The 68297-nt window shown below is 33.2% G+C and overlaps 1 protein-coding gene across 1 annotated transcript; it reads left to right on the forward strand.

The window, feature by feature from the left end:
* Positions 1-40966: 40966 nt before the first annotated feature.
* On the forward strand, positions 40967-60736 carry LOC145305674 (uncharacterized). Its single transcript, XM_080147386.1, has 6 exons — positions 40967-41098; positions 50051-50346; positions 50812-51004; positions 58763-58842; positions 59206-59260; positions 59807-60736. Exons 2-6 carry the CDS (start codon positions 50191-50193, stop codon positions 59872-59874), a joined length of 552 nt encoding a protein of 183 aa, XP_080003512.1. The 5' UTR covers positions 40967-41098; positions 50051-50190; the 3' UTR covers positions 59875-60736.
* Positions 60737-68297: the final 7561 nt, after the last annotated feature.

A 68297-nucleotide genomic window follows, 5' to 3' on the forward strand; every position in this document is an offset into this window, starting at 1 on the left:
TAGAAATTTTAGTCATTTTGCTTTACAGCATTTTAATAAATAATGAATAAAGTATATCAAACTTGTAGTGTCCAAACTTTTCACCCAATGATTCTAATCTGCAGAAGGGTTAATATTGTCTATCATCATTAAGGATGTATTATATATCAAAGTATCGCCCATTGACTTATCTCTGAAAATTTCTAACATTATTTAAATAAATTCTACAAAGAAATGTAGAAGATTTAAAAGTTGAATTTTAATATATGGATGACTCATAGTTGACACACACACAAATACGCATACACACACACACACACACACACACACACACATAAACACACACACACTAACACCAACTTTTGCACTTGAACTGAAACTCTAAAAGTCCTTTCTTTAATACCAATATGATACAGTTTAATTTTGTCAAAGAATATATCGGTAGCTTGCAAGTTGCGGTAGGTGGGTGTAAGGGGGTGTCAACACCCCCCAAAATAATAAGGATTACCCCCCCCCCCTTAGGTTAATACACCCCTGGCCGAAATGCCTGTGTACGCCATTGCATATCCTATTATATAAAGTAGTAAGCGTTTTTTGTCTGTCCCGAAGGACCGAACCGATATTGTTCTCCTTTACAGTGAAGATTCTTATATGTCCTGGAAAGGTCTTAACCTATTCTTGGGGAGGCGTAGTCGCTAGTATATTTACATTTCAATGATTTACAAATAAATGGTAATTTTTTGTAATAAATCTTTACACATATAAGCATTTATTTGATAAGTAACTCTGTTCGTTGATCCGTAGGTATTGCTATCAGAAACTTGTGATATAAGTAGGTTTAAAAATATTTTTTACCCGGCTTCTACTAAAGATATACTTCTAAAATGGCTTATTAAGAATTAAAGAGCGTATCTTCTCTATAACTGATTTTTCCCCGGCACATATAGTTAATTCTTTTATATCAAAATTATTAGTGGAAACCTGTTTAAAATTACGTCATTTTAGACAGATATAGTCTCTAAACCACATAATATGAAAGAAAAAAAATAATTTTAAATGTATATGTTTCTGTAGTAGTTTATTTGACTTTTATGTAGTTCAAAATATTCGTTTAGGTAAACTTAAAATATGTTTCTTTAAAAAAGTAAATTTTCTGATTTTAGTATAGAGCAAGTAAATGAATTTTAAGAATTCTTAAATGCAAAATAACTATCATTTAATTACATAATAACAATGTTTTGCCATTATGACTTAATATTTTGACCTGGAGGTTTAATTTAGCTAAAATATTTATCTCAGTTTTTTTCAAAGGACACCCCATTTAGTTTGGTTAGGGAAGTTAGATGTAATATGTTTTGTTAGGGAGGGGGGGGTGGTATGGTTAATACTCAACAAATTTATCTAAGGGGTGGGTGGGGGTAGGATCATGGAGTTATATTATTATTTTTAAGGACAGGTCAAAAAAATTCATATGTAAGTCTAAGGGTATTTGATAAAGGTCGACAAATTAATATACAACATCAATTATGATAAACAAAGTAACCCTTTTTGTATATATAAACTATTGGTAGAAAAGTTTGGACTCTGAAGGTTTGAACCAACTAGTCCAGATTTGATAAAAGCACCTAAATTAACGAGTTAACTTATAATAAAACATTGGATACCAGTATAATTTACAGTCCAATGTTCCCTCCTTCCTTGCTTTTGTACAAATTATTTTCCCCAAGTTCTATCTATGGTTTTGCAGAGGAGTGAAAATGACAACCAAAATTTCCCCCAAAATTTGTAAAAACTCAACAAAGGACTTTCATTTGACCCCTTCCATATTCCCACCCTCTGAGAATTTTAGCCCCCCCCCCCTTCCCATCCCAACACTTCTGTTTGTTATCAACTTCAATTTGTAGCTTTCCCACAGAAAGCTGTAGTTATATAATAGAATAGATAGATGGATACATAGATGATTGGATAGATGTATAGTTAGATTGATGGATAGATAGCTGGATAGATTAATAGATAGAGGAAAAGATAGATGGATAGATAAATCGATAGATAGATGGAGATATAGATGGATAGATAGATGGATAGATAGATAGATAGATAGATAGATGGATAGATAGATGGATAGATAGATGGATAGATAGATGGATAGATAGATAAATAGATAGATAAATAGATAGATGGATAGATAGACGGATAAGGATAGATAGATAGATGGATAGATAGATGGGTAGATAGATAGATAGATAGATGGATAGATAGATAAATGGATAGATAGATGGATAGATAGATGGATAGATAGATGGATAGATAGATGGATAGATAGATGGATAGATAGATGGATAGATAGATGGATAGATAGATGGATAGATAGATGGATAGATAAATGGATAGATAAATGGATAGATAGATGGATAGATAGATGGATGGATAGATGTATGGATAGAAAGATGGATATATAGATGGATAGATAGATGGATAGATAGACGGATAAGGATAGATAGATAGATGGATAAATAGATAAAAAAAACGGTAGTGCAAAAGAAATCTTACCCAAAAACCAGAACGTAATCGTCCTAGTAGTTTCTGAGATCGTTTGCTGCTTACAAACTAATGGAAAGTTGGATAGACATCATACTACTTTAAACATATTAGTTATCCTATTATATTATTCTCTTACACTATAACATACCAGAATTCATATGTCCCTTTTAGGTGTTCGCATAATTGCAGAAAATAAAAAACAGCATTTTTTAACACGAACTATCAATTTCAAGACGTTTTTGATGATATGCATTTAATTTACAAGCGGCTTGGGTAGATTTTTAAGGTGCAATTTGTCATGGGAGGGTGGAGGTACCTTCCTTTACATGAAGATTTGTTTAAAGGCGATCCATATCGGTCCAGGGGTTAGAGAGTTCTTCGGTGAAGACATACCCTACAAACAAACATCCTGTTACTTTTGTATGTACGAAAAAAGAGAGTCTTTAGTCATAACATTGCTATAACAAAATGAGTCTGCGGAAACGCACGCACACCCCAATACTTTAAATCTCAGTATGTCAATTTGTAAATAAAAGGCCCCCCCTTACCGAGCTCTATTGTAAGGTGTCAAGTCAAATTTGAGAATAGAAAAATGGTCCTTTAAATTGGATTCGCCATAGATTATTGTAGAATACACACTACACCGGAGAATTGTACCATATTCATTGGGCAAAATAGTTTTCTTCAGTTCAGGGAGGGAGAGAACATTGCGCTATTTATTACACTAGTCCCCAAAGTTATTAGGTTTTCTTATTCATTGGCTCAAAAACTTTGGGTACTTTCAATCAATTTTGATTGGTTGGTTCATTAACTTGAGTGTTCTAACGTTTTAACAAGAAGGGTTATTTTGTGTATCATCACTGGGGATGTTTACCAATTTATCGGTCATTGTCTTATCCCTTTAGATCCCTGCTTATACTTCTAGTAAGAAAGGAAAAATTTATCTTATTTCTTAAGCTTTCCTTTCGTCGATATTGTCATCCTTGTTATTTAATCATGTTATACATTATAAGAAGTGGTGATTTCAGGGATCTTAAGGGATAAGACATAAGATGATAAATTACCCTCTTTTTTATCAAAATTATTTATTTTTCAGCCAGCGAATGGAGATCGTGTATATAGAACTTTGGGTACCAGTATACTATACAGGCTAATGTCCCCTCCCTCCCTGGCTGATATAAAGAAAATTGTGGTAAATATCCATTCAATTAATGTAATGATGTTTCCCCTTTAAGATTCCGGGGAACAGTTTTTTGAAAATAATTCTTTTTCTCGTATTCATTCGAATCCGGTGGATAGGAACCGGTTCTCATCCATACGAAAAAACTATGTCTAGCATCGTATTATATCCAGCTTTCTACGAATATAAAAATGTACAATCATAAGATTAAAACCAGTTTTTTAGCCCGTGCCTTCAGCACCTCGGGGCTAAAAAACTGGTTTTTAATCTTATAATTGTATATTCTATATCCGCGGAAAGCTGTTTATAATACGATGCGAGAAATAACTATTATTGTTAGTAAATCTTTGCAGAGAGAAAAAGGGGACAATTGGCTGTATATTACACTAGACCCCAAAGTCCTATAATAACGTTTTCTTATTTGTTGGCTTAACAACTTTGGGGACTTGTGTGAAATATGATTGGTTGGTTAATTTAATTGAGTTATTAAACGTTTCAATTACTAATTTTAATCTACAGAAGGGATATTTTATATCAACAAAGAATATCATTAAGTCGATTACGTGTTAGCCATAAGGGATCTAAAAGGATAAGACAATGGCCAATAAATTGTTGTACATCCCCAATGTTAGTAAACAAAATAACCCCTTCTGTAGGGTACGTTTGGACACCAACCAATTAAAATAATTTAAAGTCCCCAAAGTTGGAAAGCTATTTAATAAGTAACTAATTTATTTTGACTATTTTTGCTTTTTAGAAACTTTGCCTGTTAAAAATCGGGCATATAGGGGACTTTATACTGTAAATTATTCTGGTACCCAAACTTTTTTAAACACGTTCTCGTATTTGCTTCATTTAAAACTGTTATAAAATTTGTATTCGTTGGTTAAAACAAGTAATGTCTAAACTTTTTAAACAACAATTTTATTTATCATTATTGGGTATGTAAATCAATTTATAACCCAATGTCTTATCCCTTTAGATCCCTGGTTATTATCACACAAATCACTTTCAATAAAGATTAATGTTGACCCTTATATTTTTAAAAGCGAAGCTTTTTCTATAATTAGGGTCGGTCCATCCGTCCGTCAGTCCGTCCGATTCTTGGGACACCAAAGTACAATAATTTAAGCAAAGCCACTCTATAATCAAGTCCTAAAAATGTAAGTATGTCCATAAACATTAACCTGTATCAAGCAATTTTTAAACAAATTTAATTACAATTTTTCTTCGACTCTTATACTTTTATATTCTGATTTTTCAGTTCTGACACTATATAAGTGTTTATGTCCGTTTTTCCTACTGTTTCAGCGCTTCGCTTTTATGGATGTTGTCATCCTTGTTATATTATATTCAGTGATACACAGGGAATTTAAGGGATAAGACGATTAATTGATGTACATTGCCAATGATTAAGAACAAAAATACCCCTTCTGTAGATAAAAATTTGAACCAACAAATCAAGATTTAATAAAAGTAATCAGAGTATTTGAGCCAACGAATAAGAAAAAAGTGTACTATAAAACTTTGGGTACTAGTATAATTTACAGTCAAATGTCGTCTTCTCCCTCCCTGGTTAAACAAGGGAAAAGATAATGGAAAATAGAGTATAGCTTCCCTTAGTTATTACTATACCTAAAAGATTATTTTTAATTTACCTTTTTAAATAATTATTAATTCAAAAAAATATATATTTCTGCCATTTTTGACTGACATAAAATAGTGGAAAAAATGTTTTACTACATATAAATTGTACATTTATTAATATCTTATATCTATTTCAGATACATATAATGAAATAATGTTAAAAATAGTGAATTAGATCAAAAACAAAAATCGCAAAAAGAAATAATAATCTGCTATTAAAACTGGTATTAAAGGTAAGATTTTAATTTTATTTATCTCTCATTCTATATGTAGGTAGGGAGGGAGATGACATTGGACTGTAAATCATACCAGTACTTAAAGTCTAGTAAACACAATTTGAGGAACTTTTATTAAATCTTGCAGTAATAGCCAATAGTGTACGCCAATAACTTTAATCTTATCAATCAAGTTGGGGTGAACAACAGTTTATTGTCCATTGTCTTATCCCTTAAGATCCCTCACATCAGTCACAAAGAGATAGACAAAGAAAATGGAAAAGAGAAAGAAAGAAAGAGATAGAGAAAGAAGGAGAGATAGATAGAGAAAATGTTACAGAGGAAACTTGAACAATTAAAGAGTTTAATTTAATGAAACAAAAACATAACTAAACTAAAAAGAGAAAGAAAGATAGAGAGAGATATAGAGAGAGAGTGAGGGGGGGGAGAGGAAATGAAAGAAAGATAATTTAGGTCATATTATGCATCAAGATTTAACTACACACACATACACACTACTACACACACACACTAACCCAGGAAGGGTTATTTCATATAAACAAAAACTGCAATACCTCCAACTTTCCCAATGATCGAAAAAATACAATTTTCGTTGATAAATTGACATATTATCGAAATGAAATTTTTTTTGAGATAACGGGGGAATAATTGTCAATAAATTGATATACATACCCAATGATAACAACAAAATTACCACTCCTGTAGATTATGCTTATTGGTTGAAATGTACGGATACTATTAGTTTGGAACCAACCAACCAAAATTCAATAAAAGTACTCAAGTTTTAGAGCTAACAAATAAGATAACGTGGATAAAACTTTGATCACCAGAGTTTTTAAAGTCCAATATCCCTTTCCAGGCCCTGGAGATTAACCTTATATTTTTTGTTGATATAATCACAGCACACAAGTTATACAGGGTTAATATACTTTTAAATATTTTCACCCCTTCTTATACTATTTTTATTATATGTAGTTATAATGTATCTAATTTTGTTTATATCCTTTTTATGTTCTTCTAAATATATACTGAATAATTTAACATTTTGGAGGGAGTAAATGTTAGATTCCGTCATTGCAACCAATATTTCTCCGCTATTCTAAGGGAATAAAAGTCTATTTTTATACCCTGAAGGAGGTTCCATCCTTACGGGACCCTATACCTAACCTATCTGAAAATAAGCAACAAGAATGCGTTAGATTTTATTAAGATGCAAAATGAGGGAACCTAGCATTTTTTTTTATTTTAAACGGGACGGAAAATAAACCCAACCCCTGCGGTTTTTATAGGTTATTTCATTACATCTATATGGCGCCGATCCAATCATCTAGGATAGGAATGACTGGAAATCGTAAAATTAAATAGCCTAAAGCCATGTAACCTTTGTAAAGCTTCCACAAAGTTGAAATTTATGTTAAGATAGATGGACAGACAAACAGACAGATAGATAGATAGATAGACAGATAGACAGACTGATTAACAAACAGAAGGTTATATATAGGGCAAAAATGCACAATTTTAAAATTATCTTGATATCGGATAAACTTTTTTGGAATACATTTAAATAGCGATGCTATTCCAGAATTATTTCATTTTCTAGTAAGTATATATAAAGCCTGAAGCCTTTTTATGGTGGTCTTCCATAAAAGTGCCAAGTCGAGCACTGAATACAGAGTGAAGTGTCTTTTTGGTATGTTTGTTTTTTACTTCATTTCAGTTTAATCCATGTTAGATAAAAGTTATGTTACTGTTTGATCTACTAGCGGCTGCGCCCCCTAGCATCTAGGGGCTTTGTATTCGAAGAAGCAAAGAAAACGACATACAACTTAAACCAAATAAATAAATAGCTTCAAACCATCCCAAGACCTTTTCGAAGCTTTACTAAAATGGAGAAACCAATTGGTTTAGTATTTTATTGTTCTTGAGCTGCAAACAGAAAACCTTACTACTTTTTATTATAGGATTACCATCCTTGTTTTATCTTGGCCTACATTAATTTAGAAATAATCTGTTTATAATTCTCTTCTTATGTTGTCAGTTTTGCATTTTTTAACCAGGGAAGGGTTAATGAAATATAAACTAGGATGACAACATCTATGGTAGCGATAAAAATCATTAGAGGTTATAGTATTAGCAGGGGTTCAAAATGGATAAGACAATGGACGATAAAATAATGTAAACCCCTAATAATGATAAATAAAAATGACCCTTCTGTGAATTAAAACTAATGGTTGATAAGTTATGACACAATTAGTTTGAATCAGCCAAAAAAGAATTAATAATTATACCTGTTGTTTTACCCTAACTATTGAGAGAATGTGTCTATTAAATCTTGTGAACCAGTATAGTTTACAGTCCAATTTCCTCTCCCTCCCTTCATGAAGAGGAAATTCCATAGCGCTTAAACAGGCCTAACTTGTAGTACTTGTACATAAATGTTGTGTGATCAAAGGGTTGATTGTCTGTATTTTATAATGTTTATCTCCCTCCATGATTGTTTGTAAGTTTGTATGTTTGTAGTAGGCAAATCAAATTTAACAGTTAGGGAGTTGAATCCATTTTTATAGAAGCAGAAACATAATCTATGATTATGGTTTGGACCCTCTAAAACTGTAATCTACCCTTCCACTTTCCCCTCTCTTGGTGAAGATATCTTCAACGCCGATACGATTTTTGAAATGTAAGATTCCACTTTTGCCTCTCTTGGTGAAGATATCTTCAACGCCGATACGATTTTTGAAATGTAAGATTCCACTTTCAATAGAGGCGAAACTAGAATCATGGTTTACATTTTTAATATCTATGTTTCTGTAATCTTCCATTACTTTTTTAACATCGACATAATAGAAATGTACCATACTATTTTAAAATTATGTCAATTATGAAAAAAAGCATAGATTTTATATATAATTTAAACATTGTTGTATATTCTTAATTAAATAAACAAAACATACAAAGAGCCCTTATAAAAGATGTTTTGTTTATTTAAAAAAATACTTTTAAAAGTGTATCAAATGAGTAATCAAAATTATTTTAAGAAAGTCGTTTATTAATTAATTCAATTGTGTATATTTGTAATTTTTTGTTCAATCTATTTCATGTTAATATTTCCCTAGTAATCTCTCACTGTGTAAGTAAGCACTAAAAGGTTAATTGCTTATCTAATTGTGCATTTTTGTGGTAAATTACTGATCAATCACTGAACAATTTGGTCTGATTTGTGAGTTAAAAGTGGATGGAGTAAAGAAATGGACATTTATAGTAAAAGTTGCTTGTATCAGTTGAAGTGAAGAAAAAGAAGGAGGAGTAATAAGGGGGGGGGGGAAGTTCTGACACATTTGCGTAAACCTGGTGTATAGGGTTTATCTTTGGACTGAGAGGATAAGTTATTAGAAATAAAATCATTCTTATATGATGAATTTCCCCCAGATTTGAGATTTTTGTATAGGCCTCCAGGTTCCGGAGCTTCAGGCCTCCAGGTGGTCTCTGTACAGATAAAAATTAAAAATAAGATTTTTTTGAAGAAAAAAACTTACATATTTTGTCTCATAAGCTGACTTCTAACTCTTAAAAAAAATTTTTTTTTCATTTTTACCTTAAATCTGGGGGAAATTCATCATATAAGAATGATTTTATCCCTAATAACCTATCCTCTCAGTCCAAAGATAAAGCCTATACACCAGGTTTATACAAATGTGTCAGAACTTCACCCACCCCTTAATCCCTTCCTTTTCTTAGACAAAGATTATTTTAAATGTGCATTTATTTCAAACCAATGAAAATTAAAACTGAAGTACAAAATAGAATCCAGAAATTTTGCCTGTCTATTTTGGCTTTCATTGTAGGTGGATTGAATTTATGTAAAGGTAATTCATATCTCAGGATTCTTTAAAACTGTAAAAATAGATTTAAATATATTTCAAATAGCTTAATAAATTAGATTCAAAGGCCTTATAGATTTAATCAACTTTGGGATAATGGTAAAGGACGATGGAAAATTAATTACCCTTGCCAAACCATTTCATTTTTAAGAAAAGGTATGATAACCAATCTGCCATTGTCCTATCACTCTCAGATAAAGTTTAACTTTGGCCTATGTTATATGTTATAACACATACTTAAGACTTAAAACTTAATGTAATGAAAAGCTTTCACTTAAAGGGAGTGTGAACGTAAAAATTTCTCATCTGATTATCAAATCTTAACATTTTCTAAGCACATTTCACTACACTGATCAACCAAAAACGTCCTATTAACAAAAATATTTAAAAATAATGCATTAATTTTATGGTATTTTGGGAGGGAAAAAGGAAAAAACAAGGAAAATCTGAACGTTTTTGTTTCTTAAAATGTGTGTAGGGGTATTTAACTTGTCATATACAGTTGAAACAATTGAGTTACTGTTAAGGAATATATTTTGTAATATAAAATTGCCAATTAGTTTTTTTTTATAACATAGTAATTAGGTAAAAAAGATCTATCTTAAATTTGTATTATTGACAAAAAAAATACCTCAAAGTCTAAAAAGGGTTGAATCTCATAGGTTATTTAAAATAATGATATCCTTTTTTATTGTGTTGGACAATAAATAACCCATTTTGAAGAATTAGTTTACACTTTTATCAGACTGTTTAAAAAGAAATATTGCACCTTTACCATTTACAAAGAAGGCGTCTTAACTTTTTTGCTTTTTATTTAAGATAGCTAGCCGGTTCTTTTAGTAAGTAGTAGATGTAAAATTGTCCATAGAATTTAGATATGCAATCGGTTTTTATGTAGACCTCTTATTTTTGAAGTAATTTAAGTTTTTTAAAAAAATAATTAAGTCGGTTTTAAGGTACGCAACAAAATAAAAGAAGAAAATTGCCAGTATGAACAAAAATAGTAAGATCTTTAATTTGACACCTTACTTTTAAAATTCTGTTGAGTAATCATTGAAAAAATCTATTTTTTTAACTTCGGTTTAATAAAAACTTTAAACATAATATTTTCTCAAACAGACAAAAACAATATGGGTTCATATATACCTTTAGAATCAGAAAAATATTACGAATCCATTCTAAGCAAAATTGAAAAAAAGTAAAAAATTTAAAAAATTAAAATGGCCTAAAATATTATATTTTTACAGGCAATACTTAATTTTAACTATTAAACTAGCCAATCAAAAATCTCAAAAATTGACGAATCAGGAAGCTTCACCTCAAAACTTAACCAATAGAATTGACAAAAAAAAAGGATAATGTTCATACAATATATACAATAGATACTACAATAAAAATAGTGATACTTACATAACATGTAAAGAATGAAAAAGTATGAACAAATATGCTTCAGTCTGTTTATAAACTTCAAAACAATGCAGTTAAAAATACATTATTGTTTCTTGTGTTTAAAAAAATATCTGTTTCAGTGTATGTACATTTGTTTAGGTTTTGTTCAGGTTTTGTTCAAGAAAAAACATATTTTTTATTATAGTTTTCTAAAACTTTTTCAATTTTGCTTAGAATGGATTCGTAATATTTTTCTGATTCTAAAGGTATATATGAACCCATATTTTTTATGTCTGTTTGAGAAAATATTTAGGTTTAAAGTTTTTATTAAACCAAAGTTAAAAAAATAGATTTTTTCAATAATTACTCAACAGAATTTTAAAAGTAAGGTGTCAAATTAAAGATCTTACTATTTTTGTTCATACTGGCAATTTTCTTCTTATATTTTGTTGCGTTTTAGTATCTTAAAACTGACTTAATTATTTTTTTTAAAAACTTGAATTACTTCAAAAATAAGAGGTCTCAAAAAAACCGATTGCATATTTGAATTCTATGGACCATTTTACATCTATTACTTACTAAAAGAACCGGCTAGCTATCTTAAATAAAAAGCAAAAAAGTTAAGACGCCTTCTTTGTAATTAAAGGTCGGCGAGAGATGGGCCATCTAAAGTTACTTGGATACCAATAAAATAACCTGTTTCTGCTTTGTTATTGTATTTGGTTTTCAATAAAAAATATTACTTATTTTATCAATTTTTAAGTAACTATACATTGGTTTACAGCAAGGATATTGTTAAAAGAAAGCTTAATCTATGTAAAAAAGTTTAGTTTTAGCTATAGAAGGAAAAAAAGACAATTAACTGCACATTTATATAGTCCGGATATTTTTTCTCCAAACTTGGACATAGTAAAAGCCGTTTTTTAAGGAAACGAGAGACAGTTTTGCCCTATATTTGAGATTATATTAATGAGAAATTTTCTCGTTCACAGTCCCTTTAAGCAAAGCTAACAAATAAAATTATGAAACATATCAGGGATATAAAGAGATAAGACAATGGCCGATAAGTTAATGCACATCTATAATGATGACGCTCTAAATAACCTCTTCTGTAGATTAAAATTAGTGGTTCCAACGTTTATAAACACAATTTAATCAACCAATCAAAATTCAGTAAAAATCCCCAAAGCCAATGAATAAGAAAACGTTGTTGTAAAACTTTGTGTACTATTGTAATAAGCAGTCAGTTGTCTCCTCCCTCTCTGGATATGAATACTAAGAAAGAATAAAATGCGATGGTACTCTACAATTCACTTTTCTGCCTGTCCGTCATTCTGTCCATGATTTTTATGATTTTCCAGTATGGCTACGAAACCAATTAATATCCGCTGGATCAGACCCGTCTAATCCATACTTGAAACCATTTATTGTATATTATTATAGACATTTTTCTACAAATAGTAAAGTAAAAAGTTGTAATGGACACCAGTTTTGTTAGACTGGGCCTTCGCCCCTTCAGGACTAACAAAACTGGAAAAACAGAAGCAATAAACAACTAATCTTGGCTGTTTAGTTTTGACAATGCCAGTTTTCATCAACCAATTAAGGGTACTATTGAAATTTAAACCCTCCCTTATTAGAGGCATAAGACATAGTTATAGAAACCTGCAAACCATAAGAATGATTTTTTTTAGACATACATATAGACTTCTACCAACCCTTTTTGTAGAAAACGTCGCTTAGAAGAAATAACATTTTGTATGTATCTTATCAATTTATATTGTTATAACTCTTAATATAAAAAGCTTCGTCAAATGTTTTAAATGGACATTCAGAACTTTCTGATAACGATTACAGGGTGCTACTGTCCTTCTCATTCTGTTTTCTCATGTTATTATAGACAGAATTTATTTAATTTTTTGGTCATTTTTCCCTCCCTGTAGACAACTTTTATTGTACCCAGGGAGGTAGGGAACATTGGACTGAAATTACCTTCTTAGCTGGTCCAAAACCTCTAGGTTCTTTAATTCAAGTTTATCGACACCAGGGATCTGATGGGTTTAAGACAATAGCCGATAAATGGATGTACATTCCCAAAAATACCCCTACTGTAATTTGCCATCAGTGGTTGAAACGTTTCGACACTATACTAAATAAACTAACCAATTAAAATTCAGTAAAAGTCCCCAAAGATGTTAAGCAAACAAAAATGAAAACGTTATTGTAAAACTTTGGGAACTAGCATAGAGAGAGGTGGACAATGGACTGTTTATTACACTAGTCCCCAAAGTTTTATGATAACGTTTTCTTATTGGCTGGTTTAACAACTTTGGGGACTTTTATTGGATTTGGAATGGTATGGTTATTAATTACTAGCAGCTTCGCCCCTAGCCTCTAGGAGCTTTGCCCCATGAGGTGCTGCGCCCATAATTTATGAGCATCACCAGAATATTTTTTTTTTTGGGGGGGGGGGAATTTTAATTTTTTGGGGGTTGGGGTTGTCCCACCCCCCAAGAAAATAGCTTAAAACCACAACAGGACCAATAGGTATATACCCTGAAGAGTAGAATCTGATCGGTTCAGTTGTTACTGAGATCTTAAGGGACAGCTGGATGGACGGACAGACAGACTGAAAGACATTGTTCTACTTTGTATTATAGATATTAGATCAAAATTCAGTAAAAGTCCCCAAAGTTGTTAAGCCAACAAATAAGATAATTTATGTTTTGAGATTTCTAATATAAAATTTACTTTAAGATAAACATTTTCTGAAAAAATTGTTCTAGCTTCAAAAATAAGGAAATTACATCCATTTAACATTTTAATCAACCTTAAAAAGAAAGTTGTTAAATGAAAGGGTGAAGTAAGCGAAAAATGACTTTGTCTTAATTAAAGTCGGAAATTTATTATTTAACAGGGAACATGCACAATTTTTTTTTGCCATCTAACTCTAATAGGAGCTGAGATGATATGTGGGGGGGGGGGGGGAGCGTTGAACTATTAAGGTCCGGAAATGGGCCTGATTGTAAAGTGTTAGCAACCTTTATTTTTAGGTCCTTTTTTTCTTAAAAACTTCAAACTAATAAAAATATAAAAAAAAACTAACTAATATATACCATTTCTACTATGTCAATTTAAATATATGATATGTTATCTTGAATGTATTATTCCAGTTTTGTCTCTATTGAAAGTAGAATGATACATTACTATTATGTCGATATAAATAAGGAAATCAATGTTTATGAATACGCTGATATGTAAACATGAATGTATGATTCCAGTTTCGCCTCTATTGAAAGTGGAATCTTACATTTTAAAAATCGTATCGGCGTTGAAGATATCTTCACCAAGAGAGGGGAAAGTGGAAGGGTAGATTACAGTTTTAGAGGGTCCAAACCATAATCATAGATTATGTTTCTGCTTCTATAAAAATGGATTCAACTCCCTAACTGTTTAACAAACAAACAAACAATTGTTTGAATATAACACAAAAATTTTATATTTTTCTGGTTCCAGATTTTCTATTGTTCATTTCGTTGTAAAAGCAGGGGTAGGGATTAGGCACTTGAGAAGAAATTTTTTTTTGCGTTGTTGATTTAATTCTTATTTGTTTAATAAAACACTGAAAATTATATTGAATTATGAAGTAAGGGGGGGGGGGGGAGGTGTAAGAAAAAAGCCTAAAACCAGCATATGAAACATTCATATAGAAAGAGCAGCCATTACTGAGATCATTTGCTTCTTTCGAATAATACATAAATATATTTGGGATATTTTTCTTACACATTGAAATATATAAACTTTTATTCGAATCCTATTCCATTATCTATTTTAATCCAGGGATTTCAAGAGATAAGATCATGGCCGATAAATTGATGTTCATCCCCAATGATAATACACAAAATTATATTTATCACAATTAGTGGTTAAAACATGTGGACACTCAACTTAATCAACCAGCAAATCAAACTACAATAAAGTCTCCAAAGTTGTTATGCCAAACGTTATTGTAAAACTTTGGGGACTAGTGTAATAAACAGCACAATGTCCCCTCCCTTACTGAGTATTATGAGAAAACAAATCCCTATCCTTTACTTGTGGGTACTAATACAATAATTCTTGAGTGTGCTGTCAATTCCGTACATACATTTCATATTAAATCATTAGAATCGCATATTATAACAGCACAAACTGCCCCTTTCCATTTCTCACTCTTAAGTGTTAATTGCTACTAGCATCTAGGGGCTCTGTATTCGATGGGTTAGGGAAGGAAAGAAAAATAGCTTAAACCATCCCAATACTTAAATCTTAAAATAAAATATACACTAAAACCTATGTGAAGATTCCCTAAAGGGTGAAGTCTATTGATATCTTAAGCTACAGACAAAAAAAAACTTTCTACTTTATTTGATAAGATTGTGATGTTTTTTTGCTAATATGAAACAATGAAAATATGTGGAATCAATTGCACACCTAATACTACTTTCTATGAAGGCAAATAATTTCATTTTCAGACCCAAAATTATGGGAGGTGAAGGGTGCTACAAAATCGTTAATTTTGCAGACAATATCAATAAAAGTTGACAATGTCTACTAGATTGCTTTTAAAATATGTTGTTAGCTTATATTGTTGCGCTAATTATGAACATACTTGTCCTGATTTCAATATGATTTGGACGATTGTATTATCTTCATAAAAATTTTTTGTAAGACCTCTTTTGTAATTGCAACAATACCGTAATATGTACATATATTGTATTTCATACAATAGTGGCTGCACAGTTTAACACGGATAGGTATTAGGAAAGTCAGCGATTAGACTACTATATTATCATTATCATTATAAAATGTATTTTTATCTGCATGTTATATATTTCTCCGCATGGCTACGAAACAGGTTAAAACCCGCTGGAGCAATACTGAAAATTCATGTATCGTATCGTATAACATACAATTTTCCACGAATAATAAAATACAAATCATAACATCATTACAGGTTTTGTTGGCTAGTGCCCTGTCTATAATACGATGGGATGAAATAACTATTAAAATTAGAATTAAAAGAATTGTAATGTAAATTTTAGAATTAGCTCCTTTATGCTACAAATTTTAAATAAATTCGAATCTTTGTCTGATTTGTTTTACTATTTGATTATCAGCATAGCGTTCCCTGTCCTTTTTTGGCCGTTGACTTTAAAATGACTTTACACCCTTTTGCATTTTGGTTCATATTTTTTTGTTGGTGTGGGGGGGGGGGGGCCGGGGGAGAGAACCCCCTAGGGAAAGTTGATAAGAGGGTGGGAATTGTAGTTCATGTTTTTGCTTTGAGGGAAAGGTGTTTTAATAAAAACGAACTCAAAGGACCAATTTTCAGCAAATTTGGGTATTGGTAAATTTTGCAGGTTTTAGACTATATTGCAGGATGGGGTTGTCTGTAAATCACCTACCCCCATTCCCTAGGATATATCAATGTCCCCAAGAAGAAAACATTGACACCCCCCCCCCTTTTTTTCTTAACTTTTGTTTATACAATACCTTACCCTTTTCTAATTTTTAAGGAAAACCATTTTTTAGAAAGGGGGCAGTGCAATGAAAATTTAGTTTTTTTCTCATTTTTTTCCTGATGTCATTTCCTTTTTGTAAGAAATTTTGAATTTTTTCACTGAACAAAGTCACCTTTTATGCCTTTAAATCCTATATATTAAAGTAATAAGTTGTTCGTCCAAATTCTTCTTGATTTTCAGGGAAGATTGTAATTGGTCCTTGGTAGGTTCCAGGCTAATTTTACCACAAATAGAATAATATGGGGTAACCCTCTCCTATAAAGCCACACTTCTTAGAGGCTAGGGGCTCAACCACTAGTTCATCATTTACTAAGTATATTTGCGATTACTTTTATTTAATGAAATCTTCCAATTTTTAACATTTACAAAACAGCCTGCTTTATTGCATCAAGATCCATGACAGATCTATATAGGAAATAAACGTCTATAAATGAGCTCGAGTCTTCCAATGGTAAAGTGTTTACAACTCATAGTGCTCCAATAATCCTCATTAAACTCTCATTGACCAAAGCGATAAGACCTTTATTCTATTTGTTTATGGAATGAATTAAGTTTATCACTTCATGTAGATATTTGAATTACATTGAAGTATCTAACCTTTTTTTCAGAAATAATAAATATACGTTCATAATAGAGTAAATCTAAGAAAACTGTATTTTAAAAGAATTCGATTGTGGCGACACTTCCTTTGTGTCAAAATATTAAAACTAAAATTTTAATCATATTAACCCATTGGTGATGGTAATGTGAAAAAAAATATAATTGAAAAAATATTTTTAAAAACATTCAAATTAATAAATATTTACTTCTTTCTTTTAGATAGTAATGGCGGGGGAGGAAAATTGATTTATTGAGAAATAGATAAATAGATATGTACTTATAGAAAACTAGCCAATAGCGATATAGTTATATTGAGCCAACTCTTGTCTATAATACAAATAATAATATAAAATATTACATATTTACATAATGTTAACGAAGCAGAGCTAATACGTTATGAAAAGATACTTTCGCTTCAAAAGCTTTTTTCACGGATTGGGTTAGAGTTACTTTAAAAAATATCATTTATGCCATATCTTAAAAGGAGGGGTGCTGTACCACCCTTCATATAGCCTTAAAATTTCTCTAAATGATGTCATGTCATGTCATAATGTTATTAGAATAACGTTTTAAGTCAAGAATGTGTCAATTTATTTTATAGTAATATATAAATATATTTTCAATATGGAAAAAATAAAATATAAAAATCATAAAATTGATAATACTTTTATCAATTCAAGACTTCTCGGGGCTAACAAAAATGGAATTTTTCATTTTGATATCCGCGGAAAGCTGTCTATAATACGATGCGATAAAGATAATATCCATGATATGTCAGACATGGCCATTTTAATCACAAGACTAATTTTAAATACTTTTCTGTGTTTGGGACTAAAATGTGGATTTCAATGAATTAAAAATTATGTTTTTCCTTTACTACAAATTTTTTGTATAGTAATTAATATCAAAATATCATTTATAGAACAACATTATATCAAATTATTAAAAGTTTTTATTAAGATTACTTAATTTATTAGGTTTTAGTTCTTTTATATACAGTCCAATATCTTATTAATATAAGATATCGCTAACCACTGAACCGATTGATTTCACGATTTTAGGTAAATTCTTCAACTCCTGCAACGGTTTTAGTCTACTTTGTTCCTAAACTAAAGCTTTGAGGGTGATTTTAAACTATTTTATGAGTCCCTAGATGCTAAATCATAAAAATCAAAGATTTAAATTATAAAGCAAACATAGTCTTTCAAGTTATTAGTATCACTGGAAAAACGGCATATTAATATGGTTTTGTGAAAATAATGCAAAGAGAAATAGATAAAAGAAAAGCGGGTTCTTCCACATCCACATAGTGTTTCATTTTTACAAAAATGGCATAATAGTATTTAAAGAAGAGGGATTGTTTGTTTATAACAATGAATCAAAGGGGAAGGGATAATTTTTGCTCTTATTATAAGCGGCTCCGCCCCTCTTATGACAAAAACGTAGCCTAAAACTATCACAGGGCTTAAATTTGAGGATTAATAGCTGAAAATTAGTAGCATGACCTAAGTGAAGATTCCCTAAAATGGAAACTTAATCTGTTAAGTGGTTAACAAGATTTTAACGGGCGAAAAAATAATATTACTACTTTGTATTAAAATAGTTTTAATGAATAGATACTAAGATACTTTCGCGGAAGTGTATACACACTTTGCCTAGAAAAGTGGGCATATCAAAATAGAACATTAAATAATGATTCTAAAAGTAGAAAAGAATACCTAGACAAGCAAAACTATTTTGACTCCATCTTTTCCACTTTTTTATCTGCTAAAAATTAGCGTGCGAAGTTATTTAAATTTTATGATAACTGTTTCTTGTACATTGTAATTGATGTGCAATTACCTTTCCACATTTTAAACATTAATTAATTATAAGAGCTGCATTTTGATACAATAGCACAAAATACCCTCTCACATATTTTCTTTTATTTATTTGTTATTGTGTATATTTGCTATTATGAATCACATTATTGTCATATGTGGTGGAGGTGAAAACACAACATTGTATTATATTTAAGTAGCTATTGGGGCTTACAGACCCCCTCTCTCCCTCCCCCTCCCAATTAAAAATATTCCCATGGGTTTAGCAGGGAGGGAGGGGGCATTGGGCTGTTTATTACACTAGTCCCAAAACTCTTATAATAACGTTGGCTTAACAACCTCGGGGACTTTCATTCAATTTTGATTGGTTGGTTTATTTAGTTGCGTTTCCAAACGTTCCAACCAGATATTGTAATCTACAGAGTGGGGAAATTTTGTGTATAATCATTGGGGATGGACATCACTTAATCTGCCATTATCTTATCACTTTAGATCCCTGGAGTTATGAATGAATTATAGGGGATGGGGGGATGATGATCTACATATGAAAGGGGCTTCCTACGACATTCGTTTTTTAAATATTCATGATTTAAAGCCAAATTTTCTAAGTATTTTAGGGTTTAAATAACACTGGTATCCAAATTTTCATCAACACGATCTCTCATTGGTTTCCTTAAAATATTTAGGTTCTTTTGATAAATATTGATTTTTGGTTAAATCTAGCATTTTACAAACTATTAAACCAATCATTTTAATGTACAAAGGAGGTATTTTTTATCATTATTGAGTTTCTACATCAATGTTTTAAGATCTATGCTGGAAGATTAAATTAACTTCCATTGGCCAAACCCTGTATCCTTCTTTACCTGTCCCTAACGAATATTTATCTAAAAGAAATCTTTGATATTTGATTCGGTTGATTTGTCTAAAGAAAGAGATAATTTATATCAAGAAAAACTATTGGCCATTGAAAAAGGGAGGGGACATTTAGCTATTTTTTACACTGGTCCCCAAAGTTTTTTAATAACGTTTTCTCATTTGTTGGCTTTACAACTTTGGGGACATCAATTTTATTTTGATTGGTTGGTTCATTAAGTTGTGTGTCCAAACGTTTCAACTAAACTTTAGAAGGGTTTATATTGTGTATCATCACTGGGGATGTAATGTACATCAATCTATCGGCCATTGTCTTAAATCAACAAATATCAATAAAGTCGAAAATATTGGTGTTAAGTCAGCTATTACCACTTTTATTATTTTTAAAAAATGTATAATTTCAAAAGATAAAACATTTTTTCTTTATATGAAGTATCTCCATCCTTGGATTAGCTACGGTTATGAATGAAAAGGCCTATATTATATTATCATCAGGGATCTTAAGGGCTAAGACAATCGACATTAAATTGATATACTATAGTATACATCCATAACTATAATATACAAAATTACCCCTTCAAGTTTGAAGCTTGTATCCACCATTTAGTATTTACTAAAGGTACCCAACGAATGATGAATGAAAACTTTGGGTACCTTATTCTCCAATGTCCCCTTCCTTCCTGTTGGAATAGAAAGGTTCAAAAACTTGTTTTTTTTTCATTAGCATGGTTTAAAATATTAAGATTAGTTTTTGTTGACTTTTATCATTTGCTACCATTTTATCAACTAACATTTATGTCGACTAAATAAAAGAGGTAAAAGCTGACATGTTATCGACATTATTCTATTGACAAAAAGACTACCTACATAACTTTTATTGGGATAATAACTTCATATTTTTTTACTGCAATGTAATATATCTTTTCGAGACATCCTATTAAAAGTTTTAGAATCTATCTATCCATGTATTTATCAATTTAAGGGGTTTGTTGTCCTTTATCCTATTGTCCCCAATGATGACAAGCAAAACTATCTACAGAAGAGGGAATTTTGTATATCATCATTGTCGATGTACATCAATTTATCAGCCATGAGAATCTTAACATTGAATTTAAGACATCTATATCTAATAGCAGTCGAGCAAATATATTTCTCCTAATCAAAGATACCATAAAGAAATTGAATCTTCGAAAGAACCAATTTATAGAGGAGCGAAAAAAGAGGGAAATGTGATAAAAAGACCTCAGAGTGAGAAAATAAAGTGTTAAAAAGCTAAAAATAAAAGAACTTTTTAATTGGGGAAACAAATACCGATTTGTTACACGTTAAAATAAAATACCAAAAACGGGGAAAAAGTAAAGATTAAGAGAGAGAGAGAGAGAGAGAGAGAGAGAGAGTGAGTGAGTGAGAGAGAGAGAGAGAGAGAGAGAGAGAGAGAGAGAGAGAGAAATAAGAGAAAGGGGACGGGGGGAAGATAAATAAAAAAAAGAGACATAAAAATTCTTTTTACATTTCTCACGCAAAGGGTACAAAAAAAGATTTTCAGTAGCGCAGCTTTTGGAATGTCTGTATGTCCGTCTGACTGTCAATTAAAAAATGCTATTAAGAATAAGGTATCTATGTAGTTTTAAAGATTATTCAGTTTCTATGCAGTCTAGATTTCTCTTTCTCCTCTCATTCTCTCTTCCAGTCTCCTCTTATTTCAACCTATCTCTGAAATAAATGAATTCGGGGGAGGGGTAGTTTTTAGTTGGTCCTTTTTATTACTTTAGATCAAGTTAAGTTGTATCGGGTTCTTTATATCCTAGAGGGTTAGGTTATAGCAGATAAAGGGCCTGATGGGGTTAGGCATAGAAAAAGAAAAAAACTTCCCCCCCCCCCTCTAATAAATTTTGAAAAGAAGGAGGGGGGGGGGTGGTGTCATTGATCCAGTGGTATTGCTTAATCAAGAACTGATAACATTTACTTAATAAAAAAAGGCAAAAAATTTCTCAAATAAAAAATATTTTCCTCCAAAACATCGATATTTTTGTCTAAGTTATAGGAGAATAATTGATTTTTAACATGAAATACGTAAAAATGAAATGTTTGTCTGTCTATCTGTCTGAATATTTGTTTGTCTGTACGCTTTCTGTAAGGCTGTATTTGTCTCCATGTCTGTGTTATGTATATATGCCTGTGTTTATGTTTGTCGGTATGTATGTATCTGTCTGTTTGTCTGTCTGTTTGTCCGTCTGCTACGTTGTTTGTCTGTATCTGTCTTTCTGTCTGTCTGTACGCTTGCTGTCTGTGAATTTGTCTGTTTGTTTATCTGTTTTTCTGTCTGTAGGTTTATGTCGGGCAGGTTTTTACATTTTTTTAGTTTCTTTCGATTACTTTCTTTCAACATTAATATATCTTCTACTACTAATATTACCTTTTACCCTCTATAATTCTCATTTAACGTCGCAGGAATACAGTGATTAGTCAATCGAAGATAAATCAATCCCCACCCCCCACAAAAAAAAAATTGTTGAAAGATTTAGCTATCCCTATATCCCCCCCGAACTCAATTATTCTCATATGTCATCTTGCTAAGTTGATACCCCGGATATGAAAATTTTCAGACAATAAATATCACTTGGGAATTGGAATAAAAATGTTTAAAAAGAAAACATCCTAAAAAGTAAAGCTCTAAAAATCGGACAAACGAACATTATCACATCATCTGCCTGTCTGTATCGTAGGATCTCTGTAACCGATTGGTTATCTTTTAAGTGAATCTGTCTTAAAATAACTTAAAATGCTTGATGATTTGTGCCCAATCATCAAATGAATCATAACTTCAGCTTTTTTGGATAAAAAAATTAAAAATGTGATAATATTTATCATAGAGTTGTTGCGCATTCTCGATAATGCATTGTCATTAACGAAATCTTCATGCAAGGTTTGAGAATGCTAGTAGAATTTTAATTAGTTATTCTTATCCATATTAGCTGCGACAAAATATATAAGAATACTCAATATATCACCAAAAATTGACCTTCAAATTTACTAATTTTTTAGCAGATACGCTTTTTAGTATTAAAATGTCTGAACGTTCGTCGTTATATAATAATATTGGCTGGTGAATGTTTAGTTTAGGGAGAGAATCGTCCTACTACTTTAAAATTTAAATTAGCTAGATTTTTATAAATGCGGTAAAATTGCAACACCCTCCAATTTTCCTCATTACGCTTCTATAGACATACGTTTCCGGGAGGGTGGGGGGGGGGGAATTACCCCCCTTAAAAGGGTAAAATGTCGGGGAAGAGGGTGGGGGGGGGGCGTTTGTATACACCCTCTTGAATAGGATTAAGTACTTAGGAAAATTGGGATAAATAGACAGAATATGAGATAGGATTCGAGGGGGTGGGGGCTAAAAAGTTTTAGGGGGGTGTTGTTGTTTTTTATGGAGTGCCAATGGGTTTATATATTTTATTTAAGCTGGGGGGTGGGGGGGGGGGGGAGACGGAGTAAATATGAAGAATCGAAGCAAGAATGAAAATGTTCATAGTATGTCACAAAACAAAATTGAGAATTTAAATCTTCAATAAGTCAACTTAACCATACTTTAACCATATTATTGTATTAAATAAGTACATACCCTTGTAACTAGCGGTCATGTTTATGCTCATTAAAGCCTCATGTCTTTTTATTTATATTTTAAAGTTGGTATGTTTTTCAACCTATTTTTTAAAAAAGTACACTATTCTAAGACATGAAGATATATTTCGATTTTAGCAATCATTTTTAATTCATTTTGTCTAAAAAAAAATATAGGTATGAGACATTAGATAACAGCAAATATGATCAAAGATATTAAACATACATTTATAAAGAACAATGTCACAAATTATTTATAACCAACTGAAGATTGTTTCTAACATAAAACACTGTGTATTGGACTTATCAAATGAAAATAACATGTTTAATTAAACTGTGTTGGTCACTCTATGTTATATATATCATCTAGGGAAGGAGGATTAAAATAATAGCCTAAAACCATTTTGATACTTGATTTTGATACGAATAAACCTTACTACTTTATGTAATATGATATTGAACTCAAAGAATAGCTCCGTTCTTAAAAGGGAAACTTTGTGTATGAATGAATTTATGAAAGAATTGCATAGAAAAGCTTTTAAGGGAAAATATTCCAATAATTTCAATGTTCTGATGCTTTTTAAATTTTTAAATATATATATTCTTTTGCTTTTCCATCTTTCCATATGTTTTCTTTCTATCTCTTTTTCTCTATCTTTCTACTTTTTCTCTCTCCCTCTCTCTCTCTCTATCTCTTCCTTTGTAACTTCATCATTTTTCACCCTTTCCCCTTCGTTTTTATGTTCTTCTTTTTTTTCAAGTACTCTTTATTAGTAGCGTAGTTACTCTATAATATCCTTGGTCTGTCAGACTGTCAGCAACGCTCGGCTACTATTTAAGATATACCTGTCATTTTTTTATGTTGATTCCCTGTACCAGTAGGCATCCAGTATATAATGTACACAGTACGTCGGTCTGTCAGTCAGGCCTCAATAGACTCAAATGCCTTTATTATTTAAAGGTTTCATGATAAAAAGCAAAGGATTAAATATTCTTTCTTTAGTATTCTTTTTCATTGCATCTTCTCAACAACTCAAATTGTCTCTTTGTCCATTCATGATTTGTTGCTTCGCTACTTATGGATACTGTAGTACCCTTTTTTTTATTAAATCAGCTAAAATAAGATTGACACATGAGGAACAAAAAACTTCCAATTCAGGGAGGGTGGGGTCATTGGACTGTAAATTACAATAGTACCCCAAATTTTTTAATCATGTTTCCATCTTCGTCGCCTTAAAGTTTTGGGCACTTTATTTACTTTTTTGTGTCTAAACATGTCAACCAATAGTTGAGTTTATTTTGTTAAATGTCAAATATGAAAACGACATTTGATTTTAGGTGTTTTTTTACTTCCTCTGATACAAAATGATTCATTCTCTTTCACCCTCTCTCTCTCTCTGTATCTCTCTTTCTCTCTCTATATATACATATATCTCTCTCTTTCTCCATATATCTCTTTTTCTCTACCTACATCTCTCTATCTATCTATCTCTCTCTGTCTCTATTTTCATTTCATTTGAGCGTCTTCTCTAAGTGACTACGGACGGACGTAAGTGGAGAGACAGGCAGACATTACCTATAGAGTAGCCTCTCTGCTAAATATAACAAATTTCTCCAAGTACATTCAATGTATAGTTTTTAATTACTCAGAACTAATGAAAGATACAATGAATAAAAAGTTTCATTTGTTCATTTTTGTTTTTTCCCCTTCCTTTCTTTTATTTTCTCTCTCTCTCAATTTTATTCTTTCTGATTTTTCTCTCTTTCTTTCTCTCTCTCTCTCTCACACTTTTTCACTCTCACTCTATCTCTCTCTACTTCTCATTTCTTTCTCTTTCTCTCTTTCTACTTCTCATTGTCTCTCTCTGTCTCTACCAATCATTTTCTCTCCCTCTTTCTCTCTCTCTTTCTACTTCTCATTTCATTCTCTACCTCTCTATATTTCTCTCTTTCAACTTCTCATTTTCTCTTCTTTTCTCTGTTTCTCTCTCTTTCTCATTTTCTCTTCTTTTCTCTGTTTCTCTCTCTTTCTCATTTTCTCTTTCCCTACTCAGTTCTGTTTCTTTCATATCTTATCTAGCTATAAACTTCGCTTGTATTGGATGTTTGGATGTTATCATCCTTGTTACATAAGGAATATCCCCTCCCCCCCCCCCCTACTCTGATTATTTTAACTGAAAGACACGATGAAACAATTAGTTCCGAACTCTTAATTAATGGCGTTAGGAAAAATTACAATTCTATGTAACAAGGAAGTATTTTTTTGGGGGGGGGGAGGGGAGTGTAAAAATCTCCATGGAAGAATATTTTTAGATCTCCCTTTACTTTAGATTATTTGTATAATTGTGAATACAGATTTTTTAAATGATATAATTACCCTATGCATCTGATTATTGGAATAATGATTCCTAGGACAACTAGGTTTGTTTATATAAGCAAGTCATCTTTATAATGAGTCCTAAAAATGAAAATATGTATGCCCCTTCATTGTGTCCTGCATTTATATAAATTTGCAACAAATTTATGTACAATTTTGTTTAGACTTGTAGATTAATGTTTTGCTTATTAAGTTCTGACACTCCGCAAGAGAAATTGTTCGTTTGTCCTTTCTTCTTATTTTAAAGCTTTACTTTTATTGATTTTGTCATTCTTGTCTAGGTATATATTTTTTGCTTGTGTACATACTGAAAGTTAAATAATAGTTATTTCTCACATTGTACATATTATAAACGGCTTTCCGCGGATATAGAATGTACAATTTTAAGATTAAAACCAGTTTTTTAGCCCCGATATGCCGAATGCACGGGCTAAAAAACTGGTTTTAATCTTATGATTGTACATTTTTATATTCGTAGAAAGCTGGATATAATACGATGCTAGACATAGTTTTTTCGTATGGATGAGAACCGGTTCCTATCCACCGGATTCGAATGAATACGAGAAATAAATTTATTAATTTATGTTTATCATTTCAGGTATTTTATGATAAGAAAACCAATAGAAAGAAGAAAGGTAGTATAAAAATACAAAAAAAAATTTAGTTTTACCTATTTTTAAATTGTTTTTGATGCTTTTTTTACAATAAGTTTGGCCCTAAAGACCTCTGAATCAATGGCCTCCAAAAAGAATTTAATGTAGACAAAAGGACAGTGATCTTTTTTTCCATTTTAAAAGTTTTCATTTATTGTTCTTATTTTTTCTTGTTGTTACTGCGCGACACATGGAAATTGCTTTTCTTGTTAGAATAAATATTTTTCTTTTGGCATAAATAAAATGTGACCATTAGCTTAGGGGGAGAAAAATAAAATAATTTTAAATTATAAACTAAAATTAGAATTTAGGCCCTCTAATTTGGGCAGAAAAAAATCAACATGAAAAAATCCGCCCTAGAAATTTGTAAAAAAAGACCATATGATGTTTTTATTAATATTAGGTTGGATCACATAAAAGTAAGGTGTATCTTTCTACATATATATTAAGATTGATTGAAAAAAAACTTGGCAGTGATTTGAACCCGGGATGGTTTTAGGCTATTTAGTTTCTAAATTCACGTCTTGGGATGATTTAAGGCTATTTTCTTCACTCTTTTTCTCTCCTGGTGCCTCTAGATGCTAAGGGCGCATCCACTTCAGAATTTTTTCCTTCAAACGACCATATTTTTTTTTGTGTAGAAGTAGGAACAATATATAACCTTTTTAGCCGTTGGCTTTTTTTGACTGCTTTTTAGCACCTTTTGTGTATAATCCATTCTTGCTGCGCTGCTTATGAACATTAATATCCTTGTATAAATTTTAACCCCAACCTCTCTCTTGAAAAATAAAATTGTTTGACCATTACTTATAAATGGTGTGCATTCATTTTCACACATGTATTACATGTATTCAAATTAGTTAATAAAAATTATTACAACAGCACAATATGTCCTTTTCGTTACACTTATCTCCTAAAATTACCCACTCCCTCTTTTTATTTGATATTTTTGGTTAAAATAAAATAATATTATGTGGTATTGAATACACAAAATTACTAAATTGTTAAGTAGAAAATACAAAAGTGTTTATTCCCGTCAAAAATTTATTTTACAATAGCTAAGACAGTAATTTACGAGATCTTTTGGGGCTTGAAACTCTTCGCGCATATAAATAAAACTTTTGTAGACGTGATAAAATACTGTTTATACAACAAAATCTGTATGTTAGCATGCTAGCATGAATAAAGGCATAATAAATAGACTGACAGAAAGATTTGATTGTAGTGTAGATTCTTTTAGCTGTCCATCTCAATTAATAGCTAGCTGAAAGAAATATATTTTCTTCCACATAGCATTACCGACACGTAGGACCAACATAGCATTACAGACTGTCAGACAAAAATTTAATTATAATTTTTGGGAATTTTCACTCATAAAATTCAGCAGTCTTTCTTTCATAGCAGTATAGTAAATCTAATTAATTTACCATATAGCGTTACAGACAGACATACAAAAGCTGAATGCTAACTTATGAGGAGAATCTTCACTTGTAAAATTAAGCATTCTATCTTTTATTTTTTTATTGCGTTACAGACTGACAGACAATGTCTCAATGCTCACTTTTAAAGGGAATCTTCGCTTATAAAATTCAGCAGTCAATCTTTTATAGCAGTTGAGTGAATCATATTTTCCATATAGTGTTACAGACGGACGTAGAAAATCTTTTTAAAAGCGAAGCTTTTTAAAAGCGAAGCTTTTCTATAATTAGGGTCGGTCCGTCCGTACGTCCGTCCGTCCGTCCGTCCGAGATAGATAGCTTTTATTCGTTAATTTAGGCAGGTTAGAATTGTCCTATCGATTTCAAATTTTGCATGATGATTCCTGTAGTAGTTAGGTACGATTTAGAAAGCGTAGCAACTCTATAATCATTACCAGAATGTCCGTACGTCCATTTTAAACATGTTGATTTTTCTACTTTTTTAACAACAAATTTTTATGTGATCTAATTATCCGTTTGATCAAATTTTTTGTATTTTGATTCATGGGACAACAAAGAACAATAGTATAAGCGAAGCAACTCTATAATCAAGTTCTAAAAATGTAAGTATGTCCAGAAACATTATCCCGTATCAAGCAGTTTTTGAGCAAATTTACTTACAATTTTGCTTCGACTGTTTCGTTTCTTTTATATTCTGATTATTCAGTTCAGACACTATACAAGTGTTAATGTCCGTTTGTCCTACCGTTTCAGTGCTTCGCTTTTATGGATGTTGTCATCCTTGTTTTTTACCATTTAACTATCCCTAAATTTAAATCGCCCCTCACCCCATGTTTTAAAAGTTTCTAAAAGATTCAGAAGATAAGTAAATATATGTAGAGAAAAACAAGGATAAAAACATGCTTGTTGCAAGGGGAGGTGTCGGGTTCAAGTCTGGTCCACACTGCGTCATACCAGAAACGTTAAAAATGGCACCTACTGCTGCTATTTCAGGCACGTGACACTAATATTGAGAGTATGGAGAATGCCTTAGCCCAAAACAGCACCCCATTACAAGTAGATGGTGCTCTGGCTTCTTCAGATGATCACTTGAAATCGAATAAGAATCCATACGAATGTAAATATGAGTAGAAATGCAAGGATGGCAACATCTACAGTTATAAAATTGCCTTTTAAAGATTTTTAGCAAAATATTAACTGAAACTTTTTTAAAAATAGGATAAACTTACAAAGTAAAATAAAGAATAGCTGCGCTCCTAAATATATAAAATACTTGACCAAAACCTAAATTGCTATGACATAAATATTTAAATTCTACCAAAATACATTTTAACCCAGATTTTTATTTTAACCAAAAAACAAATATTTATTTAACATAGAATTTTTTGTTTGTGATATTTGATAATTTTTTTTCTTTATTTTCTTATAATAAAAGTTCTCTCTCTCGCCTCCTATCTTTTTCTGTCTCTCGTTTCCTCTCTCTTCCTACCTTTCTCTCTTTCTTTCTCTTCCTATTTATTTTCTTTCTCTCTCTCTCTCTCTCTCTCTCTCTCTCTCTCTCTCTCTCTCTCTCTCTCTCTCTCTCTCTCTCTCTTCTCTCTCTTCTCTCTCTCTCTCTTTTTTTTATCTCTTTCATTCTCTTCCTATATATTCTCACTCTCTATCGCTCTCTCTTTCTTTCTCTCTCTTTTTCTCTTTCTTTCTCTCTTTTCCCCCCTCTCTCTTAACTCTCTCTCTCTCTCATTATTATACTCCTGGCCCCTCCCATAATCCCTTAAAGCTTTAACCCTTCACAGAATTCCCTTCCCCCCACCCCTCCATCCACCGTTTACTTAACCCCTTGACTTTACTTAAGAAATCAATTTTTATTAGATAAAGACTTTTCGTGAACCTACCTCTTTAACATAAATAAAAAAGACTTATTAAATATTTGCTTTAACAACAAAGTAACTGCCTCAAATAAATACTGGTGATTAAGTTATTACTAAATTATTGATTTTTTAAGAAAAAAAAAAAAAAAAAAAAAAAAAAAAGATTTATATATATTTTTATTAATTATTTACCTACATATTTACCTTTTATAATCACCAGGGAGGGAGGGGACATTGGAAAATAAATTATACAGATACCCAAAGTTTTACCACGTTATCATATTCGCTGCCTCTAAAACTATGGTTACTTTTATTGAATTTTGTATTGGTACTTCTTAGCCAATACTTGTAATCTAAAGAATGGGTTATTTTGTTTATTATCATTTGGGATGTATATCAAATTAATTCATAGTACATTGCCCTATTCCTTAAATCCCTAATAATCATTAAAAAGGGGAAAAGCATATATTTTACTACAAAAAAATATCCTTAAACCTGCCATGGAAGATCTAAAACTTCCCTTTAAAGCATCTTTTGTCTATTCATTTTTAAGATCTTATTATACGTTTTCAAAAAAATCAATCAATAATTTTATTCCCATTAAATTTTTACATTTTCATACATATCTGCTCTGTTCAACGAAATTTATTTTCAGAGAAAGCTTCCCTGTGTCCTTGAAAAGATTAAAGATATATGTTATTTACCTACATATATATTTAAGCAAATGTTTAGTATGTATTTACTAATTCAGGGCGGCGGACAAATTAACAACTTGAAAAAGTGACCTTATTGTACTTATGACATTATTAAAGAAGTCCATTTTTTAGGGGGCGGGGGGAGGATTCTCACTACCTCCCCTTTGGATGACATCATAGTTATTTGTATATGCTATAATTTTAGCATGTTAACTAAAATATGCTTTACTAGCAGCTGAACTAGCACTTAAGGTAGGGTGGGGTTGTCAATTTAATTTTAATTTAAAAAAAAAAGTAAACTATTTTTTTAAAATCCTCCCATGGGCCTATAAGAATATTTACTGTAAATGAAAACAATATCGGTTCAACGGTTAGAGAAAACTATTGCTACAAACAAGAAAAGCTTAATAATTTATTTATTAGGATTTAATTTTGGCTTTTTTTTTTTTTTTATTTTGCCATTTGTAAATTTGTCGGTATATAATAATACATGTGACTGCCTGTCCATCTGGATGAAGCTATTCACTGGACTGATTGGGTTTTACATTTCTGAGAATATACAAACTGATCAAACCATGACTTCTAAGGGGTACTTAAGAACAATAATGACAGACTTTTTATTGGTTGTTTCATTGTCAGAATCCCAATCTTAACCGAATGCAATTTGTATGTAACAATAGTTGCATTTCCATTTACATTAAAGGTTTTGCACCCGTTATGCACTACTTTAGAGACACAATTAAGTAATTTTTATATATCAAGATCTCTAAAACTGCTGTAGATTCTTCTCTGGCTAGCCTAAGCACAAAAGACAACTAGATTTTTGAAAAATATACAGATACGTCAACGGAAGACGTTCGTCGTTAGTCAAGCGCCAAAAGAAAGGAGGGAGGGAACATTGGGTTGTAAATCAGACAGGTACTCAAAGTTGGCATAAAGACTTTGGGTACTTATAAGAAATTTTTATTGGCTGATGTTCAAACTTTTCCAATACGGAAGAGTTAATCATCATTGGGGATGTACATCAATTTATCAACCATTGTCTTATCCCTTAGAATCCCTGAATAAATCCGCAATGTACCCACCCCAATGTTTATTTATAATAATAACAAGACAATATGGTGAATGTTAACCTATTATGACATTAGGTCCAAGGGGAATTATTAAAGAGCTAGCTACGCAGCGAGTAGGGAGTTTTAATCTTAAAAACATTTTCAAAAAATAAAATTACCCCTTCTGTAGAGTAACTTATTGATTGGAAACTTTTAACACTGTTTGTTTGAACCAATTAATCAATATTTGATAAAAGTACCCAAAGTTTAATGCCAACGAATGAGCGGGTTTGATAAAACTTTGGGGACCAGTGTAATCAACTATTTATATTCCTGCATTAAGTCCAGGTAAGGGGGAATTATTAAAGTAGGGAGTAGGAAGTTTTGATCCTAAAAACATTTTCAAAAATAATAAGTTTGAGAATAGTTATTTCTCGCATCGTATTATAAACAGCTTTCCGCGGATATACAATGTACAATTATGAAATTAAAACCAGTTTTTTTAGACCCTTTAAACCCTTTTTTTATATTCGTAGAAAGCTGGATATAATACGATGCTAGGCATAGCTTTTTCGTATGGATGAGAACCGGTTCCTATACACCGGATTCGATTACCCCTGCTGTAAATTAGAATGGTTCCAGGACAAACGCTGGATTCATAAAAGTAGGAGTGGACAAACGCAGGAGTGTTAAAATATTAATTCAATTAAGTATTTCTATACAGATTAGGTTAGGTTAAGATATGAATGTACAAATAAGCCCCCAGCAGGGGTTAGGCATTAAAAAAAACCTATAAGAGGTTAAGTTGTTCGGGGAAGGGACAAACGGATAATAAAGCAGATGCAGAAGCAACCTTATAAGCAACATCGCCGTAAGGTCCAAATTAATAGCTTCGCTTTTATGAATTTTGTTATCTTTAGTTATAATTTTTAAGAAGCATAGCAAATGATAAATATTAATATTTTGAAAGAAAAATTGAAAAAGGGTTTGGGCATATAAAATAAATTACTTTTAGAGGGGGGGGGGGGAGGGGCGTTGGGTCAAAATATAAAATGGGTTATTTTTCAATTAACAAGAATTTAACATCGTTTAGTGTTAAAAACATGATAATTTATTATACATAAATATAAAGAAATCCTTCAAAATTATTTAAATTCATGAAGAATTTTCTGACAAAACAGATCTAAGGGATAGGACAATAGTCGATAAATTTATGTTAAACCCAACTTATTATAAACAAAATCACCCCTTCTGAAGAGTTTGAATATTGCAACCAACAAAACTAGTTTTAAGAAAAGTCCCCAAAGTTTTTCAGCCGAATATTAAAAATTGGTTTTGAATTGATCGATTTTTTGAAAGTTCAATTTATCATTTTTATGGTATTTCTAAAAGATAATTAATTAAAAAGATTAAATTCATTATTTTGGATTATAATGGTAAATAGATCAATAACATGTGGGTGAGGGAGAAAGAAAAGAGATTATAAGAGAAAGATAGAGAAAAAGAGAGAGAGAGAGAAAAAAAGAGAGAGAAGAAGAGGAAAAGAGAGAGAGAGAATAATTAGAAAGAGAGAGATAGAGAAAGAGAATAAGAACAACGAGAAAGAGATAGAAAGAGTGAGTTTAAAAGAGAGAGAAAGGGAGAGGAAAAGAGAGAAAGAGAGAGAGAGAAAGAGAGAGAGTGAGAGAGAGAGAGAGAGAGAGAGAGAGAGAGAGAGAGTAAAAGAGAGAGAGAGATAGAGAGAGAGAGAGAGAGAGAGAGAGAGAGAGAGAGAGAGAGAGAGAGAGAGAGAGAGAGTAAGAAAACCAAAAAGAAAGAATTTTAAAAATAAAAAGAGTGAATATTAGGAAATATATAGGATATAAATAAATCTATAAGACAAAGAAAATTATAAGAAATAGATAGATGGACAGTTAGAATTAGATAAATGGGGGGAATTATTTACCTAAATAATAATGTTATTCTTACAAATTATCGCAAATAATGATAACTTATCTAGTGAGGGTAGCAAATTGATAATTGAGTACTAGAGCAAATTAATGTACATATTTTATACTTTTAAAGTAAATTTTACAGTAACTGTGCTCTAAATAGTATAACTAAATAAATATAAGATCCTAAAAAAATTCAATAAAATCCGAATGGGTAAAAATGCATGTATTGCCTTAAAATAAAAATACACGCATATAGAGTATCTTTGCTACATACAGTAATCACAAAATAACAATGCAAGTTTCATAAAGATAAGACAATTCTATCGTAGTATAAAATTTCAAAATAGTGAATGACTTAAATGGATGTAAAATATACGTGGATATTATGATAGGGGAAAAATTGTCTTTAATTTAGCTTGATAACAAGGATTTTCATTATGGTCAGTTCGTTCATCTAGAAGAAGGGGATGTGTTAAAGGTGGTAGAAGGGGGGTTTGTTATTTTAGCCCGTTGCAAGTTTCACTTTATTAGAAAACATGAAAATCTGATGTCAAGATCCAAGTAAAAACATATCATTATCCATTATGACTTTTTAAGCTTACAGACCCTTATTATTGAAAATCTGCCATCTAAGTAAACTCACTTAATTTTACAGAAATCAATTTATTATCCCCACTATTATTCTAACCTTTAACCCTCGTATTTATTATTTGATTTTTATCTGTAATTTTACTTATGAATATGTTAATAGAAAAGTTAGGTACTTGTAAGGATCACACTTTGGGCTTTTAGCCTTTTATTTATAGGAAAGACTTTTTGCATAGAATTTTTCTGCCAGTTAAAAATATAAAAATTGTAAGATGATACATATAAAATGTGGGAATTTATGCTTTAATAGTCATCCTAAGTAGACTAAGAGAAATTTTGTATAATAAATGAATAAGGAGATATGTATAATCAACCTATTTGCAGTGTGTTTGGGACCTCTTTCGTCTGCTATCAAATTGCTTTCTGCTCATATGTAGTTCCTTGGCTGTGTTAATATTTTGAATGATATATATTTTGTGATATATTTTGATAATTTTGCAAGTTTTGAAATAAGAATGAAATGGGTAGCGATTATAAGAATTAAAATAATAAGTTTGTTATATGTTATACATAGATGTTTATCTGTTATTAAAAAGCGTAGCTTTTCTACTGTTAGATCCTTTATGTGGGTCCTGGATTCTTACTAATGATCCTATTGTCATTATTAGAATAGCGTTTTATCAGGGATCTCAAGAGATAGGACATTGAACTTAATGAACACTTCCAATCATAGAAACTAATCCCCGTTTTGGAATAAAACCAATTGGCGGTAAACCAATCAATAAGAGGTCATACATTTTTTTCACTTCCAACTCTGGAGCAAAGCCTCTAGAGGCTGGGAGCGAAGGCACTAGTAGATATAAATGGAACATATTTTATTGATATAAATGATATTATGAATTTTATTCAAGAGTTAAAGACAGGAATTATTATACTCTAAAACAAAGAAACAATTTTGTTATCCTGTACCCAAAGTTTTGAGCCAACGAATAAGGAACAGGATTACTAAACTTTGGGTACTAGTATAATTTACAGAACAATATCCCCCTCTCTATCTCTTTCTTAAAGTTAAATTACATATTAATTACAAATTAAAATTAATATATTTACTTAAAATATGCAGAAATGACCAGGGAGGGGGGATTCACTGGCTTCAAAACTTATTGTACTTTTATCTTGATTGGGTGTTACAAACATAGTTGTGCCTAAACTTTTCCATCAATAATTTATTTCTAAAGAAGGGGTAATATTGTTGAGAATATTTTGGGGTGTAAATCAATTTACTGTCTATTGTCTTATCCCTTTAGCTTCCTGAAAAATGATAGATATATTTCATATTAATTCATGAAATTTTGGTGTGCAATAACTCCCGCATAATTTCCTAAATGCATAGTTTATTATCATATTCGCAAAAAGAAAAATAAGCGGATAAATAAGGGTGGCCGTTTGTTAAATGTATTTTTTTGAGATTGTTATAATACGCGATCTGATTTTTTAAATAATCATCCGGAAATTAATGATCAATTAAAATTTTTCATTTCAGAACTCAATCTTGCATGAGTGCAAAGATGCAATAAATATTATTTGTGTTTCCATAACATTTCGTCTGAAACAACAGCTCTTTGGAAAGACCATATTGGTTGTGCTATACCGGATATAAGGCACGACACGTTAGTTATAGGATTTGCTTTGCTCAATATGGACTAATAGAAAGCCTTCTCATCGGGGTAAAAATTAATTTATCATCCATTGTCTAATGCTTCTATTCCTACAAAATTGTACATATAGATAATGAATTTGGCCTACAACCATTTGTAAATCAACTTCTTAATCTATGTATGTGTGGCTCTAGCAGGGATCTTATGGGATAAGAAAATCAACGATACATTGATATACCTCCCCATTAATGATAAACATAATTAACAATTTAATGAAAGTTTTTGAACTAACGAATAATATAACTTTGTCATAAAACTTTGGGTACCAGTGTAATTTACAGTCCAATGTCCTCTCCCTCCCTGGTTCTAAATAATCTTATGATGAAATCTATAGACCTATCTATCTGTCAACCATCTCTCTCTCTCTCTTTCTCTCCCTTTCTCTCATTTTCATTTACTCTCTCTCTTATATTCTCTCTCTCTTTCTCTCTCTCTCTCTCTCTCTCTCTCTCTCTCTCTCTCTCTTATATTCTCTTTCTCTCTCTCTCTCTCTCTCTCTCTCTCTCTCTCTCTCTCTCTCGCTCTACCTCTCTCTCTCTCTCTCTCTTTCTTCTCTCTCTCTCTCTCTCTCTCTCTTTCTTCTCTCTCTCTCCATCTCTCTCTCTCTTTCTCTCTCTCTCTTTCTCTTCCTCTCTCTTCCTTTTCTCCCTCTTCTCTTTCTTTATCTCTTTCTTTCTCCTACTATATATTTTCTTTCTCCATCGCTCTTCAACCATCTCTCTCTCTCCTCTCCTTTCTCCTTTTCTTTTACTATCTTCTCTCTCTCTTTCTCTCACACATACACATCCACTCTCTCTCTCTCTGTCTCTGTCTCTCTCTCTTTCTCTCACACACACACACTACTTACAAAAATATTTTCGACTCTAAAGGGTTAAATAATTTGCGTATAGTGGGGGGCGTAATCCTAACTCCAAGACTAAGTGACATGGTGTGCATTCGTTTCCACATATGAATAATATTGTAAATTATAAGTATCGGATATTATTAAGCACCAATACTTATTTATATGCTATTATTAAAGGGATCAGATAAATAGGTTTAGAATGTATATCCCCAATAATGTTAAGCACAATTACCCCTTCTGTAGATTAAAAGTATTGGTTGAAAGGTTTGGACAGTTAATCAAGATTTACTAAAAGTACCCCGAGTTTATAACCCCACCATTCGGAGAACATACCATTGAAACTTTGGATACCAGTATAATATAAAGTCAAATTTTCCCTCCATCATTGCCTCTTAAGTATCTTTAATGTAATATAAAAAAAAATTTGCGAATATGTAATGATTTTGCGTGAACGTTGGGACACTAGTGAAAGGTGTTGGCAAATTTTTGACTGGATTAAGAATTTGGAAGAATAATTTCTTTTATATTTAATAAAAGAAAATTATGTTGAGTACTTTTAATCATGATATAAGAGCGTAGCAATTGTAGAATTAGGGCAAGTCTTTCAATACGTTCGTCTGTCGTAACAAATTTTTACCTGTAATTATGGTAAATAAATCAGGGATTTTAAGGGATAAGATAAGGGACGATAAATTGAGTACAGTTCTAATTGTAATATACAAAATTAACCCTAACTGTAGATTAAAATTATTGGTAAAAAGTTTGGGCACAAAATACACAAAAACCTTTCCTACACCAATATCCAGAGCGGGACCTTTAAATCATTTAAGTGGTGAGCCAGATCGGGGTGAGCCAACTTTCCACCAATGCAATGAGCGCACAGCAGTTTATGAAATGCCGCGCTGTGATTGGCTGAAATTCAGCACCCCCCGATCTTGCTCACCACTAAAATGATTTAAAGATCCAGCTCAGGAATCTGAAAGGATAAACATTGGACGACAAATTGATTTACTTCTCAAATGATGATAAAAAAAATTTCGGGTATAGTCCTTTCCACTACATCCCTCCATAAGGAGCGATTCTTCGTATTTTTCACAGTAGCTTTTCTCCTATTTCTAGCCCCTGCGGGGGGCTCTAACCCTGCCGGGCCAATTACCTAACCCTGTGGGGCAATCACCTAACACAATATAACCTAACCTAACCTAAAATAACCTATAAAAAGGCATTTTAAAAATACGACTAATCGCTCCTTATGGAGGGATGTCGTGGAAAGGACTATACCCAAAATTTCCACTACTGTAGATAAAATCATTGTTTTAATAGTTTTTACACTTCATGTTTGGAATAAAGCATTAAAAGAACCAAAAGTTTTTAGGCCAAGGAATAAGATACTGTGGTCTTAAAACTTTGGGTACCAGTGTAATTTACAGTACAATGTCCCCTTTTCTTTCTGACCAAATTGTGGAAAGATCGTTCTAGCTGTTTGTGAGATCTTAGCTGACATACATACACACACACACACACACACACACACATCTTACTTATTTAAATTTTGAACATATGGGAAAGAATTTGTTAAGAGTTTATTCTATATCTTGATTCAGATTAATCTTTGAAATCTTCGGGAATTTGCGGATAGGCCATTGGGGGATAAATTAATATTTACAAAATTGTAATCTATTATATTTTCCATGATAACTTCGAAACCGACTATAATTCGTTGGATTGAAACTGGTTCTTAGCAATACCGGAAAAAAATTTATAGCATCGTATTAAAGAAATCCATGAATATTAAAATAAAATCCATAAAATTCATACTAGTTTACATGATGGCCACTCTGTAATAACTATTCTACTAATTTATTTTATAAATATCATTTACTGTATAAAACCATACTGTATCTTCATATCTCAGTAATTCTCTCGCTCTTTCTCTACTTCTTTACTTTTTGTTCTATCTCTCCTTTTCTTTCTCTCCTCTATATCTCTCTTTCCTCTTTTTTCTCACTGTCTTTCTCCCTTTCTTTCTCCTTCTCTCTCACTATCTCTCTCTCTTTTCATGTAAAACCTTAAGTTTATTTGTTTCAAAACGCTTCGCTATTATTTGACGTAATCATCCTTGTTTTTCTTTGAAACACATTTCTTACAGGTCAATGTTCTTTCGCAAGACAATCTTCATTTAAACTTTTATGTTTTAAAACTCTTTATAATTCAATTTTAAGTACAGTTCCTTTAGTAAACAGTGGATCACTTACCCCCCCCCCCCCCACCCCCAAGGCCCATCAAATGTCATAAAAAGATTGGGGGTTGGGGTGGAGGAATATTTGTATAGCCGAGGGGTGGGTAGGCCTGATTCTCTGAAGTTAGGATTCAGATACACTTTTCGTAGTCCCCTATAAAGATTACAAAGGGGAGGGGGGGGGGGGTTGAACCGCTTGGAAAATAAACGATTCTGCAACAGTTTTATTATTAGATTTAAACAATAGGTTCAAATGCATAGAAAGAGTTAGATAGATAGATAGACAGAAAGCCAGACAGAAAACTGACAGTCAGATATGCATATAAACAGATATGTAGGTAGATAGATAGATATACAGACAGACTGATAGCTGAAAGACAACTATGCAGATTGACATACAGACACAGGTAGACATCAGATAAACAAACATGCAATAGCGCTAAACAATACATTTTGTCTAAATATAGATTATTACAGACCTATAGAAAAATTGCAAAGACAAAAGAATTTTTCTTCAAATGCTATATCTCTCTTCAGGTTAAGAATGATTTAGGATTCAAGATGAAAGGACGATTCTAAAGTCAGTAAATGCCAGTATATTAACAGAGGGTGACTAGAACTTCTGGGTTCATGTTCAGAAGGGGTAAGGGATATTGGACAGTTATGCATATTGGTATGTGCATAGTTTTATGGAGACGTTTTCTCATTCGTTTACCTAAAACCGTTGGGGACTCTTATGAAATTATGTTTGTTTGGATGGTTCCAACTAATAGCACCAAACTTTTCAACAAATTTTAAATCTTAGGTAGAAAAGGGGTAATATTGTATCTGTAATCTTCTTCTGAACATTGATGTCACGTAACTGACATAGCAGATATAAGTACAGAAAGCTATCAAATGTTCTAAAGTAATACTAAAGTATAAGTTGACTTTAAAACTGGCTTAAAATGATTTAATTTCATTTGATAAGATCACTTTTTTCGTAAGTAGATGAACCAATAACCCTTCCCCTACAGTAGGAAAAGAAATTATTATTTTAGGTAAAGATGGACTGAGGAAAACCTGGCAGGGTTAGGGCTCTTGAGTGTTTGAAATGGTGATGTCCAGAGGTGAATTCTAAAAAAAATTTGCCCCACTAAAATCAGTTTTTAGAGGGGATAATTTTAGTGGGGCAAAAGTGTTTTTAAGAATTCACCTCAGGGATATGACATTGGACGATGATTTTTTAAACATTCCTAAAGATAATTAACAGGTGAAATAATACATTCGAATTCCCTAATACAGGTGATTTTAAGCCTTTTTTTGTCACTTGAATCATTTGAATCCCAATTTTTTATTATCTTAATTGCTCGAAAACAAATATGACAACATCCAAAAATAGCAAAGCACAAGAATACCATGAATGAACAAAAAAGCACAGTGAGATAAAGAGTACATTTTCAGTGTTCCTATGTCTTCTAATAGCTTTAGGAAATCTTGAAGTGAAAAATCAGCTCCACATTGTTTTTAAAGAACCTGAGAAAATCAAAGTTTTCCCCGAATGTTTCAGACTGGCGGGCATTTCGAATTATAGATGGGGAGGGGGGTTAAGGAGCTTCAGGTGGTCCAATTTCAGATTGAGTGATTCAATCTTTAATTTAATTACAAATGTTGAAATGTCTCTTTCAACATTCTTATCTTGTTTTATCTTTCATTCTCTTTCTATCTAGTATCTATCTATTTCTTTCTATTTTATTTCTATTTATTTTCTATCTTTCAACAATCTAATTTTATCTTTCATTATCTATCTATCTCTGTCTATTTTATTATCTTTTATTCTGCTTCTATCTTTGATTTCTCTCTTCTTATCTATTTTACATTGTTTTTCTATCTATTTTATACCATTTTTATTCTCATTGTATCTTTTTTGACTGCAATGTATTTATTATTAATTTTGATCTTTCACCAGATTTTCATGTTCTCCAATAAAGTGAAACTTGTAGCAGGCTAAAATGACGATCTACTCCATTTCTCCCTCTTTTTCAACCCCCCCCCCCTTCCTACTGCATAATCAAACCGGCCAATAAATGACAGGGGAAATGGCAACCTAAGTTGACGGCAATTTTTCGCCTGTCTTATTATTATCCACGTATATTCTACATCGATTTTGACTGCCTATCTATACATTTTTTACTGAAATTCTTTGATAAAAATTTTTCTAATAAGTCTATTTTATTTTCAGAATAAATATTAATGAAAATGTTGTGAATTGATAGAGAATTATTATAAATATAGAACACAGTTAATGAACAAGCGAATAGAGAGACACCTGTCGACTAAAAAACAAACTACATTCCAGTGAATCTGAAAAGGTAAGAGATTTTTCATATTTTACAGCATAGCTATTATATAATTTGGGTGTGTACGTTAGTTTATTGCAGTCTTAATAAAAACATTTAAAGTTCGTTTATACGTTTTTTCAAGGTTAGCTTTACCTTTTCTAAGCTTCCTAGCATAATGAATAAAAGGGCTTGACGGACGGAATGTTGAAATTATAGAGAAGTAACGCTTCTCAAAAGTTAGATGTATTGTCTGTTAAAGTCTATGTCTATAGTTTAATCTGAAATAGGAACAAATATTCTCAAAAACTTTAAGACTGTTATTTTTGTCCAAATAGGTCTTTTGTCATCCTATTCTATATAGTGTGTGTGTGTGTCCCGTACGATCTCGTTAACTGCTGGACCTAATGTTACTAAAGATTTAGTGAATGGTCATATGAAACATACAAAGCTTCTCTAAGAAGCACAGCTACATATATAAAATAGAAAATTTGAAAATCATAATTTTTTTTTGAATAAATTTCTCCTTGTCCCGAATGTTAACCTTTTAACTGAATTAAAAAACTTTACCGGCGGAAGAGCGATACATAAAAAGGTTTGGATAGTAACCAGTGTTCGGCAGCCGCATGTAAGCCGCGCATAAACCAACAAATCAAATTCGTTTTGATGCTTAAAAATATATTGGGTAGATTGCAATATTATGAATCGGTACTTAGCCATTCAGCTGATTTTTATAGATAAAATGGTGTTTTTTATATGGCTTACAGTTGTCAGTTGCGCGTCTGCCGGCCCTCGATAGAAACTGGATAGTGTAGATATTAATTTAGCCATTAAGACGGATAACTGTTCTAAAAAAAACAAATAGTAGCTCATTGAATGAAATTGGAAGAAAAATTACTTTTTGATATGATTAGCCATGATATATCCAAAATCATATTTGACTGTTATAGCTGTGCTACTTATGCACAAAATTGGTCCTTGTTAGAACTGTACCTTCTACTTCAAACCATACGCAGTAAAAATTTTACGCAACCATTGTTAACATAATGTGTTAAATTTTCTAATCTAAAATTGTATATGAATTAATTGTCCTATTGACTTTATGATTAAAGTAATGAATCCTGTGACGAATAGGAATAATTTATGAGCGTAACCTCTGTAATTAAATTGCTTAGGTTGCATTTAAAGCAATTTTACGACTGATTGATATTCTTTTATATGAAATTCAGTCTTTATTTGTCAATGACCATTTGTTCTACTGACTGATTTGTTGAGCTTCTCGTTTATGGATGTTGCCATCCTTGTTTAATATTAGAAGAATTGGTTTAGAATTGCATTAGAAAAGTGCATTCAGTCAGGGATAGAGGGATAGGACAATGGAAGATAAGATAGTTTTTCCATGACCTTTGTCTGGAAGTCCTAACTATGCATGGCATATATACTACTATCACGAGTTATTATACGTAGATTTTTAAAAGCGAGACTTTTCTATAATTAGGGTCGGTCAGTTCATCCGTCAGTCCGTAACGGATAGCTTTTTTCGTTAATTTAGGCATTTTAGAATTGTCCTATGGATTGCATGATGATTCCTGGAGTAGTTAGGTACGATTTAGAAAGCGTAGCAATTCTATAATCGCTACCAGAATGTCCATTTTAAACATGTTGATTTTTTTACTTTTTTAACAACACTTTTTTATGTAATTAAATCATCCGATTGATCTGATTTTTGGAACACTGATTCCTATTACAACAAGGTACAATATTTTGAGCGAAGCATCTCTATAATCAAGTCTTAAAAATGTCAGTATGTTCTTAAACAGAATTCTGTATTTAAGAAGTTTTGCAACAAATTTATTCACAATTTTGTCAAAACTTATATATTCATATTTGTATATACAGTTCTGGCACTCTACAAGAGTTAATGTTCGTCTGTCATACTGTTTCAAAGCTTCGCTTTTATGGATGTTGTCATCCTTGTTTTAATGCAATTGCCCCCTCCCTCCCTGAAATTCAACAGATTAAGAACAAAATTTATTCAAGCTCTAAAGAAAAGTTGTTTAAGACAGAGAGAGAAAGACAGAGAGAGAAAAAAGAGAAAATAAAAAATAGATAGGTACGTAGCTAGAGAGATAGAGAAAATTATATGAAATACGGATTTTTATGTGTGTATGTCTGCCAAGATCTCATAAACTGCTAGAACGATCGGTCTACAGGGAAGTTTTGTATTATTCCGGGGAATGTTTTAGGCTATATATAGGGGCAAATAAATCATTGTGGTTTGCTGGGTAACCCCCTCCCCCCCTCTCCTCCTCTCTGTTCTTTTTGCAAATCCCTAAAAGCTGTGGGCGAAGTAACTTGTATCTAATATAGAGATATAAAAGTATTAGATGGGAGAAAAAGAAGGGAGAAAAATATAGATATTTCAAACATAGGGAGAAGTATCATTTATAATAGAAATCAAATAATTCTAATAAAAAAATTTTACCTTTTTTTAGGACAATAATTATTACCATGAAAGCTAATTAAGTTACGCCCCTAGATGCCTCTAGGGGCAATTGAAAAAATGGGGGGTGGGAGGTTTGTCAAACCTTTTTTTGAGATAGTTTCTTTATCTTGGGAGGGTGGCGGTATCTTTCCCCAAAATAGTTAAAACCCATAGTGATTAGTGAGATCTTACAGAAAATCCTAAAAAACTTACCGCTATAAAGTAAAAGATATTATGTAAATGTTTTATTCATCTTTTTGTGTTCTGACTGTTTTATAACTTGATTTTTAGGATACACGTCGCTTCCTCTGAAAATTAGGGGCAGATGAAATTTAAAACCTTTCATAATCCTAAAAATACACACGGAATGGTGTTTTCTAAATACAGCTAATTTCAAACAACACAATCATGGCATCATCTTAAAACGAAAATTTGTATAAATCTCAAAATTACTTGAATACAGTATGCTTTGTATAGTTATACTTGCATTTTGAGACTTGTCTATACAGACGCTGCGCTTATAACATAGTGCCTAATCGTCCCAGAAATCAATGTCCTAAAAATCTTCAAAAAACAAATGAGACATGAATTTTTATTTCTTATACTGTTTTGCTTTAACACTCATTTTAAACCCGTAAAAGAAATAAACATTAAAACAGCCATTGTTTAAATTATTATGAATATGAAAGCATTTTTGAAGTCAGATAGTGGCTTACATTTTAAAATTAACAAAGAAGTTTACGTGCAGCAAGAGTAAGGAAGCTTTTTGACATGATAAGATTAACATTATGGCATATTAAGATAGAGAAAGAGAAAAAGAGAGAGACAGACATACAGAGTGATGGTAAGAGAGAAAGAAAGAGAGAGAAAGAGAGAGAAAGAGAGAGAGAGAGAGATAGATAGAGAGAGAGACAGAGAGAAGAGAGAGGGACAGAGACAGAGAAAGAGAGAGAAAAAGGCAGAGAAAGAGAGGGACAGAGAAATAGAGACAGACAGATGTGGAGAGAGAGACAGACAGATGTGGAGAGAGAGAGAGAGAGAGAGAGAGAGAGAGAGAGAGAGAGAGAGAGAGAGAGAGAGAGAGAGAGAGAGAGAGAGAGACAGAGAGAGAGAGAAAGAAAGAAAGAGAGAGACAGAGAGACAGAGTGATAGAGTAGAGTATCAGAGTAGCTTCGCTATTTATACGAACTTAATATTTGATTCATAACTTAATCTTTTTAGTAGCGAAGCTACATCTTATTTCAAATTGTCCGTCTGTACATTAAAATGTATTCTATGGCGTTTAATTAGCAGAAAGTTTGGCTAAAAACAGAGGAAATATTTATTATTTGCTATGTATAACAATAAAGACAACAAACCCTTTGATTGTATAACCTTTATCTAATAGTGTTAACCAAGTTGTAACTGTTTATGGACCCAGGCATTCCCCAACTGACATAGCATAACGTACCATTTTTAAGTTCTTAATATTTGACAAAAAAATTAGATAAATAACGAAATATTTAATTTCTACTTATACTTTAAAATTGTATGATTTTCAGAGATTTTCATGTTAGAATAACAAGATTAAAAACTTTTCCTATTTTTCTCAAATTTCTTCAACTCCCCCTCTCCCCCCTTATTTATTCTGTATTCCACTTTTTCCGTGTTTTCCTTGCTTGCTCGCCCCAAATGACAAAACAAAAAGCATAGGAATAGAGTTAATTGAGTTTTTTCATCATTTACTTTTTATAAAATTTGGTGTGGGGGGGGGGGGAATAGAATAATTTTTGAGGCTTCGCAATACTTTCTCCTCCCTAACCCTCTCCATTTTTTATAATTGGGAATGGAGTTTTAACCTCCTCCCTCCAATTACATTTTTATTCAGTGGTAAGTAATAAACGTTTTTTTTGGACGATTTTCGACCTTACATCCCATACCAATAGTTAGTTGAGTGGTCTATAGTTGTTAATTCTGTAACTATAAATGTGAAGGAATTAAAGATGGCAGGATAATTCAGGTTCAGATTCTGTACATATTACTCTTTTAGATATCACATAGACAGTATTCCACGGATATAAAAATGAAAGACTAGAAGATTAATACCAGTTTTGTTAGACCCGAGGGGCCAACGGTCCGGGCTAACAAAACTGTATAAGTTTATGAGTTTTATTTTAAAATGTTTTGGAAAATTATCTGTAATATCCTGATTTCAGTATGACTAAGAAATGGTTTTTATCCAGTGGATATTAATCGGTTTCAAAACCATACTGGAAAAAGAAGATTTTTATTAGGGTTGGGCCGGATACTTTTTTGGCCGGATACCGGATACCGGATATCCGGCTGATTTCAAATGCCGGATATCCGGCAAATATCTGGTTATCCGGCCAAATTACCTGATATCCGGCCGGATAACCGGCTAAAATACCAGATATTAAAGTAGCAAAAAAAATTTATTAATAAACTTTTGAGATTTCATATATAAAATTTACATAAAGATAAACATATTCAAAAATGTTCTTCTAGCTTCAATAATAAGAAAATTATAGCCATTTAAAATTTTAAAAAGCAGAGATTTTTGGTGTAAAATATAAAAAAAGTTATAGCCGGATATCCGGCCGGATAATTTCAATATCCGGTATCCGGCCGGATATTGAAAATGACCGGATATCCGGCCACACCGGATATCCGGCCCAACCCTAATTTTTATGCTTTAAAAGAAATATTTATTCAACTTCTAAAGCAGTACATTCGAAGTTGTTTGGAAATGTACTTTTCAAATTCGCATACATTCTCTGACTCCTAGGTATCTGACATCGAATTAAAAAGGTTGTATTTGTTTGTAATCCTATTAAACTAAGCAGGAAATCAAAGTGGAGATACTCAAAAAACGCGCGGCTAGAGCTAACTACACATGAAAGAACAAACTTCTTTGTAGAAAATATATTTCGCTTTATTCAAGCCTTCTCAATTCTATAAAATAATAACCATATTTGCAAAAATTCTTAAGAAAACAACAAGCTTCATACTAGTTAAAATTAATATAAGTTTAACAAAAAACAAGTTAAAAATATTAAGTACTTTGAAAAAAAGAATTTTTAAAACAAAATAAAATCCAAATCTTTTTACTTTGAAATATGGTGTACCTAATTGTTTGAGAGTTTATGTACAACTGAATTATTTATTGTAAAGGAAGGGGGATATTTTTACAAAAAAAAAAATGGGACATGCATATAAAAAGTGTATAACAAAATTAATAATATTAAATGTAAAAGCGTCATTAGTAGTATATAAAAAATACATCTTAAATGTGTCTAAAAACTTGGAATTTATAGGGGAAAATGTTAATGAAATTAATTTAAAATGTTTAATATTTGAATTAAATTTTTGTAGCTATTTGTAAGCCACACCGTGCTTGCTTTATTTACACAGCATTGCATTTAAGCTCAACTGTTTTAGTTTTATTTTAATCAGTGTCTGCGCCCATAGCAACTAGGGTTTGGGGGGCCGGTTAAACAACCTTAAATAGCCTACAATTCAGGAATCTCAAGGGATAGGATAATGGCCGATAAGTTGATGTACATCCCAAATCATGATACACAAAATTACCTCTTACTCAACCGAATGAACCAACCAATCAAAATTCAATAAAAGTCACCAATGTTGTTAAGCCAACGAATAAGAAACGTTATTATAAAACTTTGAAGACTTGTGTAATAAACTGACCAATCCTCCCTCCCTCCCCGAGACTTGTGTGATGCTGGCATAAAAATATAGAACTCAATGGATTCTCTGATTATTAAGATCTTAAAGGACAAACAAAAAAAAACTGAATATTTTATATTATGAGTAACTTTACTTCTCATTATTGAATCTTTTAAAGTCTTTGTTGGTTATATTAAATGTAACTTTAAAAAGCACAATATCTCCTTCGCTGTCTAAACTTTTCAATCAATAATTTTGATCTGTAGAGGGGTAATTTTGTTTATAGTAAATGAGATGTGCAATTTATCGTCCATTAGCTTGTCATTTTATATCCCTTATTCTAATCCTTTTTTATTTATAGTTTATTTATACTTTTCTCCAATTTCCCTCTTTTTTTCCTTTTTAGGAAAATAAGCAAATCAATCAAATATTTGATCTTCTATAACCTTTCTTTATTTTTTTCTTTCTAACTTCTCTTTCTTTTTCTCTTTCTTCCTCTCTCTCTCTCTATCTATCTATCTATCTATCTCTCTCTTTCTCTCTCTCCCCCTCTCTCTCTCTATCTCTCTCTCTTCTCTCTCTCTCTCTCTCTCTCTCTCTCTCTCTTTCTCTCTCTCTCTCTCTCATTTTCTCTTAAAGCATAAATTGAGACAAGGATGATTTTCTATTACTAAAGTAGTAGGATGTCTATCTATCTAGGTTCTTCTTAACATTGATGCTTTTTATAGGTCCAAGAAATGTTAAAATCTGTTTTTGGGGAGGTTAACTTAAACATTTTAGAAAATTCATCCCTAAAAAGAATATTGAATTTTGAAAGGTAACCCCCACTCTTTATTTCAGAAGCTATTTCAGGGATCTTAAGTAATAATAAGTTGATTAGAATTATAAGTTGAAAGTTAATATAGCCAATCAGATTTAGTAAATGTATCTTAATGAATAAGCCCACGAATGAGAAAAAAATTTGGTCTTCACCTTTTTAATAGACGAAAGATTATTTTATTTCGAAGAACAATAATAAAATTGTGGTAATTTGTTCTCTGATAGTTTTTAAGAAAATTTATCCCTTTCTACAAATAAATAAATAAACATATCAAATTTGAAACCGGCCTTGAAAAAATGAAAGATTTAAAATTCATCTTTTTATATATTTTTGAAAACACAGTTCAGTGATTAAAAGGGGAATAGTGATATTGCAATGAAAGATAAATATTAACATAACTTCAAATGGGTAACTATGACATTCTGCCTTTGGAAGCTTATAAATATTAGGAAGCCTTATCAAAGGGGGGGAGGATAATTCATTTTCCCCTTGTTTGTTTTCTCTCTCTCTCTCTCTCTCTCTCTCTCTCTCTCTCTCTTTCTCTCTCTCTCTCTCTCTCTCTCTCTCTTCTCTTTCTCTCTCTTTCTCTTTCTCTCTCTTTCTTTCCCTGTCTTTCTTTCTTTATCTCTCTCTCCCTCCCTCTCTCTCTCTCTCTCTCTCTCTCTCTCTCTCTCTCTCTCTCTCTCTCTCTCTCTCTCTCTCTTTCTCTCTCTCTCTCTCTCTCTCTCTCTTTCTCTCTCTCTCTTTCTCTTTTTCTCTTTCTGTTTCCCTCTCTCTCTCTCTCTCTCTCTCTCTCTCTCTCTCTCTCTCTCTCTCTCTCTCTCTCTCTCTCTCTCTCTCTCTCTCTCTCTCTCTCTCTATCTCTATATATATATATATATATTATATATATAAGAGGTTAACTCACAAACAAAATATGAATTTTACATATTTATTCAGACATTACAAATTGTTTCGTGCATGTTTGCACTCTTCAGATGTCAATGTAAAACTAAAGTTTAAAACAAATTAAAATTTAAAGGATTTTTACAAATATTTTAGAAGATTTTTTGAACATAATATTTAAAAAAATATCCATATACAGCAGCACCAGAAGTTCCATCGAGGCAGGGTAAGAAATGTTTCTTTCTTGAAATTCTTGTTTTTGACCTTGTAAGCCATGAGAGGACCAGTCTTGTCAGGTGCTGCGTAAAGTTGGTCAGGGGGGGGGGGGGGGCAGGGGCAGATTCTTCTTCAGGATAGTGGTTGAAGGAAATCATTTTTGTTTCAGAGCGTTGATTCAATTTTGATCAGAGGTCTCAACTATTTTTAAAAATAGGAGACTAGTTTCATCTTGCAAGTGAAGGTATCAAAATTGTTACCAGAGAGTTCTCAATACATAATGTAGAGAATAATATACTCTCTCTCTCTCTCTCTCTCTCTTTCTTCTAACTCTTACTCAGGACCTCTATAACTGCTAGATTAGTAGATCTATTCTTCTTACTTTATTTTATACTGGTTTTAGGCTATTTTACAGTGAAGAAGGTGATAGATATAATTTTTAGATTGCAAAGTGCTTTTTAGATATTTACAAAGGATACGACTATTTGAAATTTTGATTATGTTGGATATGAGTGAAGAATAGTTTAAAGAAACTTACAGAGATGCTACGCATCTAAATTCTTAAACAATAATCACAAGCTAACCACAAAAACTACTATTTTTATGTTTATTTCTTTAAATGCCAAAAATCTAAAAATCATAGAAAACTCACTCAGAATATGTTTGTATTTATGACTTTCTTGTTACTTGTGAGACTTTCAAATTATTTCTTCCTTTTTTATGTATATTTGCATCTTGTGTAATGGTAGAGATGAAAAAAAAATAATTATTTAATTTTTAGCTATTCTATAACTAAGCTGTACATTTGCCCGTCCGTCCGTTGGTCACTATAAAATTAAAAATAAGATAATTTGTTCTAAAAATGTACATTAGACTAAAATTTTCTTTTTTTCAGGTATTCCCATAAGAGGCATAAATAAGTGATTTTTGCAAATAGTTATAAAAGTGAAAAATAACAGTTATTTTCACTATAAACAAAGCAGTGAATAAAATAACTAACGAACAATTATAAACAAAAAATATTCCAAATTCAAAATGGCCGTCACAACAAGTTCCACGCGGTCAAGCGCCATGTACATGCTCCTTGTATCAGCTGTTTTGTTGCGCAGTGGCCGCGTATATGCTGCATCAATGGCGCAGACCCAAGATTGCGATGAAGAACAGCTAAACAAAGCAAAACTGAGATTTAAGGTAATATCTTAGGTGATAAGATAATGTAGGGGTAAACTCCGAGTAAGACTGAATTAAGGAAGTAACCAAAGGGAAGTGGGTCAAAAGAAAGTACAACTCCTAATTGTGCACCAGAATCCTGGTTTTAAATCCCTGCTGTTTTTATGGGAGGGGGGGGGGGGGAGAATTAATCCCTAGTACTTTTAATTTCAACATTTTATTACTGTGGTACTCTATTACCAAATGGCTATAGGGATCGATGTATAATTACTTGGATGTTGCACCAGATTTTCATGGACTCCAAGAAAGTGATACTCCCAGCTGGCTAAAATAATGATAATCCCCAATCCACCCTCTTTACACCATCCACTTCCCTCCTACTAGATGAACAAACTGACCCAAAAATGAGGTCCATATTATCAACCTAAAATGACGATAAATTCTCCCCTGACAATATATCCGCGTATTCTACATCCATTGTTATAGGACTGCATGGAGGACAAGAAAGCCTACCTGGTGCAGCTCGACTACGAGGAAACGGACGACATTCAGCTGCTCATCTGCAGCGGCCTCAAGGAGCTCGCCACCGGCTGCAAAGCGGCCGTCAAGGAGTTCAGCGAGTGCATGGGCCGCGAACATGTGGACCACTTGGTTGATATCCATCTTACTTCCATTTCAGGTTGGTGTTAAAACTTACTAGACGCTCATAGCATTTATGGCGTCTTAAATTTCACAATCAATGAAAATTTATTATTTGTTGAAATGTTGGACAGTCGCAAGATCATAATTGACAGACAAAAAAAACTTGCTGCTTATTATAAAAGGATATAAATTTCTCTAAAAAAAACTGATAATGATAAATTATATCTCCTTGGTTGTTGAACTATTCCATTCCCTCCCAATAAAATAAAATAAGCCTAGCTAGAACTAACCAACCCTTAGGATAGTACATAAACGTTTAAGAGATATTAATGGACACACAGCCAAATAATCAAAGGCTCTATAGTTTACGAGATAATTTACCCCACTGAAGATTATTTATTTTGAAACAAATATTTTGTTCCAAGAAGGAAAAAGAGACAAAGAAACAAAAATAGAAACCAAAGTAGAGAAAGGGTTAAGTTTTCAGAATAAAAGCTTTGATTGAAAGAAAGTTGATGGGTTCGAGTCCCATACGTTACAGGGATCTTAAGGGGTAATACAATGGACGATATGTTATATACAACCCAAATTATGATATTCAAAATAAACCTTCTGTAAATTTAATCATTAGTGGAAAATTAAAGCCAATGCAATGTATAAAAGAAAATGTTCAATCATTACTGGGGACCAGGACTTCAAAGTCCTCTTTCCTGTTATATCAAACGAGTCGTAATTGAATGCATTACCAGTTGACAGGGTCTAAATTAATCTTGCATTGTCATATCCCTGTGCGTGAGCCCAGAAAGTTGTAGTTACTCATTTCTGGAACTCTGGAAGTCCAATTAGCAAAATCCAGGAAAAAATTATATTGTACCGTTCCATGGAAAAGGGATATTGCATCATTAAAAGGGGTCCTTTGCCTTAAAGTACCTAAAAGCACTGACCCCCCCCCCCTCTCTACTTCCCCCAATATTATTTTTAGAATAAATTTAAAAAGGGGAAGAAGTTTTATGCCAAACAACAGTGAGCCGCCAAGATCTACAATGCCCAAACCATGAGGAGCTAATCTGCACCCAATGTAACTTTGCCTAAAGTAAAAAACAAACACACTAAAACAACCCCCCTCCATTTTTTTAAATATAAGAGTTTTTAGAGTTGTTATACCTAACTGCTTCTGGAATCAAATTACAAAGTTTGAAGTCAATAGTACAAGTGATTTAACGGATAGACGGATCAACCCTAATTCTAGCAAAGCTTCGCTTTTAGATACAGAAAAATAGATATATAAATAGAGAAAAAGGGAAGAAAAGTAATCAATAATGAATGCTTGTATAGTTTTGTTTTGACAAAAATATACATCATTACATTACATAGTCAGAGATATACAGAGATATAGTGATAAGACAATGGACAATTAATATAATTTAGCAGGTCTAATATAGGCTCAAAAATATGAGAAATAATGGTGTTTTCCATTAAAGTGAACAGCGAGCACAGGAACCTTCTTATTATTTAATTATTTGAAACAGGAGGAAATTGTTTCCTTTGGTTAGTGTTTTATATAAGTTAGGTTTTATTGGTTACATTTTTGTAAGCCCTGCAGAGTTGGAGCGCTGTGGGTTTAAATCCCACCGCAGGGATTAGGAATTGAGGAGAAACCTACACTGCCTTTATTTTCAATTTATTCAAAAAATTAAAAGGTCTCTTTGGGGAAGACCACCAATTTTTTAATACCTTTTCTCGTATTCATTCGAATCCGGTGGATAGGAACCGGTTCTCATTCATACGAAAAAACTATGTCTAGCATCGTATTATATCCAGCTTTCCACGAATATAAAAATGTACAATCATAAGATTTAAACCAGTTTTTTTAGCCCGTGCCTAGTTTTAATCTTATAATTGTACATTCTATATCCGCGGAAAGCCGTTTATAATACGATGAAAGAAATAACTATTATCTATTGGCAAAACAAGAAAAATCTATTTTTAAAAATATATCAAATGAGGGGTGTTAAATGAATAGAAAAAAAAAGAAAGAGAGAGAGAGAAAGAGAGAGAGAGAGAGAGAGAGAGAGAGAGAGAGAGAGAGAGAGAGAGAAAGACAAAAACTAAAGAGAGAGAGAGCGAGAGAGTAAGAAGAGTAAATGAAGAAAAAACAATTATTAGATGACTCTTAAAGAATTGCTCATCCTAGCTATTTCAAGCGTAATTCAAAACCATTACTATCACAGAAAAAAATCCACTCTTGCTAACAGACTACTTTAATGTGATACCAATATCAAAAAAGACTTCAGAACCCCACTCTATTATCAGACTTTTAGTATTATTAACTTTAACTCATGCGTAAGACTGACGGATAAAGGGATAATTATAGAAGCAATGCAGAACCACTTATTAGGACATACTAGCGGTGGCTGAGACCCTGGCTTCTAGGAGCTCTGTATTTAAAGGGTAGGGAAAACAACAAAAATAAACTATCCAGGGAAGTATGTGAAATGGAGATTTCATTTTGTCCAGTAGTAATCGAAACCTTAATCTACAGACATAACTTTAGACCGCAGCAATTCTTTTTACAGTAAGAAATAAAACGTATAAATGAAGCTAGTAAAAGTGGCTGACTCAGATTATGACGTCAAAAAAAATTAACCAATGAAAGGCCACTATAAATTTTACTATAGGTCAAATACAGTGTATACTGACCTCTCATTGGTTAATTTTTTTAACGTCATAATCTGAGTCAGCCACTTTTACTAGCTTCGTATAACTTGTAAAAAAAAGGATACTCATTGCATTTTCTACCATCTTTAACTTACCCTATAACCAATCAAATACCTTTTTTACATAAGATTTAATCCCGTTTTCCTTTCATACTTCTATCTATTATTATTATCTTACTTTTTTTTCTTACTGTTAATACAGAGAGGGAGGGGACAATGGGCTGTTTATTACACAAGTCCCAAAAGCTTTATAATAACGTTTTTTATTAGTTGGCTTTACAACTTTTGAGAGTTTTAATGAATTTTTAAGGGTTGAGTAATTAAGTTGGTCGTCCTAACGTTTCAATAACCAATTGTAATCTACAGAAAGAATAATTTTGTGTATTAACATTGGGGATGTACATCAAGTTATCGGCCATTGTCTTACTCTTATCCCTTTAGAATTAGATATCTGCTTTTAGTAGCTTAGCTACTCTTTTACCAAGGCATCAGTTAAGTCTTAATCAGTGGCATGCACATTTACCAAATTCGTGAGAGGTATAGAGGAGTGTAATACAGTAATTATAAGTGGTGCTATCAAATCATTAAGAGGTGTGTCAGTGGTATGAAAAAGGGAATATCCACACCTTTAATTTTTGTCAAGAGGGTGTATACACCCCCTTCGAAACACCACTAACTTAATTTTTATTTATTTATCCTCTAATGGCTATCTATCCATCTATCTTTTCAATTGGCTATCTATTCATTTATCTATCTATTCAATTTGCAATCTATTTATCTATACATATATATCATAGTTATCTATCTATTTATTTATTCATCCATCTAGTTATCTATTTATCTATCTATCTATCTATGACTGCAGCGCCTACGCCCCAATGACAGAGTATGCAATATTTTGGATTGATTGGGGGAAAATGGGGGGAAAATAACAACAGGGTGTCTCACATAAATTGTTCCATTTTTAGAAGTAGCACAGCTGCTCTACAATTAGAGTATGTCCGTATGTCGTAACTTAAAAGTAATTAAGCTAACAAGATATTCTTATTTTTTAAGTTTCTTAAATTTTTCTATAATAATTTTCTTTATTTTTCTAACTTTAAATAACAGTTTACTGTATTTTTTATCCAAGTTTTTGATTACTTTAAATGCTGCCCTACTTATGGGTATAGATGTCCTTGTTTAAATTCACAATATAATTAGAAAATTTATATTTTCTAAACTAATACTTCTTTTATTAAGATTAGAATTTGGATAATTTTTGTGTCTCAACCTGTATAACTTATAGTGTATATATAGATAAATGCTTTATTTCCATATTAAGAAGAAACAATATCAGTATTATAAGAAAAAAGCTACAAGAATTTAAGGATAAAGGGAGAGGTTAGTCGAAGATAAAGAAGCTTATAGTGCCTAATAAAAAATGACGCCATAGATACAGTGATAGGACAGTATACATTCTACAATTGGTCAATATAAATGTATACTGGTCTATAATTGGTCAGTGTATTGTATGACATCATTTTTCATTATGAACTATTAGCTGCTTCTAAAATCTTCACCAAAGACAAGGACAGTTTATACAGCAGTATCGCAACAAAAATTATTAAGTATAATCTGTATTTAAAAAGAAATACATACAAGAAAACATCTTTCTCGTATTCATTCGAATCCGGTGGATAGGAACCGGTTCTCATCCATACGAAAAAAAACTATGTCTTGCATCGTATTATATCCAGCTTTCTACGAATATAAAAATGTACAATCATAAGATTAAAACCAGTTTTTTAGCTCGTGCCTTCGGCACCTCGGGGTTAAAAAAACGGTTTTAATCTTATGATTGTACATTCTATATCCGCGGAAAGCCGTTTATAATACGATGAAAGAAATAACTATTAACACATTGAAAAATTTGATTTTAAAAGTAATATTGCCCATGTAACAGAAAAGATATTTAGAAAGACATGCGGACATTCCTTAGTTGTTTAGTAGCTGCGTTATTAAATATCCCTATATAAGATGTTTGGTTGTCTTTCAGTGTATCTGAACCAAGGGATCTAAAGGGATAAGAACATAGCCCCAATTTTGATAAACCAAATTGCAAACCTCTGAAGATTTATATTAGGCTCTTCTTAAATTCAAGGCCTCCTGAATTGTGAAGTTTTTTTATGAGGGGTTGCGGAACCCCAACTCCCTCTTTTAAATGTTCCTAGAAGCATCTAGGGGCGCAGCCACTAGCAAGATGATAAGATACAGTATGTGATAGAAATAAGATAGGGAATGAGTTGGATAAAATTATCTCTTTTGTTCTACCATCTTAACAATGATTAGACTGTTTTTTATCAAGTAGCGCAGCTACTCTAAAGGTGAACTTGTCATTTTACATATGGTATAGTCTTTTATCAAGCGTTAACCTCGTGAAGATTTACTCCAAAGTGGCTTAAAACTTCTAACAGAAATTGTTCTTAAGAGTGACCCCTCCTCATATATAATTTTTGCCTTTTTACTATTTCCTATTTTTCTTACTTTTTTTTGTAAGAATTTCAAATCCTTATCTTGGTTTGTCATATGAAGAGAAAAAAACAATGATTAACAAAAATAGAATGGTCGAAAGTGTAACAAACAAGATCAATCGCGAACAATATCAGTGAAGCTTTTAAAAATAAGAGTACAGGACAATTATTTCCATAATATAAGTAGCGCTATAATTACAAAAAGACAATATTTTAGATTAAAACAAATTGTAATTGTACATATATAGACAGAATTAAACACTCTTTTATACGTATTTATATCCTATTTTTTAAAGTAGTAAGGTTGTTTTTTTCTGAGGCTTAAGATCTCAATAACTACTGAACCGTTGGGTTCTCTTTTTTTAAGGAAAGCTTCGCATAGGTCCTGTGGTGGTTTTTGGATTATTTATTTTCATATTAGGTCTTTGGTTGGTTTGGGTCTATTTTCTAGCCCCTTTCTGTATCTTTGAATACAGATCCTCTATATGCTAGGGGCGCAGACGCTAGTCCTAGTTATAAAGTAGCTTCACCACTAATAAATAATATGTAACTCCCTGTATTATTATACACATATTATTATTATATATATAAGGTACACTTAGATAAATAAATTATTCATTATTATATTATATCGTGTAATAATAATTTTAGTACATCTATGTAATAGAGGTCTTCAGGGCCGGGGTATTGAGGTAAGGGGGGCAAAAGTCGACCCTCTACTTTTACTTTAAATGTTTTAACCAAAAGTATTCGTTTTTGGCGATAATTTATTAGGCAATTTCTTTTGGGAAGTTAGAGGTACCTTGCCTTGTGATAATTATGAACCTTCCCTGGACCTATGAAATACTTCACTGTAAAGGAGAACCATATCGGTTCAGAAGTTAGCGACACCCTTCACTATACAAACACACTTTCATAAAAGGATAAATATTTTATTTTTTAATTTAAAAAAAAACTTCTTGTTTCTCTATTTATCTCTCTCTACACCCTCCCCCCCTCTCTCTCAGAGCCTACATAATCCTTTTATTATTTGTGTAAACACTACTTAACCCAACCTAACCCTAACCATCTTGTGTACCATGTTTGTATTTGTATAATACAGAGGGAGTCAAATTACCAATTTATTTAGTGATTATCAAATTCTTTCTATTGTGCGCAAATTTTCAACAAAATTCCACAATTTCTCACTTTCACACACTCACATAACTGTCCGTTTGTCTGTTCGTCCTCTGTATCTGGTTCACAGGCATTAACATCCCAATTATAACAGACAATTTTGAAATTTGAGTACCAACCCCCCCCCCCCTTACCCGACAGTGAACCACAAACTCTGGCCGCAGCGCTCGGCCCCCTTGTCTGCCTAGCCGCAGCGCTCGGCTCCATAGCCTAAAACCTAACCTAACCTAAAATAGTTGTTCGTCGTTGTCGGGGGGGGGGGGGGGGGGGGGGGGAGGTTACTCAAATTTTCAAAATTGAAAAAAAAAATTTCTAAGAGGATAACGCCAAATTTGGTTTTTATTCTTGCTGCACTTCTTATATACAAAATTACTCTTGTTTTCTTCTGTTAGTTTATTAACCCTAATGCTCTATAAATAAATAGATAATGCATTATTAATTCATCTTCTTTATGTATATCAGTAAAGGAAGGTACTTGGACTATAAATATTACTGGTACCCAAAGTTTTATAAACACGTTGCATAAAAAGTTTTTTGGGTACTGATTAGTTGGTACCCAAAGTTTTATTTTCATGTTCTCTCATTCGTTGGCTTTAAAACGTTGGGTACTGAATAGTTGGTCCAAATTTGAAGTGACCAATTTCATTTTAAAGAAGAAAAAAAAATTTCTTCTGATGATCTATCCCTTATAGAAGAACCTAATACATTATGTATGAATCTTTTTAGTTATATGCAAAAATATATTTATTAAGAGGTAAAAATACTTTTTCTGTCCCTGCAATGATTATTCCTTCCCTATATATCCCAAATTTAACCAATAATTGTTTAGATTTATATTTCAGAATTTTTGCACATTGCCCAATTTATATTGAATATCTGTTTTTTAAACCACTTTTTCCGTCCATCCATGTTTTTTTTTTGCTTTGCCAATTATGGATGTTGTCATCCTTGTTTATATAAAGAAAGCTTTAATAATTAATTAAGTAAAACCACATAAAATAAGATAAATTAAAGAGTATGAAAATCAGAATAAGGAATATTATTTTAAAGGTTTCGTGAATTTTCCTAAAAAAATAAAAAAAAATTTCTTAGCTGAGTGAAGCTGCTTTATAACTAGAGTATGACTTGTAAGAATAATACAGAATATTCAATAAAAGCAGACTCTGAAAAGCTTAAGTAAAGATCTAATAAGAAAAATCTTTCAAATGAAAATATAAAGTATTATTCTAAAACCTTAAAAAATGACTTAACAAAATCTAATCCACTTAAGTTTTTCATAGAAATACTTTTTGAAATAATGGTCCATTTTTCTAGAAGGTATTCACTGCACTTTTTTGGATGTATTTCTCCTAGTATTACATATTTCTAATATAATATATTTTTTTTCAGACGTGTTGGCCCCCTTCCACCCCACCCTGAGACTGAGAGACTGCCCTGTCTTCAACAAGCCACCCCCAATCATCCACAAGGTAAAAAAAATATTTTTAGCGGTTTCCCCTGTATCACATTAGGAACAAAAATGAACTTTGATATGTTTTTTGTAGGTTAGGTAAGATTAAGTAAAGACTAATATAGCACCACAAGGATAGCATCCAGTATGGATAATTTCTCACAGGATTAGAGCCCCCCGCAGAACATTGTACCAAATTATCATAGGAGTTACCTCTAAAATAAATTAGCTGTTTCAATGACGTTAAATTAGATTGGTTTAAATTTATTAAACGCATCCTCTAATTGCCAATACAAAGTTTGAAACCGATAGAAAATATTAGATTCTTTCCGGGTGGTAAAGAAAAATTAAAATTGCATGTTTATTATTTACACGTTTTTAGAAGCCCGAACCCGAGGCTGCTGCCGCCGCTGAACCAGAGTATGAACCTATTACAGGTAAAAAAATTTAATTTCTTCAACAAGTAACTCATGTTCTTTGAAGCTTAGCCTCCCTAACTAAGTCTGTAACTAATTAAAACGTAATAAGGGTTCGAAATTCGAAATTTTGTTTTTTACACACTTTTAATTAAATCTTTCCTTTGTTTTACCTATTTCCCACCCCTTTTTCAATTTTGAAAAATTTGATAACGCCCCCGACAAGACTATGAACCTGGCCGCGGCGCTCAGCCTCATGGCCTGCCTAGCCGCAGCGCTCGGCCCCCTAGCCTATTTTTTACCTGGGCTTGATCTTTAAATCATTTTAGGGGTGATTTGGATCGGGGCGCGTTAAACTTTCAGCCAATCACAGCGCTGCATTTTCAAAATGAAGCGCTGTGATTGGCTGAAATTTTGGCGCGCCCCGATCTGAATCGCCACTAAAATGATTTAAAGATCAAGCTCTGTACAAAAAATTTTAATTGTTTTGTTATCAATATCCAATATGCAATTTATTTATTCATTAGAAAAGATTTATTAACAACTTACTAATATACTATTCTTTAGGAGGCTCCAGCTATCTTATGACTTCACTTCCTCTTCTTGCAGCCAGTTTAATGCTGCTTCGCCAATAAGAGCTCAATATATCATCAATCATACTCCTATTGGTCAGATAATCATCACATGACATCATCTTGTCATCTGATTGGTTAGAAAGTATTCAATGAGAGAGAAGAATAACATTTACATTTACACAGCCAATAGTATTTCAAAATTACTCTTTGCATCTTTTGGAATAAAAGCAAGCCAATGAAATCTTTTAAATACAAAAATTATCTCTTTGTGATACTTAATGAGACATATTCTTAATTTTTCAAATCTAACTAAGCAATTGTCACAAAATAGAACATAACAGTGAAAATATTTATAAAAATACTATTAGTAATGTAAAAAGAAAACATAAATATAATTATAAGTGATCAAAAGTGATTTTTATAGACCAGTTTTATCACAATAATGTTCCAGGCATGTTAATACAGAAATTGTACTGTTATTGTACAGTATAAAAAAAAGTAAAGAAACCGCATCATAGAGTGAGATGTCCCATAAATATTCATAAATATGCCAACTATAATTAGTGCAAGCTTACATCAACAATGGTGATAGACAGTGGGCCATAAGAAATTGTACAAAACAATATAATGTACAATAGTTGAACATTTTAAAGTTAAAAATTTTTAATGAGCATTTGGGAATTGTTTATTAATATAAAGTCTCAAAAAATGCATTTAAATTAAATATGTAGCCTAAAATATGGGATGTAAGATTTAAGATATATTTTTTTGTACATTTTCTTATGACCATACTACCTATCATTTGAAAAATAAGTATTATATATAACGAGGAAATGAACTGTTTTTATTATTATTTATATCCTTACACATCATAAATAAAAAGACATTTTAGAATTAAATAAGGAACTTTATGTTAAAAAAATAACATTTTACTTTTCATTTTTTTTCGTGAAAATTCTTAGTATTTCCATTAAAAACATTCTATTCAAATAATATTGATCTTTTTAAATAAAGACCCTATGAAATTATTTCAAAATGATAATGTACATTTTAAATTAGTCATTTTTAACTGTTTTTATAAAAAGTATTATAATAAACTTTTACATAATTTATGTTATGAATTTAAAAACAATTTCCAGTTTTGTAATTTAGATATTTTATAAATGTATTGTACATAAATTAAATAGTAAAAAACTTAATTTTTTTAATCCTTTCTTAAGTACAGGGTGTTACAAAAGTTTTTACCTTTTTTTCATTATACCCAGGGATAAGGTCATAAGTAATGACCAAAGCTCCAATTTTGATAAACAAAATTACCCATTTAAAAGGTTTAACTTATCATATACATAACCAAATTAGGTAACCTATCTTGGTATATAGGTATGCCCACATATAAGTACCAAACTTTAATGAAATTTGACCTTTTTTTAAAAAAAATATTACATTTTTTAGTTACTCAAAAAGCACAAATATGTTACCTTGTAATAAAGTAAACTATCTTTAACAATAGCCAAGATATTGAAATATTGGACCTTGTATTTATTATTTTATTATGTTAATCCCCAGTGATAAAATAGTATTCCAAATCAGGGGCGTTCAAAATGTAAAAATTTAGTGGCGCTTCGCGCCTACCTCATTTACATTACACGCTTCTGCATTTATTTAACAAGGATGACAATATTTTTAATAAAAATGAAATAAGATTTCTAAAAGATATTGTAAAAAATCGATTCTTTCTTTTAACAAAAATGTATAAAAAGTTTTGAAATATTTTGAAAACTTTATCAATTGTTAACTTTATAACAAAAGTTTAAAATTCAAGATATGCAAAAATCAATGGATGTAGAATATACGTGGATATTATGACAATTTAGCTTGCTAACATGAAACTCATTTATTGGTCAATTCGTTCGTCCAGTGTTAGGAGATGGGGGAAATTGGAAATGGTTATTTTACCCCGCTGCGTGTTTCACTTTATTAGAGTACATGAATATCTGGTTTAAAATCCATGTAATAATATAGCCATTGCAAAATCCCTGTTAGATTGTTATTTTATTATTAAATCGAGACAAAACTGCTTTGTTTTTGACTTAATCTAACGAAGTTGTATGCCAACACAACTATATTTAATAAGAATTATTAAATATTTTAGAATTTTTTCTTTCTAATTAAATGGTTTCAAATGTTGTCATCCTTGTTTGAAATAAGAACTTAATTTATTAAAAATGCTTATGATTTTTTTTTCTATTTTATATGTAAAAATGTCTGTTGTAATTTTTAAGTTTTTTTCCTAAATGAATTTTCATGATTTTAATAAAAATAAGATGATAAAAACTTCTTTTCTTTACTTAAGTACCTAAGCTGTACTATAAGCAAGGTTTGTACGACCGTTTGACCGTCAAACCCGTTATTTGAATAGTTTATTGTAGGATTTTCTATGCACTAAGTCTGTGTGTTTAAAGGGTGACGAAGTGAACTGAAAAATAGTCTAAAACTATCCCAAAACACACATAAAACGTAACTAAAATGGAGAACTTTCATCAGACAAACAAAAATAACTATTCTTGTTATTTCATGTAATTGGTCTAGTTATTTCACCCCTAAACTTTAGGCGACGAGTGGGGAGGGGGGGGAGCAAAAAAAACACCCAAAGATACTTTTTAAAAGTTCCCCGAAAAGCGCAACCTAGTCAGACCATCCATTTCCTAGATCTTTAACTTCAGACAGATAAATCCAAGGCACCTCAGCAACATACGGTCAAATAGCCTCAAAATCAACCGCATTGCTTTCTTATTCACCCATAAAGTCGCGCAGATAAAATAAATAGTAAGTCTTTATTTTGCTCTAATTTTTGTTGGTTTGTTATTGCTGCGCTACTGCCGGGCATAATTGTCCTTGTTATCATTTATTTATTATTATTATTATTATTTAAAGTTTTAACCTAGAACTGTCAAAATTTTATCAATTTATTGTTAAAACTATTCCTAGAACAATTTCTTATAATTTGACAACATCATGGAGATACACAGCAGGGGAAGGGATAAGACAATGGTCAATGGCAATTATAATAATAAATATTTTCACAGAAGCTTTTCTCCTATTTCTAGCCCCTACGCGGGGGGCTCTAACCCTGCGGGGCTAATTGCCTAACCCTGTAGGGCAATCACCTAACCCAATATAACCAAACCTAACAAAATAACCTACTAAAAGCCATTTTAAAAATACGACGAATCACCCCTTAAGGGGCGTTGCCACGAAAGGGACTATACCCCAAAAATTAATATAAATGCACAAAGTTTTCGAGCACCCATCTTATTAACAGCAAAAACCTAGCATTTCAGACTGACGGACGGAAAGACATTTTACGGTACTCATAGAGTCTTAGAGCAACTTTGCTATACTTAAAAAAATAATATCCCTTGAATCCTTTAATACATTCAATATACTTTAATATCTACTTCAATTTATTGATATTCTCAGGGATCTTAAGGGATAAGACAATGGTTGAAAAATTGATGTGCACCCCCAATCACAATAAAAAAAATCACCGCTTTTTTAGATTATAGTTAAGACAAACCAATTATTAAACAAACCATTAAAATAATTTAATTGAGCCAACGAATGAAATAACGTGTCTACAAAACTTTGGGGACAAGTATTATTTACAGTCAAATGTTCCCTTCTTCCCTGACAATTCTTTAAAAGATTAATATATATTCCCTTCTATATTCTAAACCAAGAGGGTGTAATTAAACAAGACCGCAAACGGTCTAGACACTCATAGATATATTCAATTAATTAAAAATATATGTGTAATTCTTTTCATAATCATTAAATTTTATCACATTTTAATAAGTCATGTCAATTCTTTTAACCGGGGGGATAGAATTTACATGGAACATTGGATATTTACACCACCTTAAAAGTTGGGTGGTAGGGGGAACTCATTTAGGCTTGTAAGAATTGTCCCATCAATAGTGATTTCTGAAGCAGTAAGGTACAATTAGGAAATGTAGCATCACGGTAATCATTACCAAAAAGTCCGAATGTCCAATTAAAAATGTTCATATATTTAACATTTTTGACTACAATTTTTTCTTCATCTAATTATTGGAATACTGTTTTCGAGTACAACAAGGTACAACATTATAGGCGAAGCATCCTTATAATCAAGTCATAAAAATGTAAGTGTGTTCTTAAGCAGTAACCTGTTTTTAAGCAATTTTGCAACAAAGTTACACACAATTTTGTTTACACAATAAATTTTATATTCTTCATATTAAGGACACTCCGCCAGTATTCATGCTCGTTTGTCCTACCATCTGATTTTAGAGCTTCGCTTTTATGGATGTTGTCATCCTTGTTATTGAGAATTACGACAACAGTTTCATATCAAGTTTAGTAGTATAGGGAAGCTATTCTATAATTAATTATTTGGCAAAGATTGTATTTATAATTAATTCAAACAAAGAGGGACTTGTCACAAATATTAAAGGATATCTCTAAATTTAATAGAGGTGTGGTATCCGCCGAGGATCAATGGCAGACACCGGAGTTCAATTAGATTACGGCAGTGTGACAGACGTGGACACCTTACTATAGAGAAGCTACGCTTCTCTAGCTTTCACTAGATAATGATCAACATCTACTTTCAGTTGTCACTTTATTGAAGGGTTAAGAGATACTGAAGTTATATACAACAAACAATAATTACATGGATAGGAATAAATAATCATAACATAAAAGCATAAATAATACATATACAATGGTCAGTTTGGGCAATAATGATTCCCCCATCCCTGGAAAGGGTGGGGGAGAATTAAGAATACAGTTAACCATAATAAACATGACAGATTCAAATCATTAATTCTAAGCGTAGGGAGGGGGTCACTAGACCCCTTCCCCAGGACTCGGGGGAGGGCCATTGACCCTCCACCGAACCCCAGATCAGGGGTGCCATAGACATGGCTCACGGTTGCCGAATACCACAACTCTCCCCTCGGAAGGCTGGGAGATGGTTTCCCTACCAGACTTCCGACAGTGGTTGAGGCCTTCGGCCCGCTCCTTAGGGCTAAAATATATACAAACGATAATGATTCAATGGAATCCTAGTGGTGAGTATCTTCTTAGGGTTGATGGGCTCCCAATGTGGGATAGAAGGCAGAGGCTGACTTGGGTTGGATACGTTGGTCAGCGCTGGCAGGTATCAGGTTTGGTGGTGGCACATTTGTGGCTGGAACGGTAAGCAGTGGGACCTGCGGGTTGTTGTTGGCAGCGGCTGGGGCACTGGCTGCCAGGTTGATTGTCTGAGCAGCGGCCTGTCCTCCTGAGGGGCCGCGGGGTCTGCCAGAGGGCGGTCCTGGCCTACCTGGGCGGTCATGCCCGCTGTCCGTTGATTTCATAGACACCATTTCCTCGGCTGCTTCCCTGCCGATGGGAATGGCATCCCAGTCCACTGAAAAGTCCCGGGACTTGGCATGGTTGAGCCTGGCTCTAGCCATCGCCTTCTTATACAAGGCTGGGTGGTACAGGAACAGTTGTGATATCGCATTCAGGGCTGCCCGGACTCCTCCTTGTGCTGCTGCCAGAGAAATGATGGTTAGGTCCCCCAGCAGTTTGAGGATCAGCAGCAGCAAGCACAGGATGGCGGCGCCATCTCCCCACTCGTGGATGGCTTGTCTAAATCCTGCCCAGACATCCAGGGCTGCCTCTCCTTCCTCCGCCAGTCGGTCAATGTTGTAGGACACTATCCCATGGTCTCCTGTGGCCGAACAGCTGCCTTGCTGAACGCAGGAGCCATAGGATAGGCCGGTCAGCATGGCACTCTTGTATGCTGGGAACGCCAGCAGTTGTTGCCAGTCGTTCAACTCAGCCTGTGAATACAAACCACCTGAACTGAAGTCATCTAAGGGGTCTGTCAACAACTGCTTAGGCGTATCCAGCGGGGGTGGCCTCTTCTTGGGAGCAGGGGTTAACTCTATCCAGCCTTCCTCCGCGTGCACAGTCAGGGGGTAGGTGGAGGAACAGGGAATCTTGGTGGCGTGCTCACTGTATACCCGCGTCACAGCGTCTACAAAACCTGTGGGCTCCACTGGCACTTTGTCCCAACACTCCTTGTGTTCGCGGACAACATACTTGTGCCTTTGGCAGGTCAGCTGCAGCAGGATGTCTCCCCTCAGTACCGAGAACGTGCTCCCCTGGACACGCACCGGGTGGGCCGGATCTAGTTGCTGGAGCTTCCAGCAGTTGGCCGCTACTTCTTCTGCTGCAGTGCTTCTCATGCGTGTTTCCAGGGTAAATCCAATATAACCTGCATGGATCTGTGCTTGAAGGGGAACGTCAACATCCCTGGCCGACACTCGGGGCAGCGCAGCCGCGGCTGGGTCAGCTGCCACAAACAACGCTGGATGGTTGGTGGCATGGGCCTCGAAGTCGCAGTTCACAATTGAGGTGGGGCTGGTCATGTTGATGAAAAACTGGGCCTGATGGTCAACCATATATGCATCCCTCACCAGGCTGGGCTGGAGGCTGCGGATCAGCCTCAAGGGGCAATCTCTTCCCAGGTGGTCCCACACGTAGGTTGCTTCCCCAGTGATGCAGGACAGCTCAGAATGGGGGCAATCGAGGGTCAGGTGGTCAGACTGGGACTCCACCCGTCCATCCTCCACCACATAGGTCTCCTCCTTGACCAGCAGCCGCCGCTCCTGGAGCACTAATTCATTGCGGTAGAGCTGGCCCTCAAAGTGGACGTCCTCCCCCTCGCAACCCACCCCCTCGGGGCTGTTGACGAGTGCCCCCACCATATCAATGGTGAAGAACAGGGGGTGGTTCAGCTGGAACGTCAGTGGCTGGGTCTTGCCTGGCAACGTGTATACTCGGTTCCTGGCCAGGTCTCGGCACGCTTCTGGGTCTATCTTGGTTGGCCTCATGAGGGTGGGGACCGAGGTCACCTTAAGGTGACCCCATACCCCACACCTGAATGTCCACTGGGACACGGTGAGCTGACAGCTGAACCCAGTGGTTTCCCTCACCTTGACTTGCTGCAGGACGTGGATGTCATGGCCCAGGGGCACCTCCTGGTGTAGGGGCTCCGTGTCACACATCTTTTCTTTATTGTAAGACGTGACATGGGTGGGGTTGGCACAGTCCCACCCCACCAGGACGTAGCTGGTTGTAGGCCACACGGCTGCCAGCAGGAGGCCCCACAGGACCATCCACCAATGGGAGAGGCTTCCAGGTAACCATCTTCCTCGTGCACGCGGCTGGGGATCTCCGGCTCTGGTCACGGCTGCTTCTTGGGGCTGGACACGGCTGGGCTGCTCCTGGCTAGACACAAATTTCCATTGAGCGTTATCTGTATGCGGCCGAGGCACCCCGATACCCTCCCCAATGACAGACTGGCAAGCGACTGGCACTTGCCTGGGTGTCGGCTCCCCTAGCCCTAAGTGCTCCCTTCCCTGGTCCAAGGCATGCCCAGTGGCATGGGGCTGAAGTGCATGTGGCACAGGCTCGCCCTTACTCAATGCCCTCCCCTGCCCTAGGAACTCAGGTGCATGTGGCACAGGCAAGTCCTTATTTTCCCAATTTTCAATCTCCCCAGCCTCAAGTGCAGGGGGCACAGGCAAGGCTGGGTGTTTACAAGGTTTTGGATTCAATACATTTAACAAATTCAACTTATCCTGATGGTGAGCCGCTGGGTTCCCTTGGCTGGTAGAGGGCTCTGGATGGCATGTAGCTGGACTCTCCCTGCAGGCTGGTGGCGCTGGCTGGCATGTAGCTGGGCTCTCCCTGCAGGCTGGTGGCGCTGGCTGGCTGGGGGTGACGGGTGTCACCCCTTCCTCTGGGACCGCTGGCTCGTTCCAGGACTCAGGTCTCTCGGTGGCGGCGACGGTTGTCGCCCCAGGCACACGGTGGGAGGCGCTGGATAGCACCCCCCCATCATCCCAGGTGGCGACGCCGGGTGGCGTCCCATACATCGATGCAGAGGTGCTGGCTAGCACCTCCTGCCTCTCTCGTTCCGCGGCTGCCAGGGCCTCCCCATACACCGTCTCAGGGACGCTGGGCAGCGCCCCTCCACTCTTGCTGGGTAGGCTCAGTCGGGCAGGTTCCATCATGTTGAGGCTGAAAGGCTGGGGCCTCAGCACCTCTGGCTCGGCTATGTTGTTGGGCTGTATCAGCTCTGGCCCCAGATGGTTAAGACTGAAGCCTAGGCCAACCCGGTTGGGCTCAGCCGCGCCGCCCAGTACGTTGATCCTGGCTGGGACAGTCCCGAACTGCGGCATCCCATCGGCTCGGTCCGCAGCTCTGGGGGCGGCTGCTTGCGGTGGTGGTGCTGGGGGCGCGCTCCCTTCCATATGGGCCACTCTGCTGGGCTTCCCTGGAGGGGCACCTTTGTCGGCGGTGCGCCTGCGGCTGGCTACCTGGGCCCAGTCAGCTCTACACTCGGCCGCCGTGTGGCCGTCATAGTGGCAACGCTCACACTT

This window comes from Acartia tonsa, chromosome 14 (assembly GCF_053477335.1).
Source record: "Acartia tonsa isolate MP-2025a chromosome 14, ASM5347733v1, whole genome shotgun sequence".
Classification (NCBI taxonomy): domain Eukaryota; kingdom Metazoa; phylum Arthropoda; class Copepoda; order Calanoida; family Acartiidae; genus Acartia; species Acartia tonsa.

What these genes read in the sequence shown, in the direction of transcription:
- LOC145305674 (XM_080147386.1), top strand. Translation starts at nt 50,191, where the DNA reads ATGGCCGTCACAACAAGTTCCACGCGGTCAAGCGCCATGTACATGCTC. An exon ending in AAGCAAAACTGAGATTTAAG is followed by an intron (nt 50,347 to 50,811) that starts GTAATATCTTAG and finishes CCATTGTTATAG; the next exon opens with GACTGCATGGAGGACAAGAA. An exon ending in CACCCCCAATCATCCACAAG is followed by an intron (nt 58,843 to 59,205) that starts GTAAAAAAAATA and finishes ACACGTTTTTAG; the next exon opens with AAGCCCGAACCCGAGGCTGC.